At 39.1% G+C, this 72089-nt stretch overlaps 1 protein-coding gene across 1 annotated transcript; it reads right to left on the reverse strand.

The window, feature by feature from the left end:
• Positions 1-5969: 5969 nt before the first annotated feature.
• On the reverse strand, positions 5970-38357 carry LOC124152465 (non-symbiotic hemoglobin 1-like). Its single transcript, XM_046525408.2, has 3 exons — positions 37852-38357; positions 14709-14934; positions 5970-7658 (listed from the first exon to the last, which is right to left on the reverse strand). Exons 1-3 carry the CDS (start codon positions 38097-38099, stop codon positions 7527-7529), a joined length of 606 nt encoding a protein of 201 aa, XP_046381364.1. The 5' UTR covers positions 38100-38357; the 3' UTR covers positions 5970-7526.
• Positions 38358-72089: the final 33732 nt, after the last annotated feature.

A 72089-nucleotide genomic window follows, 5' to 3' on the forward strand; every position in this document is an offset into this window, starting at 1 on the left:
GATGCAGGTCTCAGACGTTTACCACTTCAGTGAAACCAACGAGCACGGGTATGGTGCTGACAAACTTAGAAACATAATCGGGGCGAAACGGGATTCGAACCCACAATCATAGGTTTCTGGCGTACCCAAGGGACGCAACTCGCGGCGACAGGCGATACTAGCACTGTGACTAGCGAATGATGTGCACTTATTAAAATGGTCGAACCGCTACAATCGTTGTATACAATTCTTCACAGCATAATATATATTTTGTGCACGTTGTCACTGTCGTCAAAATCGATGTTTATTGAGGCCAGTCTTAAAAGAACTTGGAGCTTTTTCTGAGGTTACTTATATTTGATCCATATCATTTTAATTTGCTGCTTGTTTATTGTTTAATTCTGATCTGGGCAATATTCCAGCTACATGACGGCAGCCTTGACAAGTCAAACCAGTGATTGAGATTCTTCGCAATGTCCCACTCCGTCGGGGTTCGATGACACCCGATTACCCACGGTACCTAACCTCCCGGTGTGTATAGTCGACCTTTGGGGCAAATATCGGTGGCTGGGGGACTTTTCGACCTGGAATACCCACAGGCATCTGCGATTCATGTTCGGGCGAGTTGGGGAATTCGGTTTAACACCAATTGGAACAGTATTATTGTTTGTCAGAAGCCAATTCAAAGTGACCCGGGTCCTAGACCTTCATTTTGAGAGACATTCATGACAACCTCGAGCAGGCAAAATTGTGATTTATACCCACGATCAGGGACTCTTAATGTACTGTTTAGAAAGGTTTTAAGCCAATTCATGCACTCGCTCTAAGTTTATAATATTAATAAGCTTTATAAAACACTAACATGACCTGAATACATTGTCCAAAGCAACCAACATCTTGAACGAAAGCGTCATTAGACTCGTTGAACTTTTGAGATAACGGCCACTCCACACGTAGAAATGTGTAATGTAAACCTGTTCTTCCGAGTTTAACCCACTTGTGACATTATGATCACACCAACTTATCTGGCCGCGCCACAGGGGGATTTGCCATAACACAGAAATTAGCTGTGAATCCCATCACAACCTCTAAAAACAATATGGGCCAAGATCTATCATCAGTTGCAGTGTTCCCTCGCTCCCGAACATCTCCCAAACCTTTCACAAAATGATTATAGGTGCCACAATAAGATTAACGTCATTACCTGGAAGGCCAGTTCAGCTGAGGCCTCATCTAGAGACACCCACTCGTGTGAGCCTCAATGAGCCTGGTCGTATCTGATGACACGTGTCTCATGGAATTTACGACTGAGTTGTACTTGTAAATCGTTCACTTAGGAGATAAATGTTTGCCGGTTTCATATTTCCGGGCATCAAATACGCAAAAACTCCTTCACATTTCCCGTAGCAGTCTCCTTATCCCCCTACGTGAAAACTCACGGTTGTAAGACATGACGTCAAACTGGAATACTACGTCACTCTGGAATGATATAAAGTCATCATACAATGTTTGACGTCATTTGCTTGTGTGAGAACCGAACCCGCCTTGCCCAAATAATGTGGAAATAAACAACCTAATTGAAGTTATTCTGATACATATTGATAATTTCGCCAAGCCGAATGGCACATGTTTTGTTTTTCAAATTTGAAATGTTTTATCAAGATTTATTTATTGCTACGCAGTTAAAAAGATTTCCCGAATGCAGTTCACTGTTATTTTAACAACATTTTCAATCAAGCAGAATGCACTCAGTTCAGACCGAGTCCGTTCAAAGTAAATCGTTGAAGTGTTTTAAATTTAAAGTGAAAAGTAACTTTGTTGACGGCCAAGCCTCGTAAGTATTATGCCAAGCCTATGTAAGAAATAGCGGTTGCATGCAACTGGAATGCTTGAAATGGGAATTGCACAAAACGTTGTTGCCTGGTGTCTTGGTGTTCATCGTAACACCATACATACACTATTGGGTTGGTATTAATACCAGGGACCGATCGCGCGTTCTGGACGTCGACGAGTAACATCACGTTTATCACATCTGTCGGGTTCACCTTCGAAATCGGTTTCAGGCTACAACTTTGATAGCCACTCTATCATTGGCTAACATCCGATGAGTGCAAGGACTGTGATGAATTGATTAAGAGAGCATAACGTCCCACAACGACGTCAAGATGTACGTTCAGTCTTCCTACCACGTCATCGAACTGCGCGCCTGGGATGGTCAAGACCCAGATGAGGTTTATGTTACAGGTCTGGGGGTTAATCTCATTCAAAGATGAATTCAAGGTTTCATCTTAGCAGTGATGGCCGTGCGCGTATGCTCTTCATCGCTCTGCCTTCGGTGATGGGAGCATTATGGGTAAGGGAGTGAGTGCGTGAGTTAAAATTTAACGTCGCATCGGCATTATTTCAGCGAGCGGGAGCATTAAGGTGTTGGTGTTATTTTGTTATTGCACATGGCAGGACCACTCTAGTGGCTATCGGTGGCAGTTAGACAGGTATATACGGTACCGTGATGAAGTTATCTGTCCTCGCGTCCTCCTGTTCATTCAGCCCTGTTGACACATCACGTTACAGCAGGCCAATGCACGTCCTCTCGCATCTTCCCGAGGCAAGGGGGGACACTGGACTTGTATAGAGAGACGTTTACAGAGGACATGTGTTGACACTGCTTGATGGATACGTGTTTCATGGACATCAAAATATTATTCTGTTACAAAATCGTTCTTCTATTTATCATTTCTGACGCAAGTCAGTGATGCACAGGAACTTTCTGCCGCTGGTATATATATATATATATATTTAAATGTTGGTGTCAGCAGAAGTGGTAAACGTCTGAGACCTGCATCAAATTACGTGATTGAGATCTAGTTCTTCAGCAACCCATGCATGCCGTAAAAGGCGACTGTGCTTGTCGTAAGAGGCGACTAACAGGATCGGATGGTCAGGCTCGCTGACTTGGTTGATGCATGTCATCGATCCCAATTGCGTGGATCGATGCTCATGATGTCAATCACTGGATTGTCTGGTCCAGACTCGATTATATACAGACCGCCGTCACATAGCTCGAATATTGCTGAGTGCGGCGTTAAGCAACAAACAAACAAACTTTATTACCCTTATCCATACACATACACAACTGAAGCAAAACTAAATCTATTTCAATCAAATTCATATTTCATATGCTCGGAGTTAGTGACAATCACTTATATAGTATATTGTATGTTCGACAACGTAAACTGCATACAGTAAATTGTCCGTGAATATCCCTATTTTAGACTTAGATTTTAGTAATCAATAATACTTTTAGATATGAAGTAAACGATCTTGTTCCATTTGGGAGTACTCGACAACATAGGTGACTTCATATCAAGCGAAACACATTCAACGCACCATTTGCTGTATCCGCCTTTGGTCGCAATACAATCCATAAACAGGCACTGAGCTGGCTCTTTTTGGACCATGCCACGTGGTGACAGCTGATGATTAATGACCAAGAGATGACTCTGACAGACAAAGCATTCTTAATTCAATAAAAGAGAGACATAAACAGATTAACGCAAATTGATCTACAGGTGCTCATCTTTTGATAATAAATATTCTGGAGTTTAAAACCTTAATCCAGATTTCAAATTGCCGCTAAGCTAATTACTTATCTGAAATATTGTTGTATTTGAAAATTGAAATTTGTTTCGGACTTTAATATTGGTCTCTATCTTCTGTCATATTTGCAATTCATTGATAAGAAATGGTACCATTTAGTCTCATGTCTATTTTAATGTATGGTTCCACGGTCCACAGTTCGGTGATTTGGTCTTTTTTTAATCACACACTCAAGGACTGGACTACGTGACGAATACCACATATCACATGTGGGCGAAGAGTGGTCAGTTAATGAAGATCACACTATTGACCAAAACACTGTGTAACAATGTATATGTTAAACGCCGCTTTGAGCATTAGTTCAGATACAATACGTGTTTCATTTTGGAGCTGTATCCGTAGTAACGAAAGTGATGGCCTTTCATACCTCTTCATAACAAAACTGCAGCCTCTTTGACCTCTAGGCCATCCGTTCCCCATATACTTTATAACCCTGGGATTCCAAATCGATGTCTCAAAGATTATCCATAATCCTTATTACAAAATCAAGCAATTAATTTCATTATATTCACAGAAAGCATGTAGACAAACGTGGAATTAACACTATCTTATTCTGAAAACGTCAAAAGATTTGCTTGAATCTCAAAAAAGAGCCAGGCTCAATCATGTCAAAACATTTAATTTTCCAACTGTGCATACCACTATATCTCACGGAGAACTTCTTCCTTGCTCCACGGGGCTTCTGTTACTAAACGTTGTGAAGTAAGATATAGTTACATCTCCATACTCAGAGATTCAGGACGATTTGTCAAAGTGAAAGCAAATGTCATCTGAAGTTAACTAAGAAAACATGTGAAATGCTGGACTCCCACATTGACAGCATATCAATTTATGTGCAATTTGGCAATTCTTCGGCAAGAAGAAGGCATCTCTTGATGGACACCGGTTGTGCTCGCCTTCTGTACCCTTATGTGAGTGAGTGAGTGAGTGAGTTGGGGGTAACGCCGCTTTTAACAGTATTCCAGTTATATCACGGCGTGTCAGCTTAATGTGGGAGGAAACCCCGAAGTGATGCAGGTCTCAGACGTTTACCACTTCAGTGAAACCAACGAGCACGGGTATGGTGCTGACAAACTTAGAAACATAATCGGGGCGAAACGGGATTCGAACCCACAATCATAGGTTTCTGGCGTGCCCAAGGGACGCAACTCTGCACAGCGAATCGCGGCGCCTTAGACGACTGGGCCACCCGTGCGCCCTGTACCTTTATGTAAATGAATCGGAATTTCTGCTCGGATTGGCAAAATCAAAGATTTTAAAGAAGGAAATGTGTCCAAAAGTTAAACTTAAGCTTCAGGTATATCGATAATCTGATATCGTTAAATACCGGTAAAACAACCAATTCCTTTCCACCAATGTACCCAACTCAACTAGAAATAAAAGAGGTCAGCGTGAAACCGTCTCATCTGTTAGATATTTATATTTTTATGCATGAAGATTCAGAGAGAGAAAAACTATCAGCAAGACTGTATGACAAAAGCGATGACGTCGAGAAATATTCCAGCAAGTCCAGTCGTTGGTGACTTCATTTGACAACTTGTGAGGTACAATTCATCAAACAATGTTCTATAACGAATATTTCCAAGAACGTCATACGACTCTTGCTAAAAAAATATTTGGTCGGGATTACCACATTCAAGGCCCCAGTGAAGCTATCAAAAACTGAATGGTTGACGTGACAAAATTTATGTCCGATGCAATTCCCTATTTTGATTTGCACAGAACGTGTGCATGTATGTTGCCTTGTTTTGTTGAGGTGACCCACTGACTTGTCTTTGCGTGTGTTTGTGACAGATACCACAGGGGGGGCAGGATACGTTCACCTTTACGCGTACACTTGTTGTCATCAAAATTTAATCGTGATTCATAAACACATGCCCATAATATAGTCAGAATTCCTACGATTATGGAAAGGGTTTTGTTGCTTTAATTCATTAAGATTTAAACATTTCACCAAGTTTTATTGTCTTGTGCCTGTCAAGAACACAGCAAATCTTTGACTTCTTATGGGCACTCTTGTCCCGTAAGTTTATTCATGGTTAAATTGTCCATGAAGTTACGGCCTTGTACAATCTTTCCAAGTATCTTTTCACAAGCCTCTAAAACATGACAAAGTAGACCAAATAAAACATGTGAACAATAATCAAATGGGCCATATGAACACTTCATGCATGGCGCCCCTTGTAACTTGAACCAGAATATCCTCTTGAATTGACTACCAATTGCAACCAAAGTTCTGAGAACAACGAGCTGGATCTTTTCATTGTACATGCTGGTTCCAACATGTACGTCAAATATTCATGTAAATATCGAATAAAAAATACGTTATTTTCTGACATTTAGTTTTTATTTTCGTGTAAACTGTACAAAGTGATTTATGGAATTAGGTCTGAAGTAAGGAAAGTGACTTAATATTCTATGTGTTATAATTGAGGAAAATGAGGATTAACACAGGTTTACAGCACAAAAAGTGTATGAAGAGATTGCCTTGATTTTATTGCTATACTAACAATGTCACACCGACAGTCACAATAGGATTACGTGTCGGATACAAACATACAAACACACAATAAAACAAATAACCGCATGTAATTTACAAACAAATTAATACATATATTTGACTATGTCATATGCAACAGCAAGACTTTTAATATTATTAACAATATAACTTGACCGATTCCCTGATATTTGGACGCTGGATGCAAGAAACATATATTAAACTGTTTTCCGTTTATGTGCTTTGATAAAGTAAACAACTCTAAAACAACTGAAAAATCAACATTTTCAAATCAACAGTTAAACCGTTGTGTTTCTGAATGAGGCAATTACCCTGTCTATAGTATAAACAGTTTTGCAAAATGAGCCAAGAAGAGACAAACCATTCAGTGATAAAAGTGTGAAGCTAAATGGTTTCCTGGAAGATGAAAGAAATTATAGATTTACTGTTAAGTAGCCATGCCAAGGCAGTGATAGCCCATCCATTGTCTTGTGATGCCACGACAACGCTAGTGATTTGGGTGTAGTGCATGTATTCATAGATTGTGTGCTGTAATGGCGAGAAGCCACTCCTGGCCTGTAATGCAGCTACGCTGTCACATGAAGCCAAAAGTAGTCCTAGAAACCACCAACAAAGTAAAAGACAAAAACTTATATGCTAAACATAGGCTAACTCCATCTCCTTACTGCAGAGCGACCCCAGTCCAGTCTGTCCTATTCCGATCATCAGTGACAAATAGAGAACCTTTATTGGAGAATCATCGCTTCACTAATAATGTCGTCTTGTCTTTCCCGTTATCATCCTCGGGCCGTGTATGGACAGTTAAGTAGAGACGGAGCGGTCTTTACGGGAACAATTTCCCTATCAAAGGACAGAGAGATCTTCTCATCCTAATACATAATCGTTGGCGTTAAGAGGCTTCATTCAAAAGACCGTGCCTTTGAAGTCTCCCAATAAACCAACAGGCACCAATGGCATTCTGTCATTGCCAAATGTCCAACGGCAAGTTCTGCCTGGTCTCTGCATTCCTGTTCACCAGATTATCATCTCGGTTGATTGTCGGAGACACCGTCTCTGAAAGCTAATCCCACAAGCAATCTTTATATCGTATGTAGCCATCTGTAAATATTGCATGTGGGAGGACTGATTGGGTTCGGTCAGCAATGCCCAAATTGGTCGACATACCATTATGTCTTACATACCGGTATAGAAAAGTTTAACCACAAAGATATGTTCTAGTCAGCACTGTTTATGTTTAATTCAACATGAATATCTTTGATGATGTAGTCTTTGGTCAAACTGTCACCAATTTCACTGTGATCGTATGTGCCTGCATCAATTGTTCGAGGGTCCTGTGTCTTTACCCTGCTGTGTCCCCCATCTCGTTGTGTGTCTAGAATGTCATTGCTTCCTTCATGATATGGCTGATGAACTTGAAGACATCCGACCATGCCTGTTCTAGTTCCGGGGTCCACTTGTCTCCAACCACTGGCTGAATGGCCCAAATAAACTGAGGGCCGATCAACTGGAACATAAAACGCCTTTATTAAAACAATGAAAAAAATGATTGTGAAAGAGCCACCTATCGGTATTAAACTAGAATTTGTATTCCTATAAACGTATCGTGAGTGGCTGAATATTGTCATAATTAAGTGCCGTCATCACATTATTCCGGGCACATCACGTCAGCCTGTATTTAATCGAAGGCTGACCAGGCAAACCAGTGAGCGAAAACATGAGCAACAATCCACGCTATCGGGACACGATAACACGCAAACAAAGGAGTCAACGAATCTCTTCCCCAGAATCCCAACGAAAGCAAGGGGGGAACACGTGGAAATATTTATGCTTCGTGCCTCACTGGCTGTGCATGTTGTCTCTTGGTACATGTATATATTAAAACTCTTAGGTGTCGTCCTTTCCCATCTGCGCCATATTATCTTCCATCGGTAATTAATGATAAATGTACATTACAGTGTGTGTGTCCTTATGTATAATGATATGTTTTACACCCTATTCATCTGTTTTGAATACCGTTACTCTGGTATGAATTGTGCGAATGCGCAATGGGTGAGTGAGTATGTTTTACGACGCTTTCAGCGATATTCCAGCGATATCAATGCGGGGGACACCAGAAATAGGCTTCACATATTGTACCCATGTCGGGAATCAAACCCGGGTCTTCGGCGTGACGAGCAAACGTTTCAACCACTAGGCTACAGGACCGACCCCATGAGCAATGGAATTAGTTAGGTAATACTATTTCTCATAACAGGTAGTCTCAACTTTAGGTTGTCTTTCCAACATGCAGCTGAGACGACGAAGTTGAAATAATAATTGACGACAACAATGAACAGAAATAAAAATGATTCTATAAGCAATGGAATATGCACAATATATACAGACGTAAAAAACAACGTTTCAATAATCTTCTGAAAGTGTTGGCTTTCATCTTTTGGCTTCATGGCAGAAAATAGATTGGATAGCATTAATCAAAGCAATGAAAGGAAACGATTTAAGCACCTCCAGGAGGTTTTAGCACATCTTTTGCCATTACAAGCCAGGAGAAATATCTGTTAAAGGGGAAGGTCTGAAACTAATGAATATATGTCGAGTTTTGACGCAGGGTTCTTGAGGAAAGGTCACGAGGCGCCATGGGTACCGACCTGATTATAGTCCCGTGATCAAAAAGACTATCTCTAATTAGGCTCAAACCTGCATCATCTCATCTTTTTTCTCTCCCAATTATAATCTGATAGCAGCACGTCATTAAATCATGAATCATGAATCACAATATCAAAAATACCTTTATTGTGGCAGTTACCGCCCAAGAAAAAATCAATATTTTACTGAAGAAAAGTGGGTTTTTTATCTTCCATCAACACGACAAATATTAATCTGACATCATGTTTTTTAAGAAAGAAATCCGACACATGACGACTTCACAACTTTCATCATATTCATGTTCTATGACGCACTTGTATTAAGCAAAGGCATAAATATTAACTTTGAAACATCATGTAAAACTCTTCAATCACGATGTTAAATAGCCTGTCACTCCATTATTAGGAAATCTATACAGTTCCTTTCATGGAATCTGAAATTACTGTTCCAGGAATACCACTCAGAATTCTGGTGGTTGAATTTATTGGATGATCACTACACTGAAAAGATGTTCTTATCAAGACTCTCTAAACATGCCATGAACCCAATGCCCCGAAGACCATTTATGTTACAGGATAACTTCAGATGAATTGCATATGGTGAATACACCAGCAAATAGAGTTAGGAGTAAGATCTTGGTAAGTGAAAAATCGATACAAAATAGAAGACTTCAACAATAAGAGCCCCAAAGCTAAGTAAAGTGAGACAGCCGCCTGAATAGCCTAACTTGCATAAGAACCTCCTTGAGAAGCACCTTTTGTGTAGGAAGATGTTCCTGGTTGGAGGTGTTGCCAGGTAATTCAGCGTTGATGTAGGAAGCGGACGTGAGGAGGCTGGCTTCCTCAAGGCATTACATTATATCCTCGGTAGCGGTACTCCTATGTTAAAGTGTGTTTTGCACTTATTTGAGATCGCCTTTTAAAAATGTCTTGATGATAAAGTTAACGAAGGGGTTTTTTTCTGCTATGATGGTAACATGATGGTATCCTGCTTCAAAGGGAAGCTCAAATGGAAGGTTCTTTCAAAGCGTCTTCACTATTTTATTTATGTTTGGTTCTACTTTGTACATATCCGTTGTGTTTGATGTATTTGTTATTAGCTTTTATCCTATTCGACTGGAATTGAGTCATGTGGAAGTAGTAGCGTGACGGTCAAAGAAGTAATGACTGATAGTCGACACTAATTGGTTTTCATTGCACAAGAAGCGCATATATAAGATTTCAGCACACCTACAGGTTTTATCAAAGGGAACACTATTAACTGAAAGTGGACGCCACAGAAATATGTGAAAAACTTCAATCTTTGATACGTTTCGTTTAAAAGACTCGATGCTTGTTTTTTCGTGAGAGTGTCGACTCTTTTCATACACTTTCGCAATACACAGCATATCGTTTCTACTTATTTGAATAACACCAGTATTCGAGGACCCTAATGCTTTGTTTGATGATTGGTTAATGAACTGAAGAACATCACTAGGCGAAAAATGTGCATTTTGTTAAGCGACAAATACTTGTAACTGTGTCATCCTTTCTATCTGAGCATGTGTGCAAACTTTCCACTTGTGCCAACCTTTCTATCTGAGTGCCTAGGTGTGTCTACCTTTATCTCACCTTACAATAAATGTAGCCCGCATTTTTACCCCACTGAGAAATCAATCGGAACACGTCTCAGGTAACTTGCTTATCTTGCATAAGTATCGTTGAATGAAATGAACCGATGTTTATCCGAATGCATTGGGAAAAGGGAAGTAACTCTGGTTTGCGTTATCCCCTAGCTGTCAAAATGGCTGAATCAAAGCGTTTATTCGGTGAACCTTCGGGTATGTATGAATGAATGTCGGTAAGATATATTCGTTTTTCAACCGATCCCTCGGGGCATATGGTGTGATGTCCCAAGTGTAAGCCTATGTAACCATCGCCTTACGGCTCGGGGTGCATAGACTCACACACAGGGTACACCACACTATATTCCCCTCGAGATCGGTTGACAACTTATAGTGTCTGCCTGTCTGTCTAGGAATTTGTATGTACATGTCCATGCCTTTCTATTTAGGAATATGCATGTATATGTGCCTGTCTTTCTATCTAGGAATATGTATGTATCTGTGCCTGCCTATCTATCTAGGAATATATATGTATCTGTGCCTGTCTTTCTATCTAGGAATATGTATGTATCTGTGCCTGCCTGTCTATCTTGGAATATGTATGTATCTGTGCCTGCCTTTCTATCTAGAAATTTGTATATATCTGTGTCTGCCTTTCTATCTAGGAATCTGTATGTATTTGTGTCTGCCTTTCAGATTCCATGTGGCGCAAAGGGCAAAAAAGCTATGAAAATTATTTAAGAGACCTCTGAAAGTAAGTGATACTAGGTGTTCGACATGGGTAAGCATATCCTGCCCTACCGGTGACACCAACCATTCACACAATTTGCATAAAAGAAGTATTTACTGCCTGACGACACGCAGCAGTACTCCTGCCATGCTGTTAAGAAATTTACAAAATAATAACACAACACTCCCAATTACTCCCACATGTTTCAGTTTTATCTTCAGGGAGAAGTGATTGCAGTTACAGAAACTATTATGACGTCACTATGGCATGACGTCACAATGCGACTTATACAAATACTGTGACGCGGCTTGCCATGACGTCACATTGGCGGCTTAAATTGACAGTGGAAACATTCACAATACAAACACATATAATTCATTTATTATGCTTCAAAGTGAGGTTGACCAATCATCGCGCAGAACAACTAACCCCATATGAGTTTGTAATTTCAGAAAAAATCCAAGATGGTTGTTACTGACCTAATATAAGACCGTATACCTTCAGTAACAACCATTTTTGATTTTCCAACACCCACCTCACATATTTCACATGAAAATTCTGGTACAGAAAATCGTTATTCGTATTCGACACTGTTTTGTGTTTTAATATAATTAATTGTGATGAGCAAAGGAATTAATTTTGAAAGAAACCATGTTCGTGACTTTAATAATGAAAATTATAGAGAAAAAAAGCTTACAACGGAGGTCACTGTGTTACAAATAGCAACGTCATAGAACATAATATAGGATGGCGTCACAAACAAGAAACGTGATGCCAGTGACGTCACATAGCAATAGAATAGACAGCAGCCCGTCGTTAGGGGAAAGCGGACTGTTATCAAGTTACAGTGGCCCTCAGATTTCTGTAAACATGCGAACATTTTTATGATCATTCCATCCATTTTAGCTATAATACTTTAAACGTTCACATATAGTGCATTATATATTCCATTGTTAACGTTTATGGTTATATTAAAGCGTTGTATCGGAAACATATGTACTGGTCCTGTCCTTAACCTTTATACCGTTGTAAGTGTCAAGTTTTCATTTTGAAAAGATGCAAAGACAAAGATACCAAATAGTGTAAACTTTTCGGCATAACAGATTCGTTATGGTGTCTTTAGTTGCCGTATACGGTGTCATATTAGGTTAGCAGAAAACATATTGGGCTCAGCTGACGCCTTGCCCAATATAACACCGTATACGACAACTAAAGACACCATAAATAAAAATACGATGCGTTATCTTTTAATCAATGGACACAACTTTTAATGAAAAGTTTTCTTCAGCTTTACCTTCATGGCATCAGCAGTATTCATTTTGAAGAAAGGGATTATCTTAAATTCTATATCCTTTCCTGCTGCGCATTTGTCGATGTGAGCGGTTCAGGGGATGCACCTAGTTTGGGGGTCCATTATCTGTTGTTTATGGACGCGTATTCTCTCCCTTAAGCACTCAGTTTCCAATGTATTCCTCGTGACACCCTTGGCATATAATATCATAAAAAATATGTCAAAGCAGTCAAGGTTGGAGCATACATAAAATGGTTGTTACCTATTTTGTTAACTTTAAACATGAATTTTCAACTATTTATCATCCAAAACAGGCTCCCACAGGAGATTTCGCTTGGATGACATCAAGCGATATCTACATTGTAGATATCGCACCAATGAAATTGCATCACAATGCTTTACAGACAATTGTGACGTCATTGGTTACCACGACGTCACAATCAAATGACATCACTAATGGCTCTGCTACTGAAACTGTTAGCAGTACTTTTTACACCGAAGACACGGCGTATTACTGTCTACAAACTGCAAAAGTTGGAAGGATGATGTTGGATGATAAATACAATCTCACCCTCGTGTCTTTCGATTTCAAATAAATCAACAGTCGTTGGTGAAAGTGGAAAAACTCCTCGGCAAGCCTCGGATATAATTGATACCAAAAGACACTCGGGTGAGATTCTCTATATATTCATAAGTTCTACAATTTCCCCGTTTACATTGAGAGACATTGAATTCTGTAGACTTAATACATGAGTCGAATTTGGCGCGTGTTAATATCTTTTTTAAGTTACTGCTTTGGCGTTTACTTTTAATTATTGCTACATTAGCCATAATTCGATTCATTTTAGTATCAGCATTTAAAATTGGAAATTTTGTCTAAAGCTTTCGAAAAATTCCGGATTCTTTGGATTCATAGGCTAGATTGAATACTGTCATTAATTTGCTTATCGCGTACTTTCAACAGTGTCTTTCTGTCTGTGGCTGTTGCGTTCTTTTTCCTATCTTCCACAGGTTGAATCGGGTGACCCCGGGTTGTAGATAGGATTTTAGTGCTGCAAGTCGTATGTTCGTTGCAGATATATTTGACACAATCATGCAGATACGCCTTGCTAAATTATATGGAATGCTTCTTTTTGGATGACTCGGGTGACAAGATGAAAAAGTTAGATATTGCTTAGTATCTGTAGGTTTATAGTATATCTGTTTCTAGATCACGTCCACATAGTTTTACCATAGTGTCCAAAAACGAGTAACTGGAGTCCATGGTAATATCTAAATGTTTGTTCAAATTATTTAAGATGTTTTAAACAGATTTAATTCTTTGTCGCCAAAGGGCCACAGCATAAAACAATCGTCAAGGCGACTTCAGTTCCTAAATGTTCTTTTCAAATATCCCCAAAACTAACGTAGCAGAAGTGGGTGGCATGTTAGTTCCCATTGCTGTATCTTTTTATTTGTCTATAATGTTCCCTGTCAAAATAAAACGCATTGTTATTCAAAATGAACTTGGGGCACGGGTGGCCCAGTCGTCTAGGGCGCCGCGATTCGCTGTGCAGAGTTGCGTCCCTTGGGCACGCAAGAAACCTTTGATTATGTATCTAGGTATGTCAGCACCATACCAGTGCTCGTGGGTTTCACGTCCGAGACCTGCATCACTTCGGGCTTACCTCCCGCATTAAGCTGACATGCCGTGATATAACTGGAATAATGTTAAAAGCGGCATTAAACCCAACTCACTCACTCAAAATGAACATAACACTATCTATGAAGAATTGGATCGAGAATCTTGTCGGACGTAATTCTGGATATTAGTTTATCCAGAATGATACAGCATCAATCCCTAAATTCACAGCGCACTAATAGTTTCATCTTGGCTATGTGTACTAAATTGGACCTGTCAGTTCCGTAATTCCTTTATAATATTTAAGGTGTCATCTGTCGTTTATTTCTAGTAATCCCAAACCGAGACCGACATTATCCTGTCATTTTCACGGGTTTTGCTACCTTTGGCAAGATGCTAAATTAATTAATAAAAAGGATATCTGTTTAAAAAGAAAAATTCGCTGTTGTTTCATGGCACCGCCATCTTGATTTAATAGAAACACTGCCTCTTTACAAATGCAGTGGGAAAGGAGGTTTAATAACGGGTTTGAAAAGGAAAAGATGTAGTTGTTTCATAGGGTTTAAAACAGACCCTAACGATCTGCCTGTGAATGCAAGTAAAAGGAGTCAGTTTGAAATATTTAATCAAGCGGAATGTTTTAAAATGTCTTTAACAAATACTCACGTCAATATAATCCACTCTGGCATTGTACATGACGTGTCGGGCACCGAGATCGTGGAGGAGCTCCACCAGCTTCTTTGGGTCGTTGATCCTGGCGAGGCATTTCTCCACCGTCCCCATGACGCGAAGAGCGTGGGACTTGAGCTGAGAGCTGTACTTCAGGTCATCTGAGCTCTGTCCCTTGAACGGATAGAACACGTCCTGTACATCCGGATGCGTCTCGAACAGTCTGGCAAACAGAAAATCAATGTAAAAGGAGAACTACACATCTTTTTCACATTATCGTAAGAATACTTAAATTTACTTTTGATCGACGTATCTACGTACAGACGGTGACATAATGGATGGTAACTGGAGTAATATGACAAAAGGGTTTTAAGTTTCTTTTTCAGATAAAAAGGGGAAAGTTAACTCCCACAGGGAACTCACATTATCAAGAGGGTAAGCACAATATCATCGCCCCAAGGTTAACTGTTAAAAAAGGATACATATTTCCTGTGTGGAAATGATAACGACGAAGCTTTCGAACACTTTTCATTTTTTTTAAATTTTTGTCTCAACGGAAAAGGTAAAAACAAACAAACATGTTGAAGTTTATTGGAACCATTACCCTGGGGATGTTAGTAAGTTTATGAATCAATAACGTCGATGACCCGAGGTTATTCATATTGGAATCTCTGTCATAATTAATGGTCTCTTCAAATGGAAGGGGCAATTTCAAGAACCGAGTACACTTACCAATCACTGTAAGATACAGTGATACCACCAGAATGACCACATGCTACCGGTAATACCTGAAGGTCAATGTCACGTTATGTATATGTCCCTTGAGAACCTTCTACCACGATTACTCCCCCCCCACACACACTTAAATCCTACTTGCACGTACAAATGTCCGAACGTCTTTCCCACCCCCATAACAAACGCCATTTTTAACTGCCTATACCCAGCGAGAGATGAAGTAAGACATAAATAGCATTGCCTGTTCCTTGTATATGATCTGGATCAAATATACATCTCAGAGGGATCAGGATTAAATATATTGCAATGTTTTACTTATACTTTTTTGTGACACAATTACACAGTTGTATATTGCAGAAGAACATTCGTATCGTTATTTCAACAACACGTTCGTGCATTTCCACAATTAACCATCCAATGATACGAAACAAAATCCATTTCCCCGGCAACCGCTCATCACAGGGTCCTTGCATTGTCTATGATTGTGCAGTCTGTAGAGATGAGTATCCAGACATCCGGGCGTCACACCAGGACAGACGCAAGGGTAGAAGGACCATGATCATCCTGACAATTATTCATCGAGGATGCTATATGTGGTAATGATTAAGCGTCACAGAGTATTCACATGCTGGGCGCTGTGTTTAGAAAAAGGTCATTCTCCGGAACTGATAAATATCGATGTTATCGTGTCTAGATCGGCAATAGACCTAGGTCAGATTTAATCATTATTTACAAGTTGTCTGTTTGGTTGATGAGTGAGGTTTCACGTCGCTTTTAGCAATATACCATTAATACAACTGCTAGAGCACAAGGACCTTCATGACACATAGAAATGTAAGGAATCAAACTCAGATCTTAAGCATAACGAGGATGTTTTTTAATCATCTAACTATCCCACTACCTACTTCTCGTATGCCATTATGATTATGAATGGTGTTATGAACTTATAGGGTTAAATACATGACTATCAGATGTAAAAAACCCAATGAACTGAAGTACCATGTGTTTTAACCCAAGTTTTCAAACTCTCTAATGCATTATTAATATTAAATTGCAGATGGCATACTCATTCCGTTGTGTGGTAGGTTCGTGATTAAAACGTGCACGCATGTGAGCCAAAAGATGTATCGTGTATTTCCAGGTGAATAAAATCATTTCACTAAAATGACAATATATTTTCTTGCAAAATATGAGATTTTCAAATTTTGTTACGCTGCTATCAACAAAAGGAAACTATAAGAATTAAGTCATACCTTAGTGTGTACAGCTTACGAAATGTAGACACGTTTACCCATGTGTCGTTGTATTTTTATTTGAGTGAATTAGATGACCTGCTCAGCTCTACTTACAGTAAAACTTTTCAAAAACCTGCTCAAATCTTCACTTCGTTTTCGACAATATAACTCAAGGGTCTTTAAAGAATCATCGCTGCGTGGTCTAATATAGGCAGGGAGCATGGGTAAATTCGATATGTTTTCGATCGCTCTTCAGGACTTTTGAGTTAACTAACGAGGTTGCTCCATGTCAAAACAGTTTGGTGCACAAATTAACAATGTAGCACATTCATAAAAGTTGATATAAGTAAGTTAATTTCGTGAAATGAACGAGACCTGCCTAGAATAATATAACAAGATAAGAAATAAACATAGATGGAGTGATCAATTCAACATTAACGTCATTCGGCGGCCGATATCTGACAGCAAACGTTCATTCATTACCATTTGCATTGATCATCAAGATGGAGAGGAGAGAACAAAGCTTGTGATTTTTATATTAATTTTCAGTAGAAGATGTCAACGATGAACTGTTTGAGGTTATAATGCTTCAGACTTTAGCTTGACCATTGTGACCATTGTGGTGCTACATCAATGCCAAGAATGCATTGTGATGGTCCCACATCGCGTTAGTGGCCAGTCCATTCCATTAGGAGGATAAATGCGTCATTTGGGATGGCATGTACTCCCCATATATCATTAGTAAGTTTATCCTTCTTTTGTGTCCCTATGAACTGATGCAGAGCACGCAATTAACGACGAACATATGAAATACTGATCGATAAAATTGATCATGATTAATTAACATCCAAATGAAACCTCAGAAGATAAGACGATATTATAAGACAAGAAGACAAGACAGCTAACTGAAATTGTAAATGTCATTCCCTCAGTGGTATATATTATCGTATACCTGCCACAAGAAAAGGTCCAAACAAAATTTAAGCGAATAATTTTAAAAACATACCCACGAATCAAACGACTACTTAATGATTTAGTTAACCACTGATTCAAGCTGTTTTTGTTTTTTAACTGCTGCACTGAGTGATAAAACAGAGTTTAATACCTCTTTCGACAGTATTTCAATTACACTACAACGTGCCAGTCTATTTGATAAGAAATACCATAAATGATGCTGATTGTAGACGTGATGAACACCTATCCAGAACAATGGACGAATACCAGCTAAACTCAAGATCTTAATCAGAGGTAGAAATGCTACAACCTTTGTGGTTTCATGTAAACGCAATGCACTGAATACACTTGTCATTTTATTACCTGATATTATAGTTTGCGAGTAGCATCTTATATTTTTGTGTCTTATTATTGTTGGGAAAGGTTAAATCATGAAACCAAAATCGTCAGATTATAACTTCAGACTCGTACTGATAAATGTCCTTATAATCTTTTCAACTTCAGCCTCGGATGGAGGTAATAAACAATTTTACTTCTTCAAATCAGGGGCATCCACAAAGGCGTCATTAAGTATAGAAGTGTGGACGCGGTGTAGCAAATGTTGGTTATTGAATGTGGAAATGAATTGCCAGGGACATATTTCCCCGGCGACTGGGAGGGATAGTGTGGAGCATTAATGCGTATTACCTCGTAATACCGAAACTTTATTCACAGAGAAGATACCATAACCCCATCTTTGAAAGGCAACGCTAAATGACAATGGTTTCCTGTTGACGAAGCGTAGTCAAAGATTAAACGTAATTTCACGTCAGTCAAAAAACTTGCAAATTTGAATCAAGTCGTTCAAGAAAGACTATACTTGCCTTTTATTTCACACTTTATATCAGTGTACATAAACAGCCTTAGAAATATTCACGAAAACGTTATAAGAGAACAAACTAACCACGACAACTAGCATACACAAATCTCTCATACACACAATGGAACAAAATTATTGAAATCACATTTAAGCAAGTCCACAACACTTTGGCAAGTTTAGTATCTAAAACTTTTTGTGTTCCTTTTAATTTTATATCAAAGAGACACTTTTTACTATCACTATTACTATCGACTATCAGAGACCATTATTGAGATGCAGTTGGGACACCAGTTTCCTCGGGGGATAACGAACCCGAAATCAGTTCGCTATTTCAGAAGTTCATTATTCATATCAGTGGAACGTTATTTGCCACCTCTAAGGGATTGAGTAACATGGATCGGACTATCTGCTGCAGCCTACTTCGTTATGTTTTAACCACTTAGAGACAATGTATAAAGTTCACTGATTACAACGTCTAGACAGAAGTTGGAGAGAAAGGGCACAGGTCACGGAGTGTAACGACTCCTTACGCGGAGAACCTCTTAAATGTCAATCAAGCGGTAAATATATTAATTAAGAAATAAACGACGAGTAGGAGTTGTTTATCGTACAACAAAACACTGGATGGAGAATAAACCATGAGGCACGCAGCCCCGAGTTGTTTATTCTCCCTGTAGTGTTTTATTGTGCGATAAACAACTCCCACTCGTCGTTTATTTCTAACATGAAATATCAACATTATGTACAGCCTCGTACACCATTTAAAAATATTTACCCGTATTTAAATCATGATGACTCACTGAATAGAGACATTTGATGAACTGGTTCCTTCTTCAACGCATATACTCATAATTTTAACTCTGATTATCTCTGAGACCGCCTCCGTGGTCTTGTGGTAGAGCGTCCGCCCGGAGAGCGGAAGGTCCAGGGTTCGATCCCGGGCCGCGTCATACAAAAAGACGTTAAAAGATTGTACTTGTTGTTACCCTGTCTGGCGCTCGGCATTACGGGGCTAAAACAAGGACTGGTCGGCTCGGAGTCAGTATACTGTGTCTGAGTGGGGTATTCATGTGAAACTGCGGCATGGTATCTCAGTGAGCTAGCACTATAAATCGGCATCAGTCCGGACTAGTACAAGCAGCCACACACACACATACACGTGCATGCACGTCGCTATATAAGTGCAATAATCTTGGACGCGACGTTAAACCCAATTTCACCTCACCTCACCTCTGATTATCTCTACCTTTTCTCCCAATACCGATTGTCATATTTCCCAGAAAGCGATCACGATAGACACCTCCCTTTAAACAAATAAGGTTGTCTAATTGACGCCGTAATCAAGTTGCAAGCACATGTTCGAATCACCAGAAATGACGTCATGACAGAATGTTTTATCGTGAAATAAACCACGCTTCGTTCGTCATTGTTCTTTGCGATTTATCGCGTAGCTATCTTATATTTGTACATGTTGTTCTTATCTATTATACTTTATCCCCCGTGTCACGTGTCGATTCCCAAATCGAAACAATATGTTAACCCAGAAATCTGTACGTAAAAAATCTTAGTGTGAAACCTACAAACAACCAACAAGTGGTATACAATCAACAAATGTATTGCAAAATTAACTAAGTTTACAAATCAATACAAATCACTGCATGGCAATAACAATGACAGTACACAACAGAGTGGTAGTACAATATTCAATAGCAATATATAATAGGATGGCAGTGGTCAGTATCAGTTAAAAAATACATGGGTGATAGCAAAAGTCAGTGATAATATTATATATTCACCCAGCGGCGACAGTTGCCAAGCTTCCGTGATGGGCTAGGCAGTGAATCGGGGATGATGAACGATCCTCACATGAAAGCTGGTCTTTACGTGATGAAAATACGTTTGGGTTACGCAAACACGCCATTGTCCCCGTATTTACAACCTACCTAGCTACTGGAAAGTTCCACCGATCCCTCAAGAGTAGATCGGCACGAGAGTATTTAATAATTTTCCACAACCTAGTATTACCGTCCGCAGTATATGGACCGGAAGTTTACATACCACACTAGACACTAAATATAGTAACTTCCTGACGACTGATCAGTGTATAAACACAATGTGAAGAGCGTCTATCGAATCTCAACCGAAAACAATGTCACACAGTTGCAATCATTGTTAAACAACACAATACACAGCCATATAACACCGGTGACAATCCGTGTTAGAATTGGCCTGTTCAAGAGGCGACTAACGGGATCGTGTAGTCAGGCTCGCGGACTTGGTTGAGAAAATGTTCTCGTGTCCAAATTGCGTAGATCGATGCTTATGATGTCAGTCACAGGATTGTCCGGTACAGATTCGACTTTATTGTCCAAGATCATGCAGCTGGGATATTGCCGGAGTAGGGTATTGAAGCAAACAAACTACTGTGCAAAATAAATAGGGGATAGTGGGAATCGTCATGACATATCTTCTGATCTATTTGGTATTAGCAAATGGAAACGGTACGATCATATCTCCTGGGAAGTAGGCGATCAGATCTCATCAAATTCGAAATATCTCGCTTATATTGGGTAAAACACATCTCTTGGCCAGAAAAGCACGAATTCTTCGACGAATGCTACTGATGAGTCGACCAGTGACAGCTTGTCTCAAGTTGTTCCACTCATCAGTAGCAGCAACACCGAGTTAAGAGTGGTGGGTGGATGATGACGTTGACGTTCACGTCTGCCAATGACGTCCCAGACGTGTTCAAAGTAGGAAAGGTCGGAACTGAGTGCTGGCCATGGCATGACATGAATGTTTTGCAGTTGGAGGAATTGGGGCACAATCCTAACACGCTCAACATGTGCATTATCATCTTGAAAGATTCAACGTTGCCCAACACGTTGTGCAAATGGCACCACGAGTTGTGCAATGATGTTGTCCCCATAGTATAGACCTGTGACTCTACCATGGACAATATGGTCATTTCAACATGATGGTCCATTGCTATGGAACAATATGCCACACGAAATCCGAGAAACAAAAAATCTGACAATCTTTCAAAGGACATTCGTCTCTTTCAATAGAGCCTTTGACTTGATCAATCATGGTCTAAGCGCATTTGAGCAGTTGTTAATTAGAAAATGCGCCATTCAAATTCTTAATTAAATTTATTTTAATATGGAACGCAGTTCGGCCAGTCGTGATACCATCCCATACCATTATGACCCCATCCCAAAAAAACGTTAACGTCCATAAAACGCTCATTAGGACGTCTCCAAACTCGATTCCTTCAGTCATAGAAGTCGAGACTGAACATCGATTTGTCTGAAAACACGACACCAGCCCAACGTCAATTATCCCAGTGCTGACGTTCCTTAAACCTCTGACACCTCTGATTCAAATGACGTACAGTAAGTTGTCGGGTGACACGCGGACGTCGTGCATACAATTGCCATCTGTGCAGACGATTTCGCACCGTCTCTTACACCAGTTGCCGGCGAGTGATGACCTGATGGCAGATTGCAACCGGTTTCGGTTTTTCCTGGGCTGGAGGTGTTGCCCTTGGTCGCCCAGAGCGGCGTCGATCATCCACGTTATGTATTCGTTGGTATCGGGGCCACAACTGGCTGATGACAGATTGAGATGTATGCAGCGTTTGGGCAACACTATTCTGACGTGTGCCCACCTGCAACATACCTTTGGCGCGTAAGCGTTTATCACTTTGCAAACGTCACACGATCAGTGCTGTTGCTTCATTTATGACCACATGTGTTACAAAAAGTGTCTTTAAACAATACGTAATGTAAAAGTTACTGAGTCCCCTACAGTAATAATGTAACAGTTACTTAGTCCTCGACAATACAGAATGTAAGAATGACTTAGTCCTCTATAATACATAATGTAAGTTACTTAGTTCCATTTAGTTACAATGTAAGAATTCCTTAGTCCCCTACAGTACATAATGTAATAGTTACTGAGTCCCCTACAATAATAATGATAAAGTTACTTAGTCCTCTACAAAACATAATGTAAGAATTACTTAGTCCTCTATAATACATAATGTAATAATTACTTAGCCCCCTACAGTACATAATGTAAGAGTTATATAGTCCTCTACAATACATAATGTAAGAGTTACATAGTTCCCTATAGTTATAATGTAATAATTACTTAGCCCCCTACAGTACATAATGTAAGAGTTACATAGTCCTCTACAATACATAATGTAAGAGTTACATAGTTCCCTATAGTTATATTGTAATACTTACTTAACCCCCTACAGTACATAATGTAATATTTACTTAGTCCCCTACAAAACATAACGTAACAGTAACTATAGTCTAGTTTTGTGTCCCGAACATTGCAGACAGTCGTGAACACCGCTATACCGGTCCTTCAGTTTATGTTGCGCGTTCGAGTTAAAAAGAATAAGATTTACATTCCTCGAACTTAAAATACATGTTGTCTTCGTGTTTAGCACATAAATCGGTTTTGTCTGTTTTAACACGCCATTCACGTATCTGTATCTATTGGCTAAATTGCTTGACTTCACTCACTATAACACCTTATGAAATCATTTCCAACCAGGGTTTAAACGTTTTCAGATCTAAAATAAAGTTTTTGAAATGGTGTACGTTGGGAACATCTTTTATTTTTTCTGCCGCACGCATTTTCCGAGTCAATGAAAGTCACGTGACATAGCACTGGTTGACCTCAGCTCAATCGTACAGCTGTTGTTTTTTTTGTAATTCTTTTACAATGGCAGATTAAAACACCTCGTTGTAGAAGTATCTCGGGGCACATGATGTTTCATGCGTACCTCGTAAGGTTTCATACCCTTTGGGGGCGGTCGGGTAGCCTAGTGGTTAAAGCGTTCGCTCGTCACGCTGAAGACCCGGGTTCGATTCCCGACATGGGTACAATGTGTGAAGCCCGTTTCTGGTGTCCCCCGCCGTGATATTGCTGGAATATTGCTAAAAGCGGCGTAAAACCATACTCACTCACTCACTCATACCCTTTGCATCTGGCTCGTGATTCAAAACCGAACGCGGGACGCATTCAACCACATGTACCCCTTGTCATACTGCTACAACTAATAGAGTACACATGGTCTAGTGGATAGAGCATTCGCTCACAGAGCAGATGATAAGAGGTTCGATTCCCCAGTCGTCCATACCCAAATACATTAAGAGATGGTACCTAGTGTTACCCTGCCTGGCGCTGGGCACTAAGTGGATAAAACGGGGACTTCTCGAGTAAAATGTGTCCGAGTTGAGTGTCAGCGTGTTGAACCGCGGCCTGTTGCATTTGTACCTCGGTTGGCTAGCACTATAAAACAGGTGTAAGTCCGGACTAGTACATGTAGCCAAACGTCGCAATAAAAGTGGGATAATCTTAAACGCGACGTTTAACCCCATTTTATCACACACTCTCACCATTCTGTTAGGATAATACCCTGACCCCAATCAGTATCATAGCGTCGCCTTTAAACGATTTAATACACTGGATAATCAAGGATGGGAAAACAATTGTGATATAGTCAGTAAGGGTTCCCCAACTCATGGAATGAGATGAATCTATATAAATAAACAACAACATATACCTGGAATATAGAGACAAACCGTATATAATCGAAAAAATAATCGAACAAATCCCAGGCCTTTGGTACACAGTAATGATTGTGGCCATCTTTCTACGGTGGAACCCCCTGAATCCGGAAAACTAGCATCCCGGACGATTATTATCAGTTAGAATCGGCCGTAAGAGCCGACTGAATGAAATAGATCGGGTGGTTGGGCTTTATGAAAAGGTTGACATCACATCACCGTGGTCGATTACTAAGGGACTCAGTTATTTAAGCCGACGTCATAGAGCTGGCATATTGGTGACTGCGGAGTTTAACATGTCCATTCATTCTTAAAGCGACATTATCACCTTCTCATAGCGATGGTCATGATTTCAATCACTGGATTTTGTGGTCCAGACTCCAATATTTATAGACTGCCGTCATGAAGCTGAAAAAATATTGCTTAGACATAAACAAAACCTTCTCATGATTCATTTATGTCTCCGGAAGTGGTCATTATCTTGCCGGGGAATGGTTCTTACAAACCTAGAAACAGAATCGGGGCGAACAGGGATTCGAACCCACAATCATAGGGTTTCTGGTGTGCCCAAGGGACGCAACTCTGCACAGCGAATTGCGGCGCCTCAGACGACTGGACCAGCCTTGCCTCTGTATACCAGGTGAGCTACATTAATTGTATTATCTCATATTAGAAGAGAAACTATTATATTGTTATGAATAAGTACTGCACACAGCTTCAGTTAAACAATCGAGATTTAACTCGAGTAAAATAACTTTCAATGCCAGATGTAGGATCGTGCACGAAAATAATTAGCACAAAGAACATGTGTATTTCCCTGTCAAACCAGCCATGTTTAAATCTTTTCGTGACGTGACACTTTCATCAATTTTGTCATGTCTCTCGATGAGATAAACATGTTTTTTTGCAAGAAAAGACTAATATCCTGCATGCCTTAACGGTATGATCGTTTTTGAAAGAAGGCCCATTTGAGTAAATAGTAGCTTCTAGATTGAACAGAGATATGACCAGACCAATATTGGCTAAAGCCACACTACCTGTGAATCGTTAGGCTGTAAAAAAATAATCGAGCCTTGTAGTCCTCACTTGAGATACCGTTGAGGATAAAAGTTTAATGTCATATACCGTTAAAACCGCGGGAATTGATTTCATGGCTCTAAATCTTATCTGAGAATAAGATGACAGATTCTAATTTAGACAACAAATTTAAGAAAAAAAAAGGATTTAAAAATGTCTATCGATTATTTGAGCAGCCATGTTTTTGCGGCTTATGTCAGTCAAACATATTTCTCATAAAAAAATCCCATTAATTTATCAAATATTTTCTTTGAAAATCGATTCAAGTAACGAAAAACAACCTGTTATATGGCAAGATCGATAGATCTCATTACATGAGTTACACCATGGAGATACTTTTGAAGATATCCAATAAAAGCATGTTATTTAAGTTTGATGAATAACAAACTTCTGGCAACTTTGGGAACTAAGAAGAATTAATGTATTCACGTTTTGTGTGTTCCGAAATGAACATCCTTACGATCTGAGAAGCTTTTACACTGTTCCGAAATCAAAATAAAGTCAAAAAGGAATAATCACAGTGACATATGAACGTATATATACATACATTGTACATGTTTGTATATAAACTGCCAAGCAAACGAAAGGAAACACCCATGTGATGGCTAAAATGAAACGAACAAGAAAGGGTTACTCGATAGTGAAGTATTTGATACGGGTATCATTGTTGCGTTTTGGAACTTACGTTTGCAGTGTTTCGACGACTGTTTTGATCATGTTTGGTCAAATCGAATTTTCAAGTGTATACTATCTTTTACCCGGCGTCTGTAATTTTTGTCCAGTTGTAAATTTAGAAGTGCATAGGTTGTGTGAATGTCAATTTCTGTAAATATACATCTTTGATATATCCGTGTAATGATATTGATGTATATGTTGTAAAAGGTTAGTAACAATCTAAACGTAATTTTATCCAATAGTCGGCATTACTACCTTGATGTTTTCAGGGAGATCAATACCATACTCAAAAACAGTCCCTGATATATCTGATATCACATATGATTTATCTGAAACATTATCACACTTTTGGGGCATCGCTGATTAGTTACTTACCAAACGAAGGTGGCCGATAACTGGGTCGCCTTCACTCTATACATTGTAACAACATCAAACGAAGTCAGGAGAAATAATTACACTTTTATTGCATCTGTTGTAGAAATACAATGTAGAACAATATCGACCCAAATAGGTACCTACATTCGTGATCTGATAAAAAGAGTTTTGGCCCTTCCATGTCAGACATTTTGAAATGATGAAATAGAATCCGCGCCAGAAGGATATCGTGCGAATGTGCTCGTCAGCTATTAGAGAACACTCGTAGGCGATAGCTCGCTGATATTTTGTATAGTCTCGTGTCATCGTGCAATTATAACACACCGTACGATTTTATCTAACCCTTTAAAATATTCCATGTTAAAAAATTGCAATGGATAGCAATATGTTATTTTCAACAACCGAGATCAGATTACTGTCTGTATGCATCATTGAGATTATTGATATACATGTAAGCGCTAATTGATTGTCATACATCTTCAATGTTTGCTGAAATTCTACCAGGCAATATATCTGTTTCTGACATGTGTCCCTTCAGCTGTAATAAACACTTTACTTACCTCAGTAGATGTGCTCGTCTCGATTGGCCTTAGATCAGTCTTTCGATCCGTGATATTTAGATTAGATTTGTTTATTTGTTGTTTAACGCCGCACTCAGCAATATTCCAACTATATGGCGGCAGTATTACAGCTACATTGTACATGACAGCGGTCTGAAAATAATCGAATGTGGATCAGATAATCTAGTGATTGATATCATGAGCATCGATCAACGCAATTGGGATACGATGACATGCATCAACCAAGTCAGCGAGCCTGACCACCCGATCCCGTTAGTCGCCTCTTACGACAAGCACAGCCGCCTTTTACGACAAGCATGGGTTGCTGAAGATCAATTCTACCCCGGATCTTCACTGATCTTGACATCATGAGCATCGATCCACGCATTTGGGACCGATGACATTCATCAACCAGGTCAGCGAGCCTGACCACCCGATCTCGTTAGTCGCCTTTTACGACAAGCATAGTCGCCTTTTACGGCAAGCAACGGTTGCTGAAGACCTATTCTACCCCGGATCTTCAGGGGTAATCTAGATTCGAAATCACAACGACGGCTTGAATGTATACAAGAAAACATATATAAACCTTACATATGAAGATGTGTAACTTTAAATGGCGTTTTGGTCATAACAACCATTAAAAGAATTACGTTTTGAATTTGTATTGATCTGTAGATTTTCAGGACGCAAAAAGATCATTTGGTACGTTTGCCAAATTATGTTACTTGTCAAATCTCTGGGGCAATTATTTCTAATTAAACAATGTTAATGAATATCGTAAATGGATAACTGGGATCTGGTTCGACAACACTTTACCGTTACTTGTGCACTTTCACTATCACTAATGTCACTGGATGAGATGTTGACATTCGTGAACAAACGCACCTCTCTCGTGCACACAGGATGAAAGCATCATCATGATCAGAATTAAGACTGTGGTATCCTTAGCGGGAACAAGTATGGAACAGAATGAATAGGCGATAACGTCATCGCAGAAGCACACAACGACACAAGCTCAATTTTGATTGTACACAATAGTTAAAATAGACAGAAAGTCGTGGAGGATCAGGATAAATTACATATTTGTTCAGGGCAGTTAGGGATACAAACCTCAGTTAGAAAATAATCATTTGCTAAATAAAGATTCACTGATACGATCAGTAACAAAGAAGGGTAAACTTTGCCATCAATAGCGGAAAGGCTGTGGAACGCCCTCCCGAACCCTAAGTTAGCATTACATATCGTTTATCGACCGATACTTCGGCTTCTTTGTAGTTAAAGCACAGTTTCCTCTTGACATTTCGGGTTGATAAAATGGGTTTGTTTGTTTTTCCTGTCGTTTCATTAATGTTTTACTGATCAAATACGATTACAACGACACTACGGAATTCACCGTAAAGCTAAATATTTGCAGATGGGATTGCAGAGTGGAAGATATTTTCTTTCAGGCATACGGGAGTGTGTCGGCGTGGCAGCTATTGAAATAAGAAATCGTGTGTGAAGGAATAAATGCCATTCTATAGATTCATCTTTGTAAGTTCAATGAGCGACTAACTTGGTGAATTAATAACGACAAACTGTCAGACAATCCTGTTTACTTTTGTATTGGAAATGGAATGTTAAGAAATGAAAATATTTTCAGATCGCTTTAATTAAATATTTCAAAAACATACTTTTACAAAATTAATAAAACTTAAGTAATATCATGCTTTGATCGCGATGCAGACTTTGTTCCAAGTCCTGAATGTTTAGAATTAGTTTTAAGACGAACAGTTTATTTAGTTTACTCCATCCTAGGTGTTTTTTCAAGTAAATGTTCCCAAAACCTCTAACATTCTAATGAAGATCATCATCAGAATTTGTTAAACATAACAACACGTTGTTCTTGCTCATATTAATACCGTCATACATGTACCATGTAACGCCTTCTTTCAAGGGCTGACATTTCCACAAAAAAATTCAGGTGAATAATTGACTTGTTTTTGCGTGTGTTTGTGACGATCGCCGCCGGTGGGGCAGGATACGCTCACCTTTTCGCGAACACCTGGTATTATTTCTGTTTGATAGCGATTCATAAACACATGCTCATGATATAGTCGGAATCGTACAATCGACTCTGCTTTGTTCACAGATTTCTCTTAGATATGGAAAGGGTTTTGTCGCTTTATTAACAAAACATTTAGACATTTACCCATACCAATAAGTAACACAAAAGTAACACAAGCACCAGCCGATAACATTGACGTCAATAAAACCAACCAGCGCCTATACCTTACGAATGAAAGAAATCAGCCAGTATACTTGACGAAGATAAAACTAACAAGCCAGTATTATACCTCACGAAAGGGACACAAACTAGCCACAGTAAATGTGTACTACACGACAATTAACCTGTTTCCAAAGAAATGAAACCTAACGATTGACATTGATTTAACTGAACATCTGTCCACTGGTATTCGTTCCTCTTTTGATCACTGAAGCAGATAAAATCAGTAATAAAATGTGCGGCCACCGTCTCAGCCGCGCTGAAAGTCAGTGACCGGAATATCCGTCCAGAAGGCGTTCGATAACGGACATACTAAAACACGTCGAATTTGTGTTCGCAGGGATATCTGTGAATCGTCTTCTTTAAACAATAGTCTGAACATTCGAGCAAAAAACGTCTGGTATCTAGGTCAATGTGAAAGGAAGCGACTACTGCCAAACAGCGTGAATTTCGTACAAGGAAGGTGTTTAAAAGGGCCAGCCATCCTAGACGTGTGAACGTGTTGATCTTGGCACGATGGAGGCACCAATACACTTAGTGTGGCAGTCTCTTTGAAAGTGTACAAGAGTCATATAATCACCTTTCAAGTTCTGTGTCAGTGAGTTTCTAGGGTTGGCACGCATGGCCCAGTCATCTAAGGCGTTCCCCATGCGTGCTAACATTATGTTTGTGTGTTTGAATCCCAGATTCGCCACGCGTATGTTGCAAGGTTTTCTAACACAATGTTTCACCAAAGTGGCTTTCATGTCAATATTTCCTCACACATCAAGCTGACACGCGGTGATATAACTGAAATACTGTTCGAACTTGCGTTAAACCAAAGTCACTGAATCACAGATGCTATATATGAGTGAGTGAATATGGTTTTACGCCGCTTTTAGCAATATTCCAGCAATATCACGGCAGGGGACACCAGAAATGGGCTTCACACATTGTACCCATGTCGGGAATCAAACCCGGGTCTTCGGCGTGACGAGCGAACGCTTTAACCACTAGGCTACAAGACCGCCCCCAGATGCTGTTTATTGATATGGCTACTATATCACATTCAACGAAATGTTCCGATAGTTAATAACTCTTTTATTCGAATCTTAAAATTTGGGAGAAACAAATTCAAGATTTCAGAATTAATTTAAAAATTATCGTTCATCGGTATACACTGTGTCCCAAAAGATTATAATTCACCATTCGGCTGTTATTGCAATTGCAGAGGGCTTCACATGGTATCTGCCTCTTCATCTTTGCCTGTATGACCTTGTACAAGAGTTTATCGGAAACAGTGTTCTTGTACGAGTGCAGATAATGCCTCCTCTCTCTCTAAATTTTCATTAAATTACCCTCGCTATTATTGGTTAAGGATTTTTCAACTTTTGACGTTAAAAACGAATTCACAAAGCCATGTAACCATGCTTTGACTCTCATTGTTCAAGTAGTAACCGTTTGTTTTAATTCCCGATCCCGGGGCTGACATTTAAACTACAACAAAACAGTGTGATAAATTTCCATAAGAAACTGAGTACACACAATTTATGGATAACAAGTTTTTTAATACTGTAAAGGCGACGTTTCGGTATAGATCCTTATACCGTTGTCAAGCAGTCTTAGTTGGTATCCATAAATTGTGTCTACTTTGTCATCAGTCAACCTCTAAGTAATGTCACATGTCGGACAGCAGCGCTGAGTTTTTGCACATATGTGTCACTCCTTTACCAGACATAGAACCTGTCAAAAACACGACTTGAATCGACCGTGATAATAGCTTCTCTGAGTACATTTTAAATATGCGTCATACATTTTATGTCCATAGGAGTCTTTTCGTCTGTCTCATGTGACGCACGTCGCACATCACATTGTACTTAAAACTTCAATATCCTAAAGTGAAACTGGTGTATGTGTCACATGATGCAATCAAGTTGCTTGTCACATCGATAATCCGGGTTCGATTCTAAACACTGATAGAATAACACCAGTGCTATTTCGTTGTCGTTCGAATCCCGACATGGGTACAATGTGTGAAGCCCATTTCTGGTGTCCCCCGCCGTGATATTGCTGGAATATTGCTAAAAGCGGCGTAAAACCATACTCACTCACTCACTCACTCACTATTTCGTTGTCAAAGGTAAGTATTGAAATTCCACGTTATCATTTTTTAAAAATGACTTCTCAAAGAATATTTCATGATTAAGATCCTGAGCGAATGCGGTATTTGGTGCATGGGTATCGAGGAGCGGGTCATGAATATATTGTGTACCGTTGTACCGTTTTGTACGTTTCGTTAAAGGGAAACTGTGTAGCTCAGACATGAAAACGCGTAAATGCACATTGGTAAGCATAAAGGTCAGCTATCAGAACGTTTCGAAAAGGGGTGGCAGATGGTGAAAAAAAGAGACAAAAAATATTTATGGTCAATATTAATTACTTGTATTATTGACCGGTTTGAAATTATACGTACAAATTACTTATTTTTAAATGATCAAATAACCTTCCAGGGATATATATAATTAATTTCATCGCAACCTGTTGCATACGATTGCACTGACTGGCACAACCGTGTCATGTCTTTGAAATCAACATGTGGCAAATAACAGAAAACAATAGTAATACATGTTTCGAATGGCCAGCTCGAACTTCGACAATGTGAACTTCTACGGTGACAGTCGTGTTTACAAATGAAATCAGAGGACAATCCTGATCAGTAGTTATCTTCAACATCAACCTTATGATTTACTGGTTAAAATAGGCCTGCTGGCACAACCATTGTCAACGCAACTACCCTAAGTATGTTGGCAAACTGCAGGGTATTTCAACATAAGACGAGCCAGACCTCTGTGACAAGTGAGACTGCTAATGTCTGTGACACAGTGGTTAGTGCATGTTATACATATTTGTACGTGTTCTGACATAGATTCCATCATTTGTTTAAGCGGTTGTGACAAAGTGTTTGTGCAGTGTAGCAGCTGGTGACAAAATCATCTGATAATATTGTTCAATGCCGAACGTATACAGTTCTAATCGGCACTTTTTTATATAAGCCTCGATAAGGAAGCTATTGATCAATCAATGTATTCACATGCAAGTGCCGGAGTTAGAAGGCTTGTTAATTAAGAGGCATCTGATCGAATCAGATAACTGATTTTAAAGATATTTTGACCAATCAGAATCAAGTTAGTTTTTTGCTCTTTTCAAGGAGTGTGGTACGGTTCAAACTACCATAATACCGCGACCTTGCCCTTTTCCGCACGTCGGATGGTTGGTTTGTTTAACGCCGCACCCAGCAATATTCCAGCTATATGATGGCGGTCTGTAAATAATCGAGTCTGGACCAGACAATCCAGTGGTTAATATCATGAGCATCGATCCACGCAATTGGGATCGATGACATGTATCAACCAAGTCAGCGAGCCTGACCACCCGATCCCGTTAGTCGCCTTTTACGACAAGCATAGTCGCCTTTAACGGCAAGCATGGGTTGCTGAAGATCTATTCTACCCCGGATCTTCACTGGTCTTGACATCATGAGCATCGATCCACGTAATTGGGATACGATGACATGCATCAACCAAGTCAGCGAGCCTGACCACCCGATCCCGATAGTCGCCTCTTACGACAAGCACAGCCGCCTTTTACGACAAGCATGGGTTGCTGAAGACCTATTCTACCCCGGATCTTCACGGGTCTTTTCCGCACGTCGGATGATCCCCGAAAGAGGCAGATCTCTTGTTTGACAAATACAGCGTGTCAAATTTGAATATAACATACCATATGTTCAATGTATAGCAATGTTGCCTGTATACTTCGCCGCGCTAAACTGAATTTTGAATGACATATATGTGAGAAACGGGTATGAAGTTCTGATAAAAAGACTTCTATTTCTAATGCAGTTCTATTTCTCAAAAACCGTAGATTCATGTGGAATATATATCCGAATGTGAACACATGACAAATGAGTTGCGTCCCTTGTGCACGCCAGAAACCTATGATTGTGGGTTCGAATCCCGGTTCGCCACGATTATGTTTCTAGGTTTGTCAGCACCATACCCGTACTCGTGGGTTTAACCGAAGTGGTAAACGTCTGAGACCTGCATCACTTCGGGCTTTCCTCTCACATTAAGCTGACACGGCGCGATATAACTGGAATATTGTTATAAGCGGCGTAAAACCCAACTCACACACTCATGTAGATGATGAACGCTGTCAGATGGGCAATGTTTCTTTACAAAACGTGATATAGCCACGCTTTAACGTTTACGTTTGCCAAAGGTCGCCTGCGACCTGCGTGACGTTCTCGTTGAGCAACCACAGACGCTAGCATTGTCACCGGAAGGTCTGTAATTGGGAATCAATGTACTCATGCACACTCTATGTACAACACGGTACACGTGTGTTTGAGTATACGTCTAGCTAATGGACCCAGGCCTGGGCTCTACCGTCGTCTTTGTTTAATAGGAACTTCAATCAACATACTCAGCTATAAACATGCATGTATGTGTAGTCATTAAAGCACTTAAACTGCATAAAGTGCCATCAAGTGTCCCTAATGTCTAAATGAAGCACAACATTAATAGTTATAATATTTGTCTTATTCGGCCTCCGATAGTCCAAAGACAAGAGTGAGAGCATGGCGCCTAGTGATCGAAGGTGTCGCATATTACTAGGGTTTCGTAGCCTTGACAGGATCCGGTGGCCATGGATTTGAACTGCAGTGTATGGACCTTGGTTTGCCAGACAATGAGGATCGCCTACAACCTGCGCTAATTTGGAAATGTCCTCCCACATTTAGCTAGTACGGTGATTGTAATACAAATACTCTTCGTAAACCTCTAAGGCTAAACTCACGTACTCAATCAGTGTAAATGCATTCACAAATGTATGCTGAATGTCCACCCCAATCAATAATTGTAAACTTGCTGGTGCTGCGTACAACATTTACTCACTGTGTCATGTTTTCGAAACTATCTAACTTGTTTTACGTTATCAGCATACCTGTTATTCGTGGTGCCAAAATAGAGGGGACTTTGGGATTCTTTCGTATTTGTTCTTGAAGGAGTTACCCAATTTTGAAAGCTTCAAGATTTGGGTAGGAGTTGAAATGTCGATAACACAAAGATCGTATACATCAAGTGTAACGTCATGTAACGTATGTCTGGCAGCTGTCTCGGTGGTCCAAAGATAGCATTACTCGACGAACCAAGAGATATACAAGCTGTCCCCAGGACTTCCTGGCACGTATTCTTATACCCAACGGCATCTCATTTGCCACCTGTTATAAGATATTTATCTATTTGTGAGAGTGTGGTCTGAGTTAATGGAATTTAATCTGTGAAAATGCTACTATGGAATGTATAAAACGCTGAATACTCTTCCAGTGAAACATTAATTGTATAATCAGAAATAAACAGCGCCTGTATGTATAAAACACTGTCTAAAGTTCACGCCATGTGAGGTTTCAGGTGGGACGAGTTTCCCAGTATAACAAACGAAATGGGAACGGCTGTGCCAGGCGCTGAAACTTGTCTGATTGCGCCGTGTGTCTAGTGAGCGTTTGTCCGGAGAACGGAAGGTCAGTGGTTCGTTAAAAGATAGTACATATACTTGTTTGTACCCTATCTGGCGCTCGGCATTAAGGGGATGGTTATTAAACAAGGACTGGTCAGCTTACTTTACTGTGTCTGAGTATGGTACCCATGTTAAACTGTGACATGGTGTCCCACTAGGCTAGCACTAGAAAACCGGTATTAGTCTAGCACAATCAGCCACACTTACGTCGCCAGAAAATTTCAAAATTCTTTAAAACGCAATGTTTAACCCCAATCGTGTGGATTGTTGCTCATGCTTGTAGGCATTGGATTGTGGGGTCTACCAACGCCGTCGTTATGTTGCTGGAGTATTGCTGACTGCGGCGTTGAACACTCAGTTACAGTCGACTTTAACAAATAGGTTGCCTGGAATACGAGTGACCCAGTCGTCTAAAGCGCCGTAATTTGCTGTGCAGTGTTGCCTCCTTTGGGCACGCCAGAAACCTATGATTGTGGGTTCGAATCCCGGTTCGCCCCGATACTGTTTCTAGGTTCGTTAGCACCATATCCGTCCTCGTGGGTTTCAACAAAGTGGTAAAGGTCTTAGACCTGCATCACTTCGGACGTTTCTCCCACATCAGGCTGACACGCCGTGATATAATATGAATACTGTTCAAAACGGCGTTACATTCAACTCACTGACACACATTGTGTCTTTTCGCGGAAGTCTGCCAGGTATAATGACATGTGGAGGTTGCTACCAATAGAACAGTACATCATTACTCATTTCGCGAACACCTGGTATCGTCACAGTTTTTCATTGATCCATTCATATAATCTTCACCACTAGTTGCCTTTTGCACCAATGGAACCCAAATAATCCTCACTGATTATTCTTTATATGGTTACATCTTCAACACATTTCTACATAGGGATTTATTTCCCGTTCTACCTAGAACAAAAAACTTCAAGTGCCGTCATGGACAGGAACATCATGACCCTTTCAGATATTCTCAGTGCATGTCAAACTGCGAACGGTTGTATCAGGACACAGTGAGCCAATGTGGCCATGACATTCAGGTAAAACATAACTCGAAGATAAAATAGGAATTTTCCGTGTGAATGCACAGTGTTCGAGATACTACATAAAACCCTCAGTGGAAGTAATGGCGTGTACTTGGAGCGGTGACGTGAACTGGCTGCAAATATGAAAAGTTGGTAACAGATTCACTCAACATTTCTGTTTCTATCTGAACAGTTCACTGTGTCTGATTCACGCTTCAGCGCCTTACACGTATTGATTGAAACCTTAGAAATATTGATTAGTACCTTAGGAGTAGCTTTTGGTCAGCTTTACTTTTGTATGAATCCACGCGTATATTTGAGAAGCCGTATATCGGTGTCCGCTGCGGTGATATTACTGGGAAGTAGTAAATTGGGGCTCCATTATACACGAATGTCGCATACACTTGTCTCCAATGACATTTAGACATAATGAAATAAATTGCTTGAAGAAAAGATTTCAGCTGGATCTTCAAGTTTTATCTTGATATAGAATATCACTTAATAATTAGGAAGAGCGTCATACGACTCTTACTCCGAAGTTGTTTGATCAAGCTTACAAAATTCAAGGCCTCAGTAAAGCTTTCAAAACGTTCTATGGTAGACATATATATCGAGGATATTTCCAAATTCGACGCATCAGTGAGACAGAAATGATGTCCGAAGCCATTCAGTGTTTTTACATGTACCATATGTTCCAGTGTTTTTTCAGGTGAACGATTGACTTGCCTTTGCATGTGTGTGTGACGGGTACCAACGGTGGGGCAAGATATGCTCACCTTTTCGCGAACACCCGGTATCATTACTATTTGATAGTGATTCATAAACTTACGCTCTTGATATAGCCGGAACCGTACAATCGACTCTCCTTTATGCAGATATTTCTATTGGATATCGAAAGGGTTTTGTCGCTTTATTATTTGTGTGTAATACCAAGGAGTATAAAGTGAGTGAGTTAGTTAAAACTTAACATCGCCTCGGCATTATTTCAGCCATATATGGCGAATGAAGAGTATATTATACTGGAGTTAAGTTCTAGACCTTCTGTCAAATAAATCAACATGAAACATGTACATGGACAATTTCGGAATTACTACATATGAATAGTTCAGTCCACATCAGAAGGAATATAACGAGACACGGCGATAGTCTGAACAATACATACATCATATACGAAAATGAATCTTATTTAATTAAATGACGTGTAATTTTACATTCGGTATCAATAAATCACAACGCTTTGACTCAATGAAGGATATCACTGGCGGCTGCTTTCGACTTAACACTGTAACAGGACATTCACCACCTCAAATTATTTGCTTGCGGTGCATCCCGACTTTGTGCGTGAATTGTAGGGTTCCCATTCGTGATTCTACACCGCATCTGATTTGGGTTATATATCATGTCTAGGCCCTTGTTTAATCTAATCGCTTGTAAGTGGAGGTCTTCGGTAGGAATAACAATGTGTCTTCATTTATGTCAGTGGCAATTTCCTTTTGGCTTTTTACACAACCATGACAAATAGCCCAAATCGATTGAAGTGGTTTTACATTTCATGTGAAATGAACCTATCTGAAAACACGACTTACTACGGGGATTTCAAGTTCGCAAAAATGCATTAGTTCTTGCATATTAGAATATGATGAGCATGTCAAATGCAGATCTCACAACTTCAGTCCCCCGGCATCAAAATGCATATTGCAACGGCATTGTGAACATTAAGGCTATACATCACTGTATAGCATTTACTGAATCATCCAGATGGTAAGAATTGCACATATCGAAAGGGACTATTTATTTTTTCAAGCAGCATATACAAAATCAATCAACAGTACGTATAGCATGAGTGAATGATTGAGTATTGCTTTACGCCGCTTTTAGCAATATTCCAGCAATGTCACGGCGGGGGACACCAGAAATGGGCTTCACACATTGTACCCATGTCGGGAATCGAACCCGGGTCTTCGGCGTGAAAAGCGAACGCTTTAACCACTAGGCTACCCGACCGCCCCCGTATAGCATGAAGCTCACGTGTATTTTGTATATATCTCATCCTCATGAAACATTTTTTATGTTATATTCTCATACTGGCGAGCAGTCAGGTTTAGCGTTCACTTGGCACACACGTACATGTACGTATACTAATAATAATACATGAAGTAATACATATTGTACAACTTCAAGCATTCAAATACGAAATGTAACGTTATGATGTGTAGGTATAGTTTTACTTACTTCATAAACATGACGACCCCAACTTTACTGATATCCTCTTGAATAATCTGCCACGATTCCAACACCATGGCTTTCTGTGGTTCTGTAATTTTTGGTGCATGCTCCAGTGGGTCTCTGGCAGGCGCAACAATATGTCCATTACACGTGTGTCCATTTGTGGGGAGATACTTCTTCCCCTTCCCTTTTCCTTTCCCTTCAGCAGAACTCGCCCGTTTGTTCCTGCTCTTCTTCGAGTGGTGAAGTCCCATGGTTGTAAGTGATAACGAATCTACACGTGAAACATGGATATTACGGCGCCGCTTTAGGAACGGGCTGTACACATGGCCTAGCTTTCAGGAAACGCCCGCTGCAGGACCACCAATCAATGTTGGGAAGGAGACGCTACTGTTTCGCAAAGAGATATCCACCATTGACAACTTCTAAACACACAAACAGTAATTGCTGTCACGGGGCATGCTTTATACACACATGCTGACACGTCATATCCGGTCTACCGCTGTCAACCAGGCACACGTCCCGCCTCATTATCGGATCACCAGTGGCTCGGAATTGATAAATCCTTCACGTTCGGATTTGATCTTACAAATTTGTTCTCTCTAGATTAAGCTGAATAAGACAACACGGAAAGATTTAGTTTGGTCAATACAGAGGCAAACCCATGGGGTTCATTGATCTACTTAGCAACACCTATCAGGAATCTTGCTCGCTGCGTGGGTTCTCCAGGAGGAGTGGGGAACAGGAATAAGAGAAGACATGCACGGTCATTGCCGGACACGTGGGACAGGCTCTACATAAATGAAACCCAGAGCATCCTGTAACATATGTTGCGCTGTTATTTGGCATTGCATTACGAAACTTACACACATGCAAACGGTTCACATGAAGGGTTTCACTGAATATGAAACAACCGTACTGATTATAGAAAGGAATATTCGTGATGGTGACACGATTTGTTTCATAAAAAAATTCCTGTTGCAAACTTTATTTCTTTATATGTTCACATATGGTTGCATTTTATGTAATTTATGGCTTTGATAGTCACAATAATAATAATAATAATAATAATAATAATAATGGAAACACATGGCAAATACGAGGACCTCGCTTTCGAAATGTCATGATTGCATACTGAGTACCAAGTTGTCCGACCCCACATTGTTCTCGGTGCCTTAGGTTTGGTGGTACCTGTTGTCTGACATTGGGAGTGTAGGCGGGTTTGCTGTCAGGAATACAGCCCTATGACAATTTGGGTAATGAAGAAGTCTGCAGTGTTGGGGAGTCTTCACATTCTTGGAAAGGTTCGGGGGGGGGGGGGGGGGGGGTCAACTGGGCAGCGATTCCTGGGAGAAGTCCCATTCGTTCGCAATCTGTGCTGCTAATAGAAGGGGCAAGGGCCTAACCAGCCTGACTATGCCAGGATCACCCAAACCCTCTTTGCTGCATTTATTTATTCTAATCTTTGCATAATTATAATACAACTTACCAGACTGTACCAGAATCACCCAATCCATCTTTGCTGTATTTATTTATTTTAATCTGTAAATCAAAATAATCATAATCATATTCATCATCGACGTCGTCAAAATCATAATAATCGTGAATTCGCCCACATTTACATCTCCCTATGCACATCTACATGTTTATATCCCAATACACATTCACACACATAACACCCCACGCCTCCAGTCCCTGTGGTCAGTCAATACCACCTGAGACATGTTTGTTTATAATTAAAGCTCTGTAAAAACTAATTCCGAAACTTCAAAGACATCCTGTAACCTACAAACAGTCATTTTCGAAAGCCAGTTAATAGTGAATATGTAGGATGATCAATTTCCGAAGATAATCAATATTGCGGCATATACAACATATCGGATGATCGATGGGCCCTTGTCGAGGGAAGGCCACCTGTGCAAGGCCATTAACGAGGTGTTTCTGCAACGCTGTAATAACAGCTGTCGTATCTCAATCGACAGCTCCGACTTAATTGGCATTAAGTTTCTTCACGTACATGTATACGGATAGTTAAAAGGTGCGGTTTCCTTTGAAAAGGAACGTACATTTTCTTATGCCTGAAATATGAAGTTAGGGCCAATGCATTATTCGGTTCTGAAGTCAGGCAGAATGCACCAAAGGGATAATTTTCAACTTTTTAAACTTTTTAGAAATATCAATATAAATTATGTTAAGTTCCGGGTTTAGAATATGTAGGTATATGCGTATGTGCCGGTTAATGGATTCTGGTTTAAATGTTGTTGGGTTGTACATACTTTTATGCTATATATGTCTCAATGAAGACATCTTGAAGGTATCCGTGAAGATCGGATAAGAGAATAGGTCTTCAGCAACCCATGATGGCCGTAAAAGGTGACTATGCTTGTGGTCACAGGCTACTAACGGGATCGGGTGGTCAGGCTCGCTGACTTGGTTATAATGCATGTCATTGTATCCCAATTGCATAGATCGATGCTCATGTCAGTCACTGGATTGTCTTGTCCAGACTCGATTATATACAGATCACGTCATACATCTGGAATATTGCTGAGTGCGGCGTTAAACAACAAACAAACAGACATATCAATATGAAATATGCATTGTCGGTTTTGTTCAAGATGTTTGTGTGAATGTTTATCATGTTACAGACATAACAGGCATCTGAAACATTTTTTTCAATATTATACGAGGTAGTAAGATCCGAAATTCTCTAATAGTTTCTGTTTGTCGTGGAAATGTTTTATAGTGTTGGCATAGTACTAAAGAGTGTTGCATGAATAGTCCAAACGTGTACCGGCTTCACGTACGCGAGCTTTTATGAGCTTAGGATACACTCATTCTATTGGGACACAAGCATACCGTTTCGTTCCATTAGGATACCATCATTGATTATCGTTATGACATGCATATGAAATAACGAAGTCTTATCTCCTACTGCAATGTAATATTATGGAATCATAATAATTATATTTCCCAATAGGATTTGCCCTTTCACAATAGTATTTGCCCTTCGAACTGCGATGCCTTGCCTCTCATTAGGAGTTATCTTTATCTCATTCTGCAATGTAATATTGTGGAATCATAATATAATATTTCCCAAAAGGATTTGCCCTTCGAATTGCGATGCCTTGCCTCTCACTAGGAGTTGTCTTTGGTGTCGTGGTGCCTTACTTCTCATTGGTATTTGTTAGGCCCATGTGATATTTGTCATTGGGTTTTGTCGGTATCACGCAGCGGCTTTGTCTCTCTTTTTGGCTCTTTGGATAAACATGTACCATCAACACAGCCAAGCATATTAGGAAATCCGAAATTAAGTAAGACATATATAGAATACTTAACGAGCTCCCGTGTAATACCAATTTTATGAAACTCGTGAATAGTTCTGGTATCTGACTCGCTTTCGCTCGTCAGATACCACAACTATTCACGAGTTTCATAAAATTGGTTTTACACGGGAGCGAGTTTAGTATTTTATTTATTACTTGTCATTTATAATGTTTTTAGAATTATACTGTTGAGTGTAAATAGGCTGACACCTACACGATCCATGGCATAATCCAACTGAGTTAAACAGAACAATACTTCAAACACGTCAAAAGTTGAAACGTATGAATTTAATATCATACAATGGTCCAGCTTTAGAATTCAGGCGTTCGTCCCACAAAATTATCGTAGTGCTAAGGCTATCACAACTCACATAATTTAACTTAGACTAACGACTGTCGTTGCGCTAGAGTACGATCGCCTTGTGGAACGGGGCCTTGCACCTCAAAGTTTACAATCACGTCACAATACCAGATGACGTAATTTGTTGAATTTTGTTGCATGATCCATCGGCGAAACAATGCCATGTGACGTCAGCCTAGCAACAAGGTTGCTGGGGTCATCGAGTGTGCATAAGCTCCTCCCAGTGATCTATAATCTCCACACACAATGTCGTTGAATACGCCAAGGGATGTTGAGAGCTTTCAATATTTGTTCGTGAAACGTGTTCCGAGAGTACATAAGCACGCGTTTTGGTATTACACAATGTGTAATAAAGCTGTATGTTTATTAAACGGATGATCTCTTCACGGGCAAGTAATAAAGACATTTAAGACATTAAAATTGATTAAAACATGCTTCAGGATCTGAAACAATGATGCGATATATTTCAATACAGTTTTGTGTTTCCATTCTATGAAATAAAGCTACTTGTTCCCCAATTTTAGACAAACTTTGGTTTAAGTCTAAATCTTGATTACAAGGCTGGATGTCAGGTATCTAAATAGAGTTCATATTATGAACGCTTGATTGCGTGTAGGTTCATTAGAATGTGAACCTCCGCAAAATGATTTCGAGGTTGGATGAAAGTCAAAGCATACCAAAATGAAAATCAATTCTTATCATTATGATATCACAATATACAATTGGATATTATATATGTTGTCACTGCATTTGATCTCAATTTGTACATCGATTGTCATATAAACACAAGCTATATCGACCGCCTCCGTCGTCTGTTGGTAGAGCGTCCGCCCTGCTCGAAATGCTCGAAATTCTTCATTGATAACATCTATGTAAAAATTAGGAGTAAGACATTTAGGCAGACGTAGGCATCCCCATGGGCACCAATTGCGCTCACTTTCTTGCTAATCTGTTTCTTTATGGATATGAATCTGAATTTCTCCTCGAGTTGGGAAATCAACACAAGATAATTTGGCCAAGATGTTAAGCAGGTATATCGATGATCTGATATCGTTCAATAATCAACAAAAAACCAATTCCCTTCAGCTTTCGCTTCAAATGTTGAGCAATATTCCTTCAGCTCCGGGCCGTGGTGTCCACATTTCACAACTTTTGAGGTGCAATCGAGCATGCTCATTATACCAAAATTTCAACGAACGTCATACAATTCTTGGCCAGAAGTTGTTTTGTATGGTTACAACACCCAGGCCTCAGTCAAGCTTTCACACAGTTTTATGGTAGACATGCGGAGGACATTTTCAAATTTGACGCAGCGACATGTTGAGTTCGAGGAATTTTTTTATTTTGACTTGACCATTTGATCAGTGTTTTTTCAGGTGAACAATTGACTTGCCTTTGCATGTGTTTGTGATGGGTGCCACCTGTGGGGCAGGAAGCGCTCATCTTTTCGAGGTATCATCTGGTATCATCACTACTTGATAGTGCTTCATAAACAAATGATCATGACATAGTCGTGATCGTACAATCGACTTTGTTTTCGGCAGGGATTTCTTTTGAACAAGGGAAGGGTTTTGTCTCATTTGTTCCCACACACTTTGTTCGAACGAGGGCGACATGTTTAGGAAAGAAAGGATATGCAAAGTTGGTTGGTAAGTTGAGCCGGTTTGTTGTTTTGCGCCGCACTCGGCAATATTTAAGCTACATAACGGCGGTCTGTAAATAATCGAGCCTGGACCAGACATTCCAGTGATTGATATCATGAGCATCGATCCACGCAATTGGGATCGATGACATGCATCAGCCAAGTTAGCGAGCCTGACCACACGATCCCGTTAGTCGCCTCTTACGACAAGCAAAGTCGCCTTTTACGGCAAGCATGCAAAACGTGTAAGTAACATGTATTGAAGATAAGTTTCATTTTAATTTTTTCTCTGCACACAACATTGGATATGAACACTCAGGCTTGTAAAAATATCCTTGTTGTTGTCGTTTGTTTGTTGTTTAACGCAGCACTCAGCAATATTCAAAGTGAATGAAGGCGGTTTGTAAATAGTCGAGTCTGGACCAGACAATCTAGTGATTGACATCATGAGCATGGATACGGGAAGGTTATAATGCCACTTCAAGTATGAATGGATGTGGTTACCTTCGATCTACGCAATTTGGATACGATGACATGCATCATAAAGTCAGCGAGCCTGACCGTCCGATCCAGATAACCGCCTCTAACAAGAATAATCGCCTTTTACGGAAAGCATCTAATAGTGAATAAAATGTTTCGGATGCCTGATCTGTCTGTTACATGATTAAAATTCCCACAAACATCTTGAACAAAACCGACAATACATATTTCATATTCTTATGTTTTGTTTGTTTGTGTGAGTGTTGTTTAACGCCGCACTCGGAAATATTCCAGCTGTATGACGGCGGTCTGACGACGGCGAGCCCGACCACCCGATCCCAACAGTCGCCTCTTACGACAAACATAATCGCCTTTAATAGCAAGCGTTGGTTGCTCAAGACCTATTTTAACCCGGATCTTCACGGGTACAAAAGGCTATAAAACCGGTATAAATGATAATGACCACACGTAATATCAGGCCTGCTCGAACCATCGCGATAGGCATTCAACATAGGCGCTAATACACGCCATTGCAATGGCGATATTTTAGATTTCATTTGTCTGAAATCGCTAAAGTTATTAAAAGCTACAGAACTGAGATTATTTGAAAGGAAAGAAAAACATGTACATTTGCATTAATTCCGATAATAGAAACGTTTCCTTTGAAGAACAAAAATAACCAGACCACTGATATGGGTCTGAACAATAAGATATCATGACCTCATAACTAGAAGAAATGTCACTCAATGAAATATCGAGACGAAAACCTAGTCCAAAGCGACCATTATATTACATAATAAAGCCAAATTTAAACTAAGTTTCAAATTTTTGCTCCGTTATCATATTTCGACTTGACAATATTATCAAGTGTAATTTTGTGATTGATCACTTTAACACTAGAAAATACTATTTCTTTCCTGTCTTTTGCAATGCTCTTCTGAAAATTGAAACATTTTCAAAGCGACATTAAAACCAACCCATTTACTTGTTCACTAATGGTTATGAGTTTGTTTCAACAATCGATACGACAGTAACTGCAAATCTGATGCGATAGCATATCTGCTGTAAACAGTGAATGTCTGGCAAAGTATAGTGTACACCCATGTTTGATGGTGCTTAAAACGAAACAAGAAAGAAATGCTTATTCCATTGGGATGCATTCGATAGGGGTGAAGCACCCAGTGAAGCGTTTTTGCGGTGTTTCGGTGACTGTCTTCAGCCCAGTAACGTTGATAAAGTGTGTAATTTTTAGTCTTATCAAACTTTCAAGTGTATACTTTCCCTCGTCCAGCAGATATTTACTTCCTGCTGAATCACGAAAGGAAGATGACAGCGGAATCGGACAGTGCACATGAGTAGGACATCGAACCTGGATCCTTCGCATTATTTGTAGAACTCATTGATCACAAGGTTTCCCAACCAACGTGTATCACTTTCTACCAGGTGGGCCACCCCGTCTGGGATTCTAAATGTGTATTCCACGTTCGTGCGTCTCATCGACCGAAAAACAAAACGTCAAACGGACCATCATGATCAACGTGGAATTCGCAAGTGTATTCTTACTTATACCTGCTTGTACAGCTCAGAGATATTAGTAGAGTGTTTAGCAGCGAATACTGTCGTATACATTCTACTATGAATTTAGAAATTCATAGTAGAATCAATCAGAGTTGTGGTCAATCGGAGGTTTCATAATACAAATTACTCAATCATTGTGCACTCAACCAATGCCGCTTCACTCAATATCTTAGCTAATTCTCGTTTTAAGTCATTGTAGAATGAGCGAGTGAGTATTGATTTACATCGCTTTTACGTAGCAATATTCCAGCATTATCACGGCAGGGGACACCAGAAATGGGCTTCACACATTGTATCACTGTGGGGAATCGAACCCGGGCCTTCAAAACATAACATACATATATTTATCTTCGAATGTTTTATCGTGGTAAACATTGTTGGTCACAGCATTATTCCGCGTCAATTTTGTAGGAGACACTGTTAGTGACACGTATAATGACGTCATCGTGTGCAATTATGAGTGCTTTATGAATGGAATAAGTAGCCCATCCGTCGCCTTTCGTCATGTTAATCATGGCTGAGTTTACCAAAAACTAATTAACCATAAGGCACACATATTAATTCCGAATTCATATATGTTACATTCTGTTACCGCGGTTATGTCGATCCATATTAACACTAACCATATCTCCGAATAAAGATCCATCGTGAGTTAATAAGGCAAACCCTCAGACATAAAATTGTTCGGGAACTGTAATCCATAATTCAAAAGGGCTCGTATGGAAATTCCCTGCCGTCCTACAAATTTATGAAAGACGTTTAAGTATCTGCCCCGAACACTGCCAATGGTCTAACAGTGGGATGCAGATCTAGAGGAGGTACAGATCGCATAATGGCGGCCTCACATTTCGCGATTCGAAAGAAAAAATGGCTTATGTGTTACATTTAGGGCTGATCTGATCTTGGGACTGAGTGCTACTAATGGAAGTTCTGTGGACCAACAAATTGACTCTTGAGAAGAAGACAGAAAGAGATTTATTAGTGTCTGTTTCGCAAATAACATACTGTTACGTGACGCTGTGCGTCTTTCGTCTCATTATGCGAGTCATCTATCAGTGGGCTTTTAATATAGCATCATTGTATCCTACATTCAGACGCACGAATAACAGTGGGTTTCAGAATGATTGGCGACGTGTCAGAAAACCACAGTAATTTATCATGTAGTCTCCTAACTAACGATTAGGGCTGCTGACGAAGGTGATGATAATAATTATATATAGATTTTTTGTGTCACTGTCTCGAGGTTGATATATTAGTACAACTCATATAAGGCGATGATTAGGTCACGTGTTCTCAGATGAACTTAAATGATACAATTGTGTTTATTATATCCCCGAAGTTTCAACTCCCCCAAAATGTAAAAGTAATTCCACGACCCATCAATGTATTATAAGAAAAATCAGTGTGTAAAATAAAAACAGCATAATTCAGATCACATTCATGTTGATGACGTCTGCCCTCTATCTATCATGATCCACAGTTGTAACGTACATTTCTTGTCCTATATATGTTTGCTACCAGGATACTAGAGCTTGAAAAATGGAACATTCTTCCCAACTTAGGATTGGAGTGTTGACAACTTTTGTTTATATTCCATTGACCAAATGTCGTCATACGATTTGCACCAAAGTCATACTGACAGGAAGAGAGGAAAACGAGAAATTTAAATATAAAATGATATTATATATGCTCAGTAACTGAACAACTCTTAACAAAGGCTATCAATCAAGCTGTGTCTACAACAGGAAATCACGGTTCGTAAGCCTTGATGAGAAGGCTCAAGACGCCTGGTACAAGATATCACTCTTACAACCATGGAACAAACCCATTTTCACAAATTTGTATCAGGTAAAGGTGTATCGAAGAATTTTTATCTTGTTTCTAATCACCGGAATGCTTCCTTCAGCCGGACTTAGGCTGACTTCATTTCAATGTTAGAATTGTTCATGCAGTATAGCAACAGCTTAGCTATTAGTAAAGCTAGCACGTTCTTTGTGGGAAGAGGAGGTATGATTATTTTCCATCAGTGACAGACAAGAGGATGTGACTCCTGGGCCGGAAGGCACGTTGATCGAAGACATATAACGAGTTGACAACGGAGGAACATTAAGCTTAAGTAAAGCCAATGATTTCCCTAAACCACTACCAACTAGAACACAGCCTTCGAACACGAGGCCGATATTTGATTAGGCTTCTGTAAAATATAATTATATATTTATCATGTAGTTTATGTAGTTAATGAAATAGTAATCCTGTCTTAGATGAACTTACATCATGACATTCACCGGTTAATGTGTCAACCTCCTAAGTAGATATACACAGACATACATGTAGATTTTTTTATAATTAAGAAAAGGTAACATCATATGTGCGTCTTTTTTCTGAACATCAAGTTCAAGTGTGTTTCTTAAGCTAATATGTTGTTCAATACTTTGGAAAGTGCGAATACGTTAGTGAGTGAGTATGGCTTTACACCGCTTTTAGCAATACTCCAGCAGTATCCAAACGACATCTAGCGATACCTAAAATGCGTGAACTGTACATTCACAGGGAATACAAGTCTGTGTTATGTACGAAAGCTTTAATCAAAAGGTTAAACATCGATACAATATTGTCCACAGGGACACAGATATATCTGAAAGTATTTTCAGTTAATCTCTAAGCATTTGATTTATTTCATGCACATTGACGAATTTGTTCCAATTGGCCAGTTTCTTTGTTTGCGAAGAGGCCCATGTGACGTCATATGACGTCATATTGTCGCAGAGGCGATTACTTCACTCTGGAGAGATTCAACAAAAACCTACCATCCACACGTTAAACGTAAACATGTAGCTCACATACCATTGACAAATACAGCTGACTGGTCTAACATACATGGGTTATCATTACCCTCACTTCAAGGAAACCCCTTCCTCTAAAGCACCATATGTATCAATCTGTCAGTGTACGCAAAAACAGCTAACTATCATGCAGCTATTATTACCATATGTCATCTTGCTTTATTTCTGCTTCCATACTTTCATAACATCTGCTTCAAATGGAGACTGACTAATACTACTGAAAGGTATGCAGAAGCTGATAAATGTCAAACCTATTAAGGGACTTAAGGAGAAATACTACATTGTCCAGTAGGGCCTGGTTATGCTTAGGCAAGAAGAAGACGGAAGATGGTCTGCTTTGACCATTGCCTGTAATTATGCTATTTAGCAATTCGCCTTCGTGATATTGATGCGGTGCTCGGACAAATGTTAAGCAAAACTCATTATGACACAAGCATGTCGTATTTATTTTTGGATATAATCTTTGCATTTCTTTCTGATGTGTGTATGAAATAACGACGTCTTGTCTCTAACTGTATATGTAATATTATTGAATCGTAATGTAATATTTCTCAACAGGAATTACCCTTAGAACAGCAATTCTGTACCTATCATTGGCATATGTTGGGTCAATCTGACATCTGTCATTGAGATTCTTTTAATGTGATGCACTGGCTTAATTGTCTGTCCTTTTGATTCTTCGGCTGTATCATCAACACAACCAAGTACTAGTATATCAGGAAATCCTACGTTAAGTAATGCATTGAATTAAAGATGGTCAAAGCGCTTCAGGATCTGAAATAATGATGCAATTATTTCAATGCATTCCTATATTTCCATTCTATGACATTTGAGACAATATTTGGCGTAAATCTGAAAGAGTATGGACAACCAAGGCTTGATGTCAGGTCTCTTCATAGATCTTAAATTATAAAGAGTTCATTGAGGATATGAACCTGTTTCAGAATGAGTTCGAAATTACATGAACGTCAGAGCACATTCAGTCACCTGAATGAAAATCAATATTGATATTGTGATGATGCAATGGCTGATTGTATATTTTACAAGTTCTGACTGAATTCGTATTAGGAACATGTGACCTCATTTTACATTGAATGTCATTAAACACTTCCTACCCAGCGGAAAATTTATCTTAAAAACGAAAGATAGAGATATAATGATACATAGTAAGAACTATCCAAATGTGTACAATTCCTTTTATACAAGTTTTAAACGCTAAATGCACATACGTCAGTCAATGTATGATATTAAAGGGCATAACAGACTATAAAGGTCATGTTAATAGTTTATATTTATATTATCCTATGTTTTGAAGTAAATCATTGGTAAACATTACTAATCAATCAGTGAATATTTTATTGCAACTAGACTACTCTTTTAACTCTTGCTTCGAAGCGTAAGAAGCCCGATCTCAAGCAGATTGTTTCCACCCATTCCGACGTCTACCTGTTACACCAGAGTTCAAGGCAAGATAACGTGTTCTACCTACTTTACCTAATCGCAGCAGCATAAATCTATTTAGAAGGTTCTTATTTAGAAGCAATGCGTTCTATTTTAAAAGGAAAGTCATTTGTCGAGCATCTTGTTGCAGGTATAGATCTATTATGTTCCTGTACATACTATTAGCCGCAACAACATCAGATCCAGACAGTCCAAATGTCGTCTTCAGTATGGAAAATTATACAAATAAGTGGAAAATTAGAATAAATAAATATGTTACTAATACCGCTACTGAGTATCACGAGGCGCGTTCAGAGTCTGCATGTCTCTGCATGCCACTTTCCGGTAAGTGCTATCGTGTTGCATAAGTCCAGTTCAGATGGAGTTCCAATAAACTTTTAATCGAAGGGGGCGAACTGCAGGAATGGATAAAAAGAAAGGATATTCAAAACAGGCACTTTAACATGTATTGAAGAGGAGTATCTTTTCCTTCTATTACTAAGACCAGACTATAATTAATAATCATGTAGATCAACCACCACCATTGAAATATAGTGTATATATATGGGCCGGTGGACTTTCAGCAAACGAAACTACATGATAACATATCATAATAAAAGGATAAGACTATATGATCTAGTGATCCGGATCGGACGGTCAGGCTCGCTGACATTATGATGCATGTCATCGTATCCAAATTGTGCAGATCGAAGGTAACCGTGTCCATTCATACTTGAAGTGGCATTATAACCTTCCCATATCCATGAGACCCGTGAAGATCTAGGGTAGAATATGTCTTCAGCAACCCATGCTTGCCGTAAATGGCGACTATGCTTGTCGTAAGAAGCGACTAACTGGTTCGGGTGGTCAGGCTAGCTGACTTGGTTCTAGCATGTCATCGTATCCCAATTGCGTTGATCGATGCTTATGATGTCAATCACATGATTGTCTGGTCCAGACTCGATCATTTACAGACCGGCTAGAATATTGCTGAGTGCGACGCTAAACAACAAGTAAACAAACAAATAAAAATTCTTGTGGTAGAGCGTCTCCCCGGAGAGCGGAAGGTCGAGGTTCGATTCTTGGCCGCGTCAAAAGACCAAAAGATGGTACATGTAGTTACCCTGGTGGAGGGAAGCATTTAGGGGGTAAAACAAGGACTGGTCGGGCCGGAGTCAATATACTGTGTGTGAGTGGGGTATTTATGTTACACTACGGCATGATATCTCCATGGACAAGTACTATAAATTAGGCATTAGTCCAGGCTAGTACAATCAGCCACACACACACACACACACACACACACACCTGCATGGACGTCGCTATATAAGTGCAGTAATCTTGAACACTACGCTAAATTTCACCTCACCTCACCTCACCTCACCTCCCCTCACCTCACCTGATCAGGTTACCGTCATTCAAAGTTCCGAGAAACTTGAACACACAATCAACAACCATTCACCCTTGCGTCAATTGACCTGAGATATTAAATGCACAGTGATAGGGATATGTAGACGTTGTTATACTTGATAGCGTGATGTTCGTACAAAACTGTTATGTTTAGAACCAATAGACTCATAGGGAAACACAATGTCCAGTACGTTCACACTACGTCACATTGTGATGAATGAAAGCCTTGAAGAATTCACCTAAGATTTTTCTCTGAAAACAACAGTGTATATGCACACTCATGTACAAATGTTTACAGATCTCCTTCTTAGAACCAACAAAGCTGGTATCAATAATGACCACACTGTCAGTTCGAGCCATCGTGGCAGGCACTCAACTTTGGCCGCGGTACAGGATATTGCAAAGGTGATTCTTTTAGATGTCATTTGTCTGAAATCGCTAAAATTTATTTAAATCTAAACAACTGAGATTGTTTGATAGAGAAGACTGAAAACCATGCATGTTTGCATTAATTCTGATACCATTTAGTGCCCATCACTGAGTGTGTTTATTACGTGGTATCAAACATCAAACGGACCATCATGATGCACATATCGGATGGAATTCTAAAGTGTATTGAAACCACAGCGTATCTATGAATCTCTTAATTTACTATAGTTTCAAAAGTCACTGGTAAGCAGATCTCGTAAAAGAAAACAATATATGATCTCCGAATAAAGAATGACCCACTCCGTTGTGAATTAAAAAAAAACTCCCTGAAGAACTACGCGTCAGACATAAAATCGTTCGGGAAACGTAATCCATAATTCAAAATGTCTCGTTGGTTATTGTCGAAATCATTATGTTAACAACCGTTTCCTAGGACCCACAATTTTTTTTAAAAACGTTGATGTCTCTGTCCCCAACACTACAATATGTCTTACAGTGGGATGCTGAGGTGCAGTCGTATGATGACGGCCACGCTCCCTTAGAGTGTCTCAGGCTTACATTTCGCAATTCAAAAGATAATAATGGCTTATGCCTCAGATATAGGGCTGAACTGATCTTGGGGCTGAGTGCTCCTAATGGAAGCTTCTGTGGACCCACACATTGACTCTTTAGAAGAAGACAGAATGGGACTTATTAGAGTCTATTCCCAAATAACATATTGTTAGGTGATGTCTGGATGAAACCAATTCTTGTAGGGCTGTGTTAACACTGTGCGTCTTTTGTCTCATTATGCGAGTCATCTATCAGTGGGATTTTAATATGGCATCATTGTATCCTACATTCAGGCGCACATATAATAGTTGGTTTCAGAATACCCAACGACGTGTCAGAAAACCATAGTAATTTGTCATGAAGTCTCCTGAAAATATCCTAACTTACAAGAGCTGTTGACGAAGGTGATGATTATAATTAATGTGTAGTTTTGTTAAACGCCGTTGTGTTACCGTATCGAGGTTCATGTTTGTACAACATAGTTAAGGTTTTGGTTTGGTCACATGTATTCTTGGAGGAACTAAATTAGAATAATAAGATCTTGTTTTAATAATATCCTCACATTTCAACCCCCAAAATGGGTTAAGTAAGTTCACGACCTGTCGATGTAATGTGCAAATGCTTCGTTAAGTTAATAACAACATAATTTAGGTCACATTCATGTTGATTACGTCTGCACACAATCTGTCATACTCCACAGTTGCAAAGTACATTTCCTTTCTTAACTGGGTTCTGCTACCAGGATACAAGAGCTTCAACACTGTTAGATTCAGCCCAACCAAGTATTTGAGTGTTGACTTATATTTTTATATTCCATTGACCTACTGCCGCCATCCGATTTGCACCAAAGTCAAACTGAGAGTAAGAGAGGAAAACGAGAAAAGTGTCTCTGCGAGGCGCAGTATGATGGTACTCAATAAGTTAACAACTCTTCACAAGGGTTCCCAACAACGTCGTATTTCATCCTTTCAACCACATGAGGAAATCGCCGTCCTGAAGCCCTATTGATAATGTAAAGGACGGCTCGTATATGCCGTCAATTCGCACAACCATGGAAACAAACTTATTTGCACATGTTTTTATCGGGTAAAGGTTCTGAAGAAAATATCTCTTGTCACTAATAACCGGAATGCTTTTTACAGAGGAACTGCTTTTAAGTTTTAGGTTTATCCGTGTAGTAGAAACGTTTGAAAGTAACAGCTTGGCTAGTTGTAAAGATAACAGGTCCTTTGTGGGTAGAGGAGGTATGATTATTTTCCATCAGTAACAGACACGAGGATGTGACTCCTGGCCCTGAAGACACGTTGATGGAAGACATATTAGCTGTAACGAGCTGACAACGGCGGACCATTAAGCTTAAGTAATCACAATTTTCTCCCTAACCCACTACCAACCAGAACGCAGCCATCGACCACTAGGCTTCTGCACAATTTAATCATATATTTATCATTTACATGTACTTTTCTGCAGAAGCTTAATGAAACAGTAATCCCGTCTAAGATGAGCCTAGATCATGACATACATCGGTGATTGTGTCAACATGCTAAATAGACATACATACATGTATGTAGCTGTATATGCAAACGGACTAATATATATAGGTCTGTAATATAAGTAAGGAAAAGTAACATCATAAGCCTTGTCATAACGGCAAGTTTTACAATGTTTCATTTAGGTCATTTACTGTAAAAGACGTTGTCCAGGAATGCGCGAATACGTTAGTGAGTTATATTAGTTAGGCTTTACACCGCTTTTAGCAATATTCCAGAATACCTAGAAGGGTGAACTGTACATGCAGTTGGCATTATGTTCGAAAGCTTAAATCATTTGGTTAAACTTAGATACAATATTGCCCATAGGGACACGAATGTTGGTGAAGATATTTTCAGTTAATCTCATAAAGCATTACAAAATATTCATGGCGAATTCAGTCCGCTTGTCCGATTGTTTCCCTGTTTGTTAAGCGGCCCAGGTGACGTAATATGATAAGCCTTCAAGACTAACAACTTACACATATACTTCACTCAGGAAAGATTCAACGAGAAAACTATTAAACACCTTGTAAATCTGGACATGAAAAGGGTTGTTTCTCACACACCATATGAAAATACAGCTAAATGGCCTCACGTACACTTACTTACCTTTAAAGGGCAAGTCTCATAGGTATGTACAACTTTGCAGATTTGGATAGATCGTAACATCGTTAATGCAAATATCGTATTCAAAACATCAAAAGTGGCGCGTAGTTAAGGTTTATTTTCACGTTTGCCCTGTCGTGTTAAATTAAGGCTACATGCCACGCTCACACTAGCCATACTCTTGACACACAAAGAATGCGATCGTTACAAATACAGACCTAAAAAAAACGTAGTTTAATTAAGCGCAACAGAGCTAGGTTTACGTTTTTACACTTTTTGTCTCGACCATCGTATTGTACATCCAACATGCCATATACTCTATATATTTCATGATACTTGCACTTTTTCCAAGGAAACACTTTTTTCTGGAGCACAAACTGTATCATTCTGTCAACAGCTAACTATTATATAGCTATTATTACCATAGGTCATCTTGCTATTTTTCTGCTCCCATACTTTCATGACATCCGCTTTATATGCAGAGTGAATAATTCTACTAAAAGATATGTAGAAGCTGATTAATGTCAAATCTATTAAGGGGCTTAAGAAGAAATACTACGTTGTCCAGTAGGGCCTGGTTATGCTAAGGCAAGAAGATAGTTGAAGATGTTGAAGATGTCTTTTTTGACCTGGTGTCTTACTTCTCATTGGGCCCGTGAATATCCGGGGTAGTGAGTGAGTGAGTGAGTGAGTTGGGTTTAACGCCGCTTTTAACATTATTCCAGTTATATCGCGGCGTGTCAGCTTAATGTGGGAGAAAAGCCCGAAGTGATGCAGGTCTCAGACGTTTACCACTTCGGTGAAACCCACGAGCACGGGTATGGTGCTGACAAACCTAGAAACATAATCTGGGCGAACCGGGATTCGAACCCACGATCATAGGTTTGTGGCGTGCCTAAGGGACGCAACTCTGCACAGCGAATCGCGGCGCCTTAGACGACTGGGCCACCCGTGCCCCCCAAGCTCCATTTAATAAAATGGAAAAATAAAATGTATTAAAATGAATTGCTTCATTGTTTCAGATCCTTATGTGTACGTTGAGTGTCAGCTAAACACTAGCTGTATCACAGAAGGTTATAAGGGGCGGTCGGGTAGCCTAGTGGTCACAGCGTTCGCTCGACACGCCGAAAACCCGGGTAAGGCGTAAGGAGCCCGATCTACATAGTGTTGAGTCGCAAGATCCACGATCTCAAGCAGATTGTTTCCTCCCATATTTACGTCCCCAGCGACATCCCAACCTAGCTGTTACACTATACATCAAAGCAGGATAACGCAATCTACTTAATTGACCTAATCGTAGCAGCATCAATCTAATGAGAACGTTCTCATTTCGATGCAATGTGTTCTATTTTAGAAAAAGAGACATACTGATTTGTCGAGCATCTTGTTTCTGGTATAGATCTATTGTGTTCCTGTATATACTACAAGCTGCAACAACACAGATCCAGACAGTCGACATATCGTCTTGAGTAAGTGAAATTATACAAATAGTGGAAAAATGTAGAATAAATAAGTTCGTTACTAAAAGCGACATTGAGAATCTCGATGTACGTCATGAATCGTTAAGACTGCGACAGCCAAACCTACCTGTTACACCATAGTTCAAGGCAAGATGACGTATTCTACCTACTTTAAATGTACCTAATCGTGGCAGCATCAATCCAATTAGAAGGTTCTCATTTGGATGCAATGCATGCTATTTTGGAACAGAAGGCATTTGTCCAGCATCTTGTTGCAGGTATTAGATCAATTGTGTTCATGTCCATATAACAAGCTGTAATTACATCGAATCAAGGCAGTCGGAATATCGTCTTCGGTCTGGAAAATGATACAAATAAGATGAAATGTGGAATAAATACATATGTTTCACTAAGGCTTTTGAGAATCACGATACACGTCACGAGTCTGTATGCCACTCTTATTTCGAGTATTTTCCCACAGAACATAACATTGAATATGCTCTGTCTCCAAAATGTTTCAAGTTCTTCTTCTCAGAACCAACAAGGCTCTCCAACCCTTATCAGTGATGCTGACGACAGGCACTCTATTAAAGGACTATTACACGTTCATGTAAGGAATGTTTTCATTTCTACTGTCTAACAAAGCAAAATTGTATTAAAAGCTATGAAACTGTGATTTTTTACAAAATAAAAAGCAAAACGTGACTATGTGAACATTTGCATTAATACTGATGTATAAAACGTTTCCTGTAAGAAACAATAATACTCGGATATGGGTCTGACTAACACTGACAGAAAGTTAAATTTTATCTCAAGTAGTTTAATTATCTACGTATCATTAAGGAAATCATAACCCTCATAACTACAAGAAATGCCACTTTATATCTTGACTAATACCTTGTCCAAAGCAACCATCATCATACCCATTGTATGCACAAAACGTTACACTATACCAAAGGCAAATAACCAATATTAGTTGGTTGGTTGGTTGGTTTGTTGTTTTACGCCGCACTCAGCAATATTCCAGCTATATGACGGCGGTCTGTAAATAATCGAGTCTGGACCAGATTCCGTTACTCGCCTTTTACGACAAGCATAGTCGCCTTTTACGGCAAGCATGGGTTGCTGAAGACCTTTTCTACCCCGGATCTTCACGGGACACCAATATTAGTATTACACTATGCCAGTTCAAATACGATAAATCACTGGTGCATGTTGGTGTGCTTAATATGAAATAAATAATAGCGACCAAACTATTTCCATAAAAAAGTCAAATGAAAACTCATGTTTCCAATAATTGGTTTGCAAGCATATTTCGACTGGAAGATGTTATTAAAATGAGATTTTGTGATTGATCACTTACATACTTGAATATCATAAGGAAAATTATCAAGGTTTCTTTCCTGACTTTTGCATGACTGTTATATTCTATGATGAAAATTAATGAATGCTCTTCTAAACTGATATATCTCAAAGTGGCGTTAAACTCAAGTCATTTACTTGCCCAATCAAGGTTCTTAAGGATAATTATACACCAGTCGATACGACAGTAGATCTACTGGAAACATACGTATGTTGGAACTCGAACCTGGTCCTCGGCAAAATAATCAGCGAGCAAACTCGTTGATCAAGAATTTTCCTTGTCAACATTTATCAGTTTGTGCCAGGCGAGCTTCACCTTCAGGAGCATTAGACAACGCCACACGTTGTTAACATGCAAGTATCAGTGTTTCCCTTAATTCAGATCGAAACCCACTCAAAACTATGAACTCAACCAATGCCGCTTCACTCAATATCAATCAGTTTGCGTATCATTTTGTAATACTAGAATGGGGATACATATACAATGTATTTAATGTGGAGATAGGTTACTTGTGGATTGAACCAAACTAAAAAAAACATTTGAAACCTTATGATCACTCTGCGCGTTCAGTTTACCTCTTGAATATCTTCAGGTAACCTAGCTTTTCACTCAAAGCAAAGTATATTTATTTATCTCGGAATGTTTTATATATTGTCCTTACTATAGTCAACTAATGGCGTATGTGTGCTTTATGAATGGAATAAGTAGCCTATTCGACGCCTTTTGCCAAAAAACATACCCTCCCCGAGACATAACATCGCTCGGGTTACGAAATCAATAATTCAAAAAGGGCTCGTTGGTTATTGTCGAAATCATTATGGTGACAAACCTCGGGCACACACTTTAAATGATGTCTTATACATTACATATAGGGCTGAACTGATCTTGGGACTGAGTGCTCCTAATCGAAGCTTCTATGGACCCACATATTGACTCTTTAGAAGAGACAAAAAGGGATTTACCTTTTTCACAAATAACATATTGTTAGGTGACGTCTAGTAGGATGTGGTGTCTATAGATACATTTACATATATATCTTCAGAGGTTCAGGGCAATTAGTTAAAAATGAAAGCAAATACCGTGTGAAGTTTACTGAGAAAACAATATCTGAAATGCTGGACTTTCTTATTGATAACATCAATATAACAGAAAGGGGTAGGACATTCAAGCAAGAAGAAGGTATCTCCAAGGACACCAACTGTGCCCTCCTTCTCGCTGATATGTTGGCACAGTCAGAACAAGGTCACCAGGCCACGAAGTTTAACTTAAGCTTCAGGTATATCGATGATCTGATATCATTCAATTACCATCAAATAGCCAGCTCCCTTTGATTTAGATTACGTACTCGTAACGTAATATTTCTCAATAGGATTTGTCAAAGTCATTGCGATACCTCTCATTGGTATTTGTTAGGTCAATGTTATATCTGTTTTGTGGATTTGTCAATATGATGTCGTGGCTTTGTCCCTCCTGCATCATCAAAGAAGCCAAGTATATTTGGAATACTAAGTAAAGTAAAAAGTAGAATTAAAGTGCACTTCATAATCTGAAACAATTACGAAAGTCATTTCAATACATTTTTTGGTTTCCATTCTATGAAATGGAGCTACTTGATCACCAGTTTTGACAAAATTTGGTTTAAGTTTAATCTTGAGAGTATGGACTCATGATAATTGAGTATGGTTATTTTCATGATCCAGAGGATTGATATCAGGTCTCTAAATTGAGTCTATATAATTGAAAGGTTGACTGTTTGTGGGTTCATTAGAATATGAATTTCCACAGAATATCAGAGCACAACCAAATGAAAACGAAACATTATCATTATGATTACACAATGGGTAAGTGGATATTTCATATGTTCTCACTGCATTTCACTCGTAACGTGTGATCTTACTGTGTACATTGTCATCTAAACACTATCTGTATCGTGGGAAAGAAACTTAAAATCGCAATATAGTGATCATAATGATTCACAGTAAGAAGTATCTAACTGTGTAAACTTTCTTTAATACGTGTTTTAAAAGACGACTAGCGTCACATAAAAAATTGCAAATTATCCTATGAGTTTAATTAAATCACTAGTATGACTAAATGACCATTATTATCATATTGCAACTAAACTAAAATATCATGTCCATCATAAGTTGCACCATCCTCGAAATAACAGAATAATGTATGAATATATTTAAGGCTTACGTTTTAACTCGTTAAAACTAGTGAGGCTGCTTTTCGGACATTATCTCTTCTCTTCTTGAACACATCGTATCGAGGCGTAAGGAGCCCGATCTCAAGCAGATTGTTTCCTCCCATATGTATGTCCCCTGTGACATCCTAACCTACCTGTTACCATAGTGCAAGGCAAGATGACGTAATCTACCTACTTTAAATGTACCTGATCGTAGCAGCATCAATCCATTTAGAAGCTTCTCATTTGGATGTAATGCATGCTATTTTTGAACAGAAGACATGTTTCGAGCATCTTGTTGCAGGTAATAAATCAATTGTGTTCATGTCCATATTACAAACTGCAATTACATCGAATCAAGGCAGTCTGGATATCGTCTTCGGTATGGAAAATGATACAAATAAGATGAAATGTAGAATAAATAAATATATTTCAATGAGGCTTCTGAGAATCACGGGACACGTCGCAAGTCTTTATGCCTATCTTATTTCGAGTATTTTCCCATATCTGCATGAAGCGCTATCTGAGAAATGGGTTAAAATAAATTTCAGGTTGCATTTGCCCAGTTTAAATGTAGTTCCCATTTAAGATTAATCGAAAGATGACGATATTCAAGATTGGATAGAAAAGAAAGGAAATGCCAAATGTTATAGGTAACATGTATTGAAGATGAGTATCTTTCCTTCTATTAATCAGAACAGGCTATAATTGATAATCATGAAAATCAACCACCACCATTAAAATATAGTGTATATCAGTGAAACCAAATAAATGAAAACAAATTGCTTAATAAGGTTACCGTCATCAAAAGTTCCGAGAAACTTGGAAATCCAATCCGCAACCATGCTCCCTTGCGTCTGTCTCAATTTGTAAGTTTCCTGAAATGGTAGACACAGTGGTAAGGTAATGTTGACGTTGTCATACTTGCAAACGTGATGATTATATTGAACCGTTAATTTAAGTACCAATAGACTCATAAGGAAACAAAATGCCCAGCACGTTCACAATAAATCACATTGCGATGAATGGAAGAGCTGTATGAATTGACGTAATATTTTTCTCTGAAAATAACATTGGATATGCACTGGCTTGTACAAATGTTTAAAGATCTCCTTCTCAGAACCAACAAGGCTATAAAACCAGCATCAGTGATAATGACCACCGAAGATTCATGTCTATTCTAACCATCGTGATAGACATTCAACTTTGACCATAGTACACGATATTACAAGGACGATATTTTAGATTTCATTTGTCTAAAGTTTATGACAAGCTACGAAACTGAGATTATTTGATAAAAATGATTCGAACACATGTACATTTGCATAATTCTGATGTTCGAGATGTTTCCTTTGAGGAACAAAACTACCCAGACAACTGAAATGTGTCTGAACAGTAAGATATCACGAGGGACATCAGAACCTTCATAGCAACGACGAGAAATGGCATTCCAATGAAATATCATGATAAACATTTAGTCCAAAACGACATTATTATATTATATTATATTATATTATATTATATTATATTATATTATATTATATTATATTATATTATATTATATTATATTATATTATATTATATTATCAGTGCGAGTATTATCAATTCTCGGTCATCATTACTCGGTGCTCCAAAATTAGTGTCATTTCTTGATTTCAAATACGATTAAGGATTCGTGCATGCAGCTATGTATATCACATAAAGTGACAAAATCCGTTCCACAAAACAAGCCAAATGATAACTATTTTTTAAATTATTTGGTATATAAACATATTTCGACTTGAAGATATTATCATAGTGTGATTTTGTGACTGATCACTTAAATATTTGAAATTACTATTTCTTTCGAGACCTGTACATACATAATAATTCTATGGTGACATTTTCTCAATGCTCTTCTGAAAATTAAATTATTTTTCAAAGCGGCATTAAACTCAGTTAGTTGCCCACTCATAGTTATAAATTTTATTCAAGAATAGAGACAGAATACGACAGTAGATCTGCTGTAAACCTTAACTGCTGGGCAAATATGGGGCGGATATGGAGTAAACAAGATTATTTCAGCATTTACAGCTTCATTCTTTGTACATTTAGAGATCGAAACCCAAGGAAAACACTGAACGTAGTTAATACTAAAGACTTTTAATTAGTCATATCTAAATTAAACATTTGAAACCTCGTGATCACGAGGGGCGTTTAGTTCCAAATTCTGATAAGCGCGAAAAGATCTACATGTAACCTAGCTCTATATTCAAAACAAAGAGTACTTATGGGTCTCCTTATTCACCATCATTTCGAAAGTCACTGGTAAAATCTTATGATCATGAACATTTAACACTCTTGGTCATAACATTGTACATCGTAATCCTGTCAGGCAAGAGACTAACTAGCATAATGACGTCATCGCGCGCAAGATATGGCATTTGTGTGCTTCATGAATGGAATAAGTAGCCCATTCGTCGCCTTTCGTCTCGTAAATGATGGTTAAAGTCTTTTACCAATAGGCAATTTACAATAGGGCACACATATTTCCTTAAACTGTCAACTCATACATGTTTGACATTCAGCTAAGAATCTGTTCGTACGATTACGTCGACCCATATGGTAAATAAAATAACGTTATCTCCGAATGCCCCCCTCCATTGTGAATTAATAAAACAAACCCTCCCCAAAGAGCTTTGCTTCAGATATAAAATCGCTCCGATATGTAATCCATAATTCAAAAGGACTCGTTGGTTATTGTCGAAATTATTATGGTGACAACCGTATAGAAATTCCCAGTCGTCCCACAAATAAATGAGAGACACTGAATTCTCTGTCCCCAACACTGCCATATGTCTAACTGTGGGATGCAGAAGTACAGATCGTATGATGACAACCCGGCTGCCTCAGAGTGGCTCGGGCTTAGAGTTCGAAATGCAAAAGATCAGGTATAGGGCTGAACTGATCTTGGGACTGAGTGCTCCTAATGGAAGCTTCTGTGGACCCATACATTGACTCTTTAGGAAACGGAAAAGGATTTGTGGCAGTCTATTTCGCCAATTACATATTGTTAGGTGACGTCTGGATGAAACTAATTCTTGTAGGACTGTGTTTACACTGTGCGTCTTTTGTCTCATAATACGAGTCATCTATCCGTGGGATTTTAATAGGACATTAATGTAGCCTACATTCAGGCGCACATATGATAGTTGGTTTCAGAATACCCGGCTGCTGAGGAAGGTGATAATTATAACTGATATGTAGCCGTGTGACCGTATCGAGGATGATATTTGTCCAGCACAGATAAGTCAGTGATTTGGTCACACGTATTCCTAGGTGAAGTAAACTAAAATAATATAATTAATTACAATCCCGAACTTTCAAATCCAACAAAATTCCGCTTCTTGTTACTGTTATGCTCAAAACAGTCAATACTGTGGTCGGTATAAAATCAACATAATTAAGGTCACATCCATGTGTATTACGTCTACCAATAGTATGTGAGCATTTCGTTTCTTAAATAGGTTTGCTGCCAGGCGACAAGAGATTCAACAATGATAAATTCCTCCCAAACTAGGATTTGAGTGGTATTTTCTATATTCCATTGATCTTATGTGGTCATCCGATGGTACTCAGCAAATGAACAACTCATAACAAGGGTTCCCAACCATGTTGTGTTTCATCGTCTCAGCCACAACAGGAAATCACCGACCTTAAGCCCTGTTGAGGATTACAAGGCAGTGTATTCTTTTAACTCTCACAACCATGGAAACAACTTATTTGCACATATTTCCATCGGGTAAAGGTTTCAAAGAAATTATCTCTTGTATCTAATAATGTATTTCAGTGTTAGGTTTATTGATGTCGTAGACATGTTTAAAGTAACAGCTAGGTTATTTGTAAAGATAACAGGTCCTTTGTGGGTAGAGGAGGTATGTTTGTTTTCCATCAGTGACAGACACGAGGATGTGACTCCTGGCCCTGAAGACACGTTAATGGAAGACATATTAGCATTAACGAACTGAAACAGCGGACCATTAAGCTTAAGTAATCACAATATTTCTCTCCATAAACCACTACCTTGCTTTCTTTGTTTGCCATGTGACGTCAAATGAACCTATTGCCACCTAAACTAAAGCCAGGAACTTATTTGAAATTACTTCACTCGGGAAAGATTGAAGCAATAAGCTATCCAAATATGTAAAGATTATGCATGAAAACCGTTATTTCTCACAAACCATAGGAATGACAGCTGATCGGTCTGACAAACACTGAGTTACCCTCAAAAGCGGCCTTGTGGGTTATTCATAGAAAACCATTTCCTTTCGGGAACAAAATGCATCATTATGACTATGTACACAACAAAAGCATACTATTTTACAGCTAGTATTACGGTAGTCTATCTATCAATATTACTTCGTCCAGATTTTCATGACATCCGCTTCATATGCAGACTGAATAATTCTACTGAAAAGTATGCAGAAGCTGATAAATGTCAAACCTATTAAGGGGCTATCACCTGCCCATCACTTATACACGCATTACCACCCGAGGAAATCCATGTGTTGGCCGAATCAGGTGGACCACGATGACTAAATGACATTGTGACGCATTGTCATTTGCGGCGGAGAAATACTACACTGTCCATTAAGGCTTGGTTATGCTTGGGCAAGAAGCAAGTTGACCATTGTCTGTAATCATGCCATTTAGCGATTCATCGTTGGTGTTAAGATAAAATATTCCCCACAACTACACGAATTAATGTCAATAAATATAAGGTACATGTATCTCGAACTCAGATCTGAGGATGAATTTTTTTCTTTGAAACGAGTCCGATCTGGAATAATGGCGATTTTATAGTGCTAGCCCACTGATCATGATCATGAGATACCATGCCAACATGAATACCCTACTCAGATACAGTGTACTGACTCCAAGCCGACTAGTCCTTGATTTAGCCCCTTAATGCCGAACGAAGGCAGGGAACCAACAAGTACAATCTTTTATCGTCTTTTGGTATGACGCGGCCGGGGATCGAAACCTTGACCTTCCGTTCTCCGGTCAGGCGCTCTACCACTAGACCACGGAGGCGGTCTTCGACTTCGGGGTGTTTGTGCGATGGTCTGATAAATGTAAAACAAAACAATGGAAATATAGACCATTAAAAATACACCACACCTTTGACACCACATGCGGACCAATGTTGGCATGTTTGGGGCCCAATGAAGCCTGTCTAGTAATAACCTTTAGAAAGAGAACAACCTTCTTTGCAAAATCAACAGAACAGAACTTAATTACTCTCTGGACGAACATCATGGCATGTGAGGTACAAATGACATTATGTACAATCTGACATTGCGGATACGAGGTTAACAAGAAGATTTAACTTATTCCATTATGACATTACAAATATATTTTTTTCAAACTGACAGTTTGGTGAAAGTAAATTGGTTGTTTGTTTGTTTCTTGTTTAACGTCGCACTCAGCAATATTCCAGCTGTATGATGGCGGTCTGTAATTAATCGAGTCTGGAAAAGACAGTCCAGTGATTGACACCATGAGCATCTATCCACGCAAATGGGATACGATGACATGCATCAACCAAGTCAGATCCCTGCCCACCTGATCCCGTTTGTCACAAGGTGCTTTGAATTTTAACATATTGGGTCTTTCTAAATATTCTCAACATTGTCTCTCTTCAAGGAAATATTCACATTTAAATATAATGGAATTTATCACCAATATCATCAATGTAACGTTTCCTTTTATATGGTATTTTAATCGATCGTCCCATTTTAAAAGGCAGGTGGTGGCATTATGTTAAAAAATGTAGTGACTGAAGCTTTATTGCCAAAGGAAATGGAATCAATTCCTTCCCCCTGCTATGTTTTGTTTGTTTGGTTTGTTTGTTTATTGTTTAACTCCGCACTCAGTAAAATATCAGCTATATGACGGCGGTCTGTAAATAACCGCGCATGGACCAGACAATCCAGTGATTGACATCATGAGCATCAATCCACGTAATTGAGATACGATGACGTGCATCAACCAAGTCAGCGAGCCTGACCACCAGATCCCGGTTAGTCGCCTCTTACCACAAGCACAGTCGTCTTATACGGCAAGCATGGGTTGCTGGAGACCTATTCTACACCGGATCTTCACGGGTCGCCCTGCTATGTGACACCTATAAGCCGAGGATTGTGTTTGAAAAGACTGCTGAAGTTGAGTGTCTATTATGATGCTATTCACTCAATACGAGTTAACGCTTGCTCGGCTTGGTGGCCGCTTCGATGTTAATGTGGTTTCGGCCTTATGCCTTATTGACCTGGTGTGCTCTGTGACACACACATCTTATCTTATATTTTAAAATTACTACAACACAGTTATTTTGCTAGAGAAGCCCACGAGTAGGAACCACCAGTTAACACTGTCAGTTCAATATACCAATGTTTCAGCAAAGAAGTTCAAATATAGGAAACAAGTGTACGGATGACACTCTAAGCCATAAAAAACATAAATATTTAGATATGACTTTTGCTATCTGCAATTATAAAAGGAAACTGAGAGTACCTATAATCTGGATCATTCAAAGGGGGACAGTTTCAGCTCAATCCATCATGTGGTTCCGGAAAAGAAAAAATGTAAAAACAATTTAGCATCAATTACTGCGTCCGATCATATGGCTATAAAAACTACTCTTTTTATATTCACAAATGTACGCTTTCTAACATTCCGTGTGTAATGTACGCTTACTAACATTCCTTGTGTAATATTAAACCGGTTTGTAAACGATGGTTGTGTTACAAAAACGTTTGATGACAACTTGAAAGTTTTTGCCTTCTTAAGTGTATTTCCTATAATAGCTATCGATTGTGATTTATGTTGATGTACGTACTACATGTATATCTAGATCTGATAGAAGAGATCGTTAAGAGATGTCAAGGATGTAGTGATCTTCTAAACATATAATTAGTAACCCATCCTTCTTTTCAAAAACATTGTGTGAAAATGTTCATGTCTTTAAGACGTGCTCTAATACGCATTGCCATTCTTAATCGTTATTGTAAAAACATTATCTTTGCAATTGAAATATTTAGAAATATGTACGTCTTTCGATTCTGAATAACCAATGCCATCGGTTTGACGTTTTATTATATAATTACTCGTAATTGTGCATCTCATTTATAATATTAATACTTTTGATTTCACTAATTTTTAAATCAAATCAAATGTTATAAAAATACATAACATAATTATCTATCGTCAGAAGAAATGTCGTTTTCGTAACTCTAAAGTATGCTATCATAGTGATGCCGAATAATTGGCTTTTCCTTGTACTTAGGATAAAATACTCAATAATCCTTATGAGGCGTCTCAATTGATCATATAAAATTCTGGTCTTGCCTGCCGATCACAGGGCCTAGTTAGTTCAGCTTATGCCTAATTGTGATCACTGGCGCCATTATTTAAAGCAGTATGTGTTCTACGACTACCGAAATAAATACCAGCCATCATATTCCAACCACAAGCGGGACCTCAGTTGGTTCACAGAATAAGGCCGGGGTGTTAAGGAACACTTCAAATGGCATGAGTACGAACTTTATCTTCCAGTAAAGGATATATATCTGGAATTAAATTCATCATTATCTAACTTGTGTCTCCCGTTACAGTTAGCTTTGATCAGTATCAGTTCTATCAATACCATAGTACTCGATACCTCTTCAGTACGTCTTTGTTCTATTTTTGCTCTTCACCTTTATGCCTGTACAATCATTGTCCACAGGAGCGCTTCTCGTACTCTTGTTAATCACAATTATATGGTGGATAAAAGGACTGAACATGCCTGCTGTAATGGTGAACATTAAGAGGGTTTCATTGTATAGCTGGAGGCTACATATGTTCGTTATATCACTTTTTTTATATTTCAAGGAATGTATAGGTCGTGTTTTCTGATTGCTCACACGTTTTTCTTTTCCAGTTGGGTCGCATTTCAAGGTCAATTAGGCAAAAAGTCAAACAGGTGTTAAGGCGAGTGTCATGCCCGCGATGTTGTTGTAGGAAATGCTATCACTGATTAACTCAGTTGACCTCAACGCACGAACATAACTGGGATCGCGTTTCTGCATAATGGACACGTAATTTCATCTTTGACATATAGGGTATCGTAAGGTTGCATTGTGAAATTCATAAACATGGCGGCATTAATTCATTGAAATGCAGCTAAGCATGGTCAAACAATGTATGATTTGTAACTTCTCTGTAAAACCCTGTAAACGAAAAGATACACTATGTGAGTGAGTGAGTGAGTTGGGCTTAACGCCGGTTTTAACAGTATCACAGTTATATCACGGCGTGCCTGAAGTGATGCAGTTATCAAGATTTTTACCACTTTGGTGAAACCCACAAGTACGGGTATGGTGTTGTCAAACCTAAACACATAGTCGGAGAGTTCACAGTACATTTCTGACCGTTTTCCCGATATTGTAACCATTCACCTCTGCTCTTTAAGACTTGGACGGAATTTGATCACGTTTCCAACATTAGCAGCCGTTCGCGACGACTTTACATTCGTGCCCGGTGGCCAGATGGTGTAAATTAGGCGCCGTTTCAATGGTTCCTTTTCAGAGTTATCTCTCCTTACCTCCGGGGGACCGCAACATCCCTCGTCTGCCACCCTTGAGGGTCACAGTCGGGACCCTCATTAAGCTTCTCCACAACTGTGGCTATTCTTCCAAATACGGAATTCCTTTTTACTGTCATAATCTTTATATTCTTATTGAAGGAATTCGGCTCAAAAGAATGAAAATAATTACCGTGAATGTAACAAGGAGTTCGTTGCGAGGAAAACATTCTTTTGTTAGGACTTTCATCTGTTCTATAACAGACTTTGCTTGCAAGGCAAGCCAAGGAAGCCCCGAAGCCTCAATGAGTATAACAGCATTGTCTCTGTTTTGTGTTACGGCGGCAGATCTCAGACAGAGTAATGAAGTATTTAATTCGATACAATGTTTGAACCACTGGAACAAATCCAACTAAACAGAAGATGTTTATCGTGTTGGTAATTTTATTGAATAAATTGTTTGGAAATAAATACAGGTAGATAATATGTGTTCTTACCGAGGATTATTACATTCTGTTTATTTGATCTTTGAAATTTAGATTTAATGCAAAAGACATGATATCAATACGATCTACACAGCTCGTCCCCGGAATGTCATTTGTTTTCACACAATCAATGTTCAACCTTGGATATGACGGAGATTTTGTAAATACCGTATTTCCTCTATTAGACGCCGGACCTCTAATAGAAGCCGGTCAATTGTTCAGTGCAAAAAATAGAAGCCTGGCCTCTAATAGAAGCCGGGTCGATCAATTGATACAATTAATTATCCCTTTTTTTGGACCTAAATTACATAATGATAGTGAAATGGGGGTATCAATCGAAGCCGGGCCTCTAATTGACGCCGGGTCAAAGGCTTGTCCGAAATAAATAGAAGCCCGGGCGTCTAATAGAGGAAATACGGTAATCGAGTCTGGACCAAACAATCTGGTGATTGTAATCATGAGTTCAAGTGTACTGCTCTTGCTATGCATAATCAAATACAACTCATACTACTCCCACAACTGAAAGACGGTATGTTGCAACACCCACCAGCCATGCCAGATTAAATGTTGTCATATGAAAAACTCGAGTGTCCTTAAAGACTTCTTTTGAGTAGTAGATATAGTTTATAATGTGTTATTTACCCATACAGGGATCCATTCGTCAAAGCTATCATTGCTCTTAAGACTACCGCAACTGCCGTCCACACTGGACAAGGGGAATCGTTGTACGACGATGTAGGACGGGTCTGCGGTACAACGAGCACATATGCCTATGTTGCAGTAGAGTATATTGGGGAATTAAGTGCAAGATTGTGTAACTGGATACCAGTAAAATTATGTCCCAGATTGAAAATGGTGAAATAAAATTTGATTAATTGATTTTGTACAAAAAATACTCTTATTTAATACGGGGGACTGGGAAAGCAGCCTGATGAATCATTTACTAATTCAAATCAGGAACTTCATTATACTTAACACCGAATGATTTGGATTCATCACACCAGACAGATTATTATTTGCCAGCTTGTTATGGGTTCGCCATACCAGAGTACATATGCCGAGCTTTATTAGTAAACCAAGTCTCATATAGCTTCCTTTGTTTGGACTGTATTTGAAAGTTCCCCTCCGAAGCAAGACCGGCGAGACATTTCTAAACATAGTGGCTATGTCTGGGATGGAGGTAAATAGGCGTTATGTCCCACTGGCTTCAGGCCACTCAAAAGCACTTGGCTGGAACTTCATAGCTCCTGGAGGGACTTATTGCAGTATATAACATTATTAGGGTCACCCATGCCATGATGGATGCCTCCAGAGATGGCCGCGGTGTGTTCGTAGTCAAGAAAAGTAATGGATCTTTACAATGGTGTAATCTCATTCTGATAAAATGACAGTGATATTTTTACTTTTCTATCCCTGAAATGTCTGAGATGCTAATCTGGCTAATTAGTTTGTGATGTTGCTGAGCATTAATAATTGTATTTAATTCTCTGCATTATTCTTAAGCCCGTTAGTAGTTCCCTAGTATTCTCCCTTGTCTGTGTGAAAGTGAATTTTCCAAGTGATGTTTTCAAAAAGGTCTTGGTTGTATGTCAGTGAGATAGGTTTTACTCCAAATTAAAGAGTATTTCAAATATATCACGACTTGACAGCTTATAATTAAGTATTACCTTTCTGAGGACACATCTATAGAAGGTCTTGTCAGGTGTACCCTCAGGGAACTTTGACTTCCAAAACTAACAGAAGGGTGTGTGGTTCTTGAGCCAATCAACTTTCGATTCGGCTTCAGTTTTTTCTACCATCTCTGTTCGGTAATTTCAGTTTGTACAAATGAAAACCCACATACAACACAAATACTCCTTTTGGGTGTAGATATAAATATATAACGTCAACTCCAGAGAATAACCAGTCTCGATTATCCACCAAAACAGACTCCATGTCCGCGAAAAAAGTAAGCATATTCTCCCCTACCGATAGCATCCGCCACAGACTCAATTTGCATAAAAAAGTAAGTGTTTGTAGCCTGATCCCGCACAGCAGCACTCTTGCAAGGCGACGGTATACCACGGCGCTCAGAAACGACAGGGTGTGTTAAATATCTACGACAATATACTGGCACAACAAAACTTTCAAATTCGAAATTTGTCGTTTTAATATGTCTTCGAGATACAAAATTAGATGTGCTGGTTTGAATGTTTCGATCAATCGAAAATGTAGAATCCTAGGCATTGATTGGCTGTATGTAACGTTCACCTGACGCGATGTCCTTCAGAGGTTTTCTCAGATCAGATCAGATCAGATACGGAGAGTGGTATCGTATTGGAGTATAAGTATAAGTATGACAGCTTAAAGTCTGACAAATTTTACAACTTTGGTAAAACCAATGACAGCATATCATGAGATTGCTAATGGACGCAACTTTTCACAGTGAAGTAAGTAATTAACCAGACAGGTGAAGTAGAAATTATTTCCCTTTTTTAGAACGCATGGTGTCATCGCTGGTTTTCAGTGATCCCTTCATATAATTGTAATCGCTACTTTGCCCACAATGGAATCTCTTTCGGCGGATAATCGACACTTTTTATTGTCTGGCGATTTATATTAACTAGTTTGGTATGTTTTCTTCCCCAAGACAAGACTCATATTTCCTTATGAGCCCAAAGTTTATAACTATTCATGTTATCAGCCACATTGTCATGTTGAAAACACCGCTACATAACACTTTCCTATAAATCTCATTTCTATAATCGGAGCCTAATAGCCTCCATATGCCAATACAGTCATTAATCTGAGCTTAAATAGTGAATGTCACTGTCAACTGATTGAGGCCCCAGGCACGACGTGACTGATATGAAAATGCACGCAACAGACAAATTAATATGACTTTCCCACACTCAGCGGATGTAAAAATGTTTTTTTCTTGATGACTAACTGATGAACAATAAATGCAGCGCAGTATCAAACTAAACATAATCGTAGTTAAATATTAGTTGGTTAAAACTAGGAAGCGACAAAAGCCATTTTCCACGAACACTAGAAACCACAAAGCCAGAGTCCACTGTACGACTCCAAGCCCATCATCAGCATGCGCTCCCGAACCACTGATGACACCATGGCGACAGGGCGAACGCATCCCCCCCCCCCCCCCCCCCCCCCCCCACGTAGCTGTCATGTGTCTTGTACAAACCTGTCTGGAAGTGATAATTTGGTTCATTAACTTGAGTTTCCTTACAATATAATTAGAGCGACACCTGTTTGTCTGATTGTCTTGGCGTTTCTGCTTGTGCGTTCCATGATTCATTTGTCCCCATTTTTATCTTTGGTTATGATAGTGCTATTATTGTGAACTTGAGATTCACCACTGGTGTAATCACTACACTACGCTTTCCTCCCACAAACAGCTGACACGCCGTGACACAGCAGAATGATTCTTAAAATCTAATGTTCTGGCGCTCTTATGGGAAACAGTAAACTACGGTAAAAGCGAAGTAAACGGGACCACTATTTTTAGTTCGTTATAACCGTAGTTCGTTATAAGCATATATAGAGCATAACTGCAACAAATAGTTTGGACAAAAAAGTAAGTTAGTTATATCCGTCAGTTCGTTATAAGCGTGTTCGTTATAAACGTAGTTTACTGTATATGAATTAGTTATTGTGATCCCACTGACGTAATGAACTCAACTATCAGGGTTGGATTCTAACGGGTTTCTGTGAAAATGACTGACCACCAGAGTCATGTTTTGTATTATATTGGTATTCAAAGGACTCGTGTTTTATGGGGTTGTTATTTAAAAAAAAGCTAGGAATGGAATTTACAATACAGGAAGTAGACACCATGCATGTTACATGGATAAAAAAAATTCTACTGATCCAAAACAACAGATTTTGTTCAATTAGGTCTTACAGTTAGATGTGCCTAGGGTCTGTTTAGAGGCCATCTCTATTTG

The sequence above is a fragment of the Haliotis rufescens genome, unplaced genomic scaffold (genome assembly GCF_023055435.1).
Source record: "Haliotis rufescens isolate VD_foot unplaced genomic scaffold, xgHalRufe1.0.p SCAF_74, whole genome shotgun sequence".
NCBI lineage: Eukaryota > Metazoa > Mollusca > Gastropoda > Lepetellida > Haliotidae > Haliotis > Haliotis rufescens.

Excerpts from the sequence above, each read along its gene's own strand:
- LOC124152465 (XM_046525408.2), bottom strand. The coding sequence starts at position 38,099 with ATGGGACTTCACCACTCGAAGAAGAGCAGGAACAAACGGGCGAGTTCT. Across the intron at positions 14,935-37,851 it reads GGGGTCGTCATGTTTATGAA|ACTGTTCGAGACGCATCCGG; the intron begins GTAAGTAAAACT and ends TCTGTTTGCCAG. Across the intron at positions 7,659-14,708 it reads CCAGAGTGGATTATATTGAC|TTGATCGGCCCTCAGTTTAT; the intron begins GTGAGTATTTGT and ends TTTATGTTCCAG.